At 40.5% G+C, this 72,089-nt stretch overlaps 2 pseudogenes; both read left to right on the top strand.

The window, feature by feature from the left end:
• Positions 1-21,696: 21,696 nt before the first annotated feature.
• LOC126028297 (DNA-directed RNA polymerase II subunit RPB7-like) lies at positions 21,697-22,204 on the top strand (annotated as a pseudogene).
• A 34,455-nt stretch (positions 22,205-56,659) lies between these two features.
• On the top strand, positions 56,660-61,409 carry LOC126027845 (catenin alpha-1-like; annotated as a pseudogene).
• Positions 61,410-72,089: the final 10,680 nt, after the last annotated feature.

The raw sequence follows: 72,089 nt of genomic DNA, 5'->3' as shown, positions 1-72,089 counted from the left end.
ACATTTAGGACTTAAAACTTTTACCAAGTCTTTCATCATCCTACATCAAATTAACAATCAACCAGTAAACCTGCCACACTATCAAGTGAGTTTTACATATCTCTAGGGGTAACACAAAGCTTTTAAAATGGTAGTTAAGCATAACATTTTGAGAAAATCAATTTTCAGGTATTCAGCTTTCATATACATTACATTCTACTGCAATATGTGTTTCTACAACACCTATTAATTTATCAGAGATAGGAACATTTTGTATAATGAAAGGTACATATGGTGGGTTATGAACAAGAAGGGCAGATTATCATAAAAATAATTATTACCAAAAATTAGAAAGTATAGGAGAAGCCCTTGAGGCTATGTTCCCCCCTTATATAATAATCCAAATGTCTACATATTGTCCTTTTGTAAAAGTGTACAAGTTGAATTTAAGAAAATTTAGGCTCCTGATCTCTTTTATTCACTTCCTTTAGGATTGAGATGATCATTTTTTCAGTGTCTATGAGCCATTCTTTTCAGTTTTTTTTATTATTGGGGTTCATTTTGACTACATCTGAAGAAAAGTCTGCCACTATGGTAGATGATCTGCCTTTCTTGGTAAGCTATTTTTAAAGGTTTCAAGCTTTGATGCCTGGTAGTATTTGTATTTACTATGCAACTATATCAGTTTTGAGAAGACTATTGACTTTATTTTTCTCACTGTCATTTTAAAATAATTTTTGTGATATCAGGAACATCTCTATTGTCCATTCTCTCATTTATATGTTTTCCTTAAATAATATTCCAGCTTGAAAGTACAGAGAATACCCTTTAGTTGTAATCATACAGCACAAAATGCTTATGTTAGTGTAGGACATGTTTCTTTAGCACATCATGTTTTTTTTCTTAGAATTGATGCGTAAAGAAGTAGAGTATACTTTTTATTTTGAACCTTATCCTGCCTTTGACAAATTAGTGAAGGAATTAATAGAATTTATGCCTAATTAAAAACCGAGGAACTACTGTGGCAGTTTAAAAATATGTTATATAATGATAGGTAAAAAATATAGCTGTTACCTTTCATATCTTTCATGCTAATAAACATTTTTAAAGAATTGATCTTGTGAATACAAATTATAATTTATTAGTTTACTGAGTGAGTTAGCACCAATGTCTCTTGAATCCAGTAGAATTCTCTCATGCTTTTTTTGTGTGTGATTCCATGCTTCTGGGTAATGCATAATAGAAAAAAATGTTTGAGCCTTTGTAGACTGGAGACACAAGCCCAAATCCACAATAAGAATCTGTTGTTTTTTTGTTTTTTCTTTTTTATGAAAATAAAATACCTTCTTTATGACCAATGCTTTAACTTGTTCAAGTAGGAGAAACATACAGTTTCCTGTCATTGGTGTCATGGAGAGTTGTATGTTCCTATGGTGTTCAACTTCCAAACCTCAGGCTATTGGAACACAGGAGCCCCAAAGTCAAAACTCTGGTATACTTAGTGGCTAGGGTGGATTCCAAAGCATAGTCCTGATTTGTGACACATTTCTGCTGCCATGCAAAACTTTTTTCCTGGGCTATTGCTTCTGTTTTGCTATTAGTCAGTGGAGAAAGCCAGGACTGTTTAGAGAGGCCAAATATTAAAAACTGAAGGACATAGAAAGAACAAGAGAGAAAGTAGGAGTGGGCAGAAAAGAAGGCTTCACTGGAAAACTTATATGACAACTGTGAAATGAGAAGGAAATAAAGGGTTATTGGGTAGAAATTGGGTTAAACTGAAGAGGAACTTTAAGATGTTTATGTTAAAATGGACACAGTGTGACATGATGAAAACTATCGCCCCAAAATATCAATTCCCTAGAAGTTGAATATTAGGAGTATTTTGGGGTCTACTCCCATCAGTGTTTAGGACCTCTTCTTTATATCACTTCTGGCAGTGCTTGGGTAAGGGGCACTTGCAATAGAAACCATACCCTCTGTACTATCTCTCCACCTCCTTAACTTATATCATAAACTATAGAGAAAATCAAGGATTTTTGAGGTATCTTGAAAAGAACAGCTCAATATGTGTTTATTGAGAAAGGCAGAAGGAGAAGCACATATAAGAGGACAAAGTAATGGGGTTGTAGATAGTGACGTTGGACAGAAGCAGTCTAAAGAAAGGACCAAGGTTGCCAACAGTTCTTAGAGGTTGAAGAGGCAAGAAGCGCTCTATTTCTAGAACAGCTAAGTGAAGCATGGCTCTTTAGAGTCCTTGGCATCTGAAACTGTTAGTCAGTTATTAGAGACATTGTAACACTCTAACATTTCTAGTTCTCAGGAACAGTGCTCCAGCCAATGTGGCAGAGCAGAGGAGATCCACCTAGTGCCAGAATAGACAGACTTGTTCTCAGATGCCGCCATCCACTGTTCTTGCCTCAAAAATGACCCAGCAGAGACTGGTTCCTGAGGGAAAGCGACAAATATCTCCAAAACCCTGCCAGGAGTAATTCCTTACTTTAGAGCAAGGAGTAATCCCTGATCACAATCAGGCTCAGTACAAACAAAAATCCCAGAATAAAAAGAAACCAATCAAAGCATTTATAATGTATACAGTTCACATGTAAAGCTATGTAATATTTTGAGTCAATAATTAATGAAGGCCTAAATAGTCCCATTGATCTACAACACCTGCTTCTCAGGGCACTTAGTATGGTCCTAAGTAATCCCTCACACTTAAGTACTCATAACACCAAGTTTTAATATTTTTTTATTGTTCCAAAAATGTTCACAAAAGATACCGATGTTTGTAAATGGCAATAGGTAGATTATAAAGCCATCAATTTTACTATGTCATGAAAAACTTAAAACAAGGTCATGGGAGCCGGGGGGTTTGGCCAGCATGGTGATTGGCAGCCCTCGGCCATCCAAGGGCCTCTTTAAATGGGCCTAGGAAGGGGTGCGGGACATGGGTCACCCAGCACCCCTCTACATCCCTCTCCGGTGCTCCAGGGCTTTCCCTGGCCACATGGCTGGGCAAGCCAGCGAGGTGGGTCCCTTGGAGAAATTTATTGGTTTTCCAAGGCTTTCCACATTTCCCTCCAAAGGGAGGGTCTGGGGGTTGGGGCTCTGACCTTCCGGCCTTCTAGCTCGGGAAGGATCTCCTTTCTTCCTGGAAGCCAGGAGGTTCAGCCAGCACTGCGTTTGGCAGCCCTCTGCCATGCCAAGGGCCTCTTTAACTGGGCCAAGGAAGGGGTGAGGGACATGGGTCACCCAGCAACCCTCTACCTCTTCCTCTAGTGCTCCAGGGCTTTTCCTGGCCACATGGCTGGGCAAGCCAGCGAAGATGGTCCCTTGGAGGAGTTTATTGGTTTTCCTAGGCTTTCCCCATTTCCCTCCTGGCTCCAAAGGGAGGATCTGGGGGTGGGGGCTCTAGCCTTCTAGCTTGGTACGGATCTCCTTCCTTCCTGGGAGCCGGGAGGTTTGGCCAGCATGGCATTTGGTAACCCTCCGCCATGCCAAGGGCCTCTTTAACCGGGCCTAGGAAGGGGTGCGGAACATGGGTCACCCCGGCACCACTCTACCTCCTTCCTCCAGTGCTCCAGGGCATTTCCTGGCCACATGGCTGGGCAAGCCAGTGAGGTGGATCCCTTGGAGTTTATTGGTTTTCCTAGGCTTTCCCTATTTCCCTCCCAGCTCCAAAGGGAGGGTCTGGGGGTGGGGGCTCTGACTTTCTTGCCTTCTAGCTCGGGAAGGATCTCCTTCCTTCCTTCCTGGGAGCTGGGAGGTTCCGCCAGCATGGCGTTTGGCAGCCCACCGCATGCCAAGGGCCTCTTTAACCGGGCCTAGGAAGGGGTGTGGGACATGGGTCACCCCAGCACCCTGCTATTTCCTTGTTCTGGTGCTCCAGGGATTTTCCTGGCTACATGGCTGGGCAAGCCAGCGAGGCTGGTCCGTTGGAGGAGTTTATTGGTTTTCTTAGGCTTTCCCCATTTCCCTCCCAGCTCCAAAGGGAGGGCGTGGGGGCTCTGACCTGGTCTTCTAGCTCGGGAAGGATCTCCTTCCTTCCTGGAGCCAGGAGGAATAGCATCACAATAGGTCCTGGCAATAGGACTTACCAGGGAAGTTCCCTTATTAAACCAGTGCATTGTGAAACAGCGCGGGGGGGGGGGGGGGGGCGCTGAACATTATGACAAAGATATGGATATCATTGTGTTTCATTGCTTGTCATTATCTGAACGTCGTCTGGAGCTCATTTTATTCCCTTACTCCCTCACTCCCATCTCTTGTTACCCCACATTTAACCATTTTTCTGTACTAATATTTTTTGTTTTGGCCAAGGTGGATTACATATCTTTCACAGTAATTTTTTGGGTAGTGTCTGAAGCTTCAGCAGGCAAGGTGTCACTGCAAGGTTTCATGCTGTAGGCTTTTTTGGACAAGATAAGTTGAAGATGCAGCCCTGTCTGCCCCTCACAGCTTTCTCCCTCCTTCCTCCCCGTCCCCAGGGTTATTTCTGGACACCTGCTCAGGGTCCCATCAAGTGGGTTCCGGTGAGGTGGTGAGGTGCAATTTAAAAGAGACCCCAGGCTTCCTTGCTCCTTCAAGGGGCTGGGAGGGGACTGATGAACTTTCAACTTCCAGCAATTAGGAAGCAAACGCCTCTAGGGGAGTCGGAAGGTTCAGCAGGCAACAAGGGGAGAACATGACTCCATGTTCTCTTTGCTTGTCCAAATCAGAGACCAAAGTTGTGTCTCAGAAATACCCCGCTTCCTCTTGACTATTTCTAAAACACAAAAGGGTCACGTGTATCTCCTTTGTATGTCTCAGATGTATTCCCTTAACATCTATAACTCTTTTCGAACATCCTCATATAGTGACAATTTTGCTCACTGGATTTGTTATTTGATTGTTTGATTTTCCCCCTTTGAGATCTGTCTTATAAGCAATACTGGTAGAAGAGTATCTCTGTATAGATTTCATATTTGAACCAAGTTACGGGGAATGTTGGATTTTATTCGTTGGCCCCCAGATGCACCAACAATATATTGTGGCTTTGCTTCTCTTTTGCATAGGCACATTAAAATGGGAAAATAATACATATGCAAACAAGTTCTTGTCTAATAGAGATGGGAACACATATTTGGTAATGTAATTAGGCCTTTTACCTTGAACATTGGCATAATAATTTGGCTTAGGCCTCAGAAGAATGGGCATTGCCCACACACACCTGAACAATGGATACCATCTATGGAAACAACCACAATTATCTATAACATTACCAGGATCCAAGCCTCTACCAGGGAAGACCTACCACTGTTTTGGCATTGACTTACTCCAAAGAGTTCTCCCAACATCCAGACGACTCAGCAACAATCTGCATGCAGGGCAGATGGCTCCACATTTAATTATATGTTGAAACTAGAGGATGCTCCACATCAGCCTGACATCAATGAAAGAAATGCACAAAATCCAGAGTCTTTAAATATAACAATCTGATACCAAAAATAGCTAAATTGTGAAAAAGTTTCACTGGGACCTTGAGAATGACTCGAGTTGGATGGACTGGTATACCTGGATCCCAGAGTCAGTCTTATGCCAATAAAGTTCTGGGGTGAGGATTTTGGAATGAGGTCAAGGATTTTTTCTATTTTCCCATTTTTCTGGACCTATGCAAACAATGGCGATTGCCACTACCACACCTTTACTATATTTTTTTTACTATTATCCTTTAAGGAAAAAAAATACAACTAACTGAACTTAAAAACAAATAACTGTAGTAGAATGCCTGTCTTGAATACAAGTAGGGGATGGGAAGGGGGGGAGGGAGAAATGTTACATTGGTGAAGGGGGGTGTTCTGATTATGACTGTAACCCAACTATGATCATGTTACTTAAATAAAAATATATTAAAAAACAAGGTCACATTAATTGCATAAACAAGAAGCAATTGCTTTTGTTTGATATATATTTTAGCTCTAATTTAGGTATTTATGCAGTCTATATAGAATCCAGTTTTTATATATTTTCTAGAGCTTGAATAAAATCTGGCCTTTACTTGTTAGTTTCCATTTATAAATCTAGTTGATTTGGCTGTTGAAGACTAAAAGATAATTTCACCCATGCAATAATGAATTAGTTTCAGAGATTTATCATGAATAGCAAATGACAAGGCAATTATGACAAGCTTGTCACACCTAACAATTGGCAAGAAATGTTAATAAGATCTGCTTTACATTTTATAATGTATAAAACTATGACCTGCCATTTTTAAAACACTGACAAAATTTTTTACATAAGTGTATTTATGCATATCATTTCTTAAAGTTTAATGGGAGAATTTTCATTAACTGTGTTATCACCTAAAATATCAACAAAGGGTTATATAATACACTAAATCTTATAGTCACAGAGACCAATTTTTTTACCATTTATATTTTTCTTAGGTAGAAATAAATTGAATGGCACCATAAAATGTTTATAATCATATTAATATCTAATGATGATCTTAATATAAATCTTCTATAGTATTAAATTGTTTTTGTTTTTTTAAGGTGGTTACATCCAGCAGCACTCAGGGGTTACTCCTGGCTCTACGCTCAGAAATCGCTCCTGGCAGGCTTTGGGGACCATATGAGATGTCAGGATTAAAACCACTGTCCTTATGCATGCAAGGCAAATGTGCTACCTCCCTGCTTTCTCTCTGGCCCCAATAGTATTAATATTTTTGTTTTGTGTAGTCTATTTTGTTGTTAATAGCTTGGTACATTTTAATACTAAATTGTGATATAAAATGTGTCTTTGGAATTATTTCCTCTACCCAAATTACAATCTGAATGTTAATAAAAACAATGATCAAAAGAAGGATATATATTTTATAGCATAAATATAAAGGTAAGCATCTTATATGTGAAATAGATATGACTTCATACTTCATCTTGTTCTTAAATACTTTTTTTGATGGCTATAACACTCTTGTTTTAGCACCACAGTCTAAATGACTTAATATGAAAAATATTATTAATTTGTAGATGACTTAAGCTTATTTGTGATTTTAATATCCTATCACATTTTATTCTTAAGGATCTTTTAAATACCTTTTGTGATTGTGTGCATTTTATATGCAATGGTCTATGTCGGTTGTCAGCAACCTTTTTTTCAACTGAGCCAAATCTCGCCAAAACCACAAAACCACAGGGCGCGCACTGACAGAGGCTAGGAGCAGAGTCCTGACTCCTGAAGCCGGTGCCAGGCACACAGAAGAGCCAAATTAAAAGTGTAAATAGCCATATTGCCCTGGCATTGACTTACTCTAAAGAGGTTCTCTTAACGACTCAGCAACAACCTGCTTGCAGGGCAGGTCTCTCTGCATCTAATGGTGAGGTGAAATTAGAAGATGCCCCACAGCATCCTGACTTCGATGCTTCGATGAAGGAGATGCACAGAAACCAGAATCTTTTTTTTTTTTTTTTTTTTTTTTTGGTTTGTGGGTCACACCAGGCAGCGCTCAGGGCTTCCTCCTGGCTCTATGCTCAGAAATTGCACCTGGCAGGCTCGGGGGACCCTAAGGGATGCCAGAATTTGAACCACCATCCTTCTGCATGCAAAGCAAACACCCTACCTCCAAGCTATCTCTCTGGCCCTAGAAACCAGAATCTTTAACTATAGGAACCTGATATCAACAACAGCTAATGTGTGAAAAAATGTCACCAGGACCACAGAGTGACTCAGAGGTTGGACAACCTAGTATGCCTGGAGCCCAGTCGGGTCTAATGCCAGAAAATTTCAGGAGTAAGGTCTCCTTGTATTTAAACCAAGGTTTTTTGTTATTTTTTTCTTTAGGTATTCTCCATATTTTGCTGGGTCTATGCAAACAACAATTGTCACTCTCACACTATTATTACAGTATTTTTCTAAACTTTTATCATTTAATAAAAAAAGAAGAGTTACTAAAATTTTTGCTAGTGCTTTACTAAGTTCATTTGTAATTCAATAAGTTTCAAAAATATACTTGCTGGCCAGAGAAATAGCATGGAGGTAAGGTGTTTTCCTTGCATGCAGAAGGACAGTGCTTTGAATCCTGGCATCCCATAAGGTCCTTCGAGCCTGCCAGAGGAGATTTCTGAGCATAGAGCCAGGAGTTGCCCTTGAGTGCTGCCTGGTGTGACCCAAAAACTAAATGTGTATATATATATATATATATATATATATATATATATATATATATATATATATATGTGTGTGTGTGTGTGTGTGTATGTGTGTGTATGTGTGTATACGTGTGTGTGTGTATACACACACACTTGCTACTGAACTTTTTCTTCTTTCCTTTTTCTTCCATCTCTTTAGTTTTCCTTTCAGTTTTCTATTTTTTTAAATTATGTTGGTTTTGCTATTCCTAAAACAAGTGTACTATGATCAGTTATATCAACTATGTGATGCATTTTCTTTAAATACATTAAGAAAAAGAATGAAGGATGGTGGATGAAGGATGGAGGAGAGTTGTCCGGGAGGTCCTTGGAATGCCCCCCAAAACTGAGGCTTTAAGCAAAACCCCGCCTGGCCAGCGACCTCCTTTGACCAGCAGAGGACGTCGGAGGCACGTGGTGAGCCGGCAAAAGTCAGCCTTGACCTCGCAGCATCCCTTCTCCATTAGGGTCCCTAAAACAAAATGCCTGAACCGCCCAACCTTCAGCCTTCAGCTCTCTCCATCTTTTCCAGGATGTCGTGCACTTTGAGGGACGAAAGCCACACTCCCCACAGCAGCCGAATTTGGATCCAAAGCCACCTCTGACCCCCGAGGTCTGCACTACTCATGTCTACACCACCGACGTCCCCTGGACACTGTCTGTGTGCTCACAGATAGGTCCAACGCCTTCTCCTCGCATCTCCAACCATGGGCTCATAGTCCTCAGTTCTGACCCAGGCAGGTGGTGGTCCTGGCTCCTCTCCTCATCCTCTAGGTGGGGAAGGGACTGGGCTAGAAAATGGGGCCAAATGCACAAATGCAAGCGCAGCCCTGAGAGACAAGTTTACCACCCAGCCTGTGTTACCCCGGAGAAGGCCTTCCAGGGACAGCCCGGCCAGACGCGGGGTGCAGCTCCCTCTCCCCGAGGGAATGAGCCCCAGCCAGCATGGGCTCTGCCAGCCACTAATGACACCTCTCCTAATGAGCTGGAGGCTGATGGCAGATACCCAGGATCCCCTTGCTGACAGAAGCGCTGAAGGAAGGTGGTGGGTTGGTAGCCTGGAGCACTGGAGCACTGGAGCTCGGGCCTCACTCTGGGTCCCTCCTGGCTGGGGTCCCTCATCTCTCACATGCCCCTCTCCAGGTGAGGCAGGGTGGGAGTGCAAACTCATCCCAACAGTGGAATCCTGATCCATGCAAACCCCAGACAGACTTGTGTTCTTCTTTGCTTGTTTGTTTTGTCTTTGGGTCACACCCGACAGCACCCCAGGGTTCCTCCTGGCTCTATGCTCAGAAATCGCTCCTGGCAGGCTCAGCGGACCATATGGGATGCCTGGATTCAAACCGCCATCCTTCTGCACTCAAGGCAAATGCCCTACCTCCATGCTATCTCTCTGGCTCTTAATTTATTTCTAAATTAAATTAAATTTTGGTGTGGGGGCTACACCCAGCAGCGCTCAAGGATTCCTCCTGTTTCTGTGCTCAGAAATTGCTCCTGGCAGGCTCAGGGGACCCTATGGAATGCCACAAATCAAATGCAAGTCCCTGTTGGTTGGCTGTGTGCAAGGCAAATGCCTTACCGCTGTGCTATCTCTCGAGCCCCACCATCCTTCATTTTTATTTTTTATTTATTTTTTGGGTTTTGGGCTACACCCTGTAGCCCTCAAGCCAGGTAATGCCAGGAATAAAACCCCGCTTTGTCTGGGGTCAGCCGTGTGCAAGACACTCTACCCGTGTGCTACCACTCTGGCCTGCTGAGACGCTGTTGGCACGCAAGAGGCCCCCTTGGCGGAGGGCGGTAAAGGGGAGTCATTGCCTCTGGGGGTGGGGGCTCTGCTGCGGTAATCCAGTCAACCAATTCCCCGTTAAGCCTTGCTGGGACAGGTGGATCCAATGAAACCCTCCATCTGCTTGGCCCAGGGCCCTTGGAGCCAACCGCTGAATCCACCTTGAATCCACGTTGCTCAGCAGACGTGATCCCTGCCGGCCCCCTCGCCTCGACCTCAGAGACAGTCCCCAGCCCGGCTCCTGCCCCTGTTGTCCTGGCTTCCTCGTGCCCCTCCCCCGTTTCCCTCCCCTCTGCCTGCTGGGAGGATTCCTGCTTCCAACAGTTAACTGAAAGATTAAGGACACGATGATCTGACCCAGTACGACGCAGCCAGGAAGCGAATCCCACAGACATTCCGCACTCGTGCCAAAGGGCAGGGGAATTTGAAAGTGGTTTGGAAGCCTGAAAAGTGCTGCTGCCGCTGCTGCTAGCAAAGGGTCGGTGCTATGTGAGTATCTGTTGGCTGACTGTGTGCCTGAATGTTCTAGAACATTTTTAGTACTATTTTATTCTTCTTCTTTTTGGGGGGGCTTACACCCGGAGGCACTCAGGTGTCACTTCTGGCTCTGTAAACAGAATTCACCCCTGGCAGGCTCAGGAGAGCTATGGGATGCCGGGAATCAAACCTAGGTTATCTGCATATAAGGCAAAAGCCCTACAGCTGTGCTGTTGTTCCGGCCCTTGTTCTAGAATGTAACATAGCATGACTCATAACCACACTGTACTAAAGGAGGCACTTTGCTTTATGAACCCCAATCTACAGAGAAGGAAATCGAGGATCAAAAGTAACTTGAAGGAGTTGGAGATATAGCACAGTGGTAGGGTATTTGCCTTGCATTTGGCCAACCTTAGACCAACACGGGTTCAATTCCCAGCATTCCATATAGGCCCCGAGCCTGCCAGGAGCGATTTCTGAGCAGTTCCATGAGTAACCCCTGAATGCTGCCAGGTGTGACCCAAAAACCAAAAAAAATAATAATAATAATAACTTGCAGAGGGGAGGAGGGCCGTAGCTTGGGGGCCGTAGCTGGTGTTGTTCAGGTGTAACTCCTGGCTCTGTGCTCAGAGGAGCATATGGGATGCCAGGAATCGAACCCAGGTCAGCCACATGTAAGGCAAGGGCCTGCCCACTGTCCTATCTCTCTGGTCCATAGCCCAGGGATTTTGACTGAGGCCCACAATTTAGGGTTGCAGGGGCTCACACACACATGCTCACAGGAGGAGGCAACTTCTGAGGACAGACAGACACACCCAGCAGCCCCCTCTGCTGGTTGTATTACACACACCTGCCTGTCTTACTACTGGCAGTAGCAGGGCTCAGTCACCAGGGTGGAAGAACCCCGTTTCATGCCTATGGTGACCCCAGGTTCAAACCCATTTGATCGCAAGGCAGGAACTCAAAACAGCTCTGGGCCTCGGTTTCATGCCCAGAGTGGGGGCCTTTCTGTAGCCTCAGGCCCTGACGTGGCACTTGTGTCCTCTGCCCCAGGGCAAGGCCCACCCCACTCTACCTCGTGCAGGAAGCCAACCAGAAGTCCTCCTCTCACGCTCTCCCCATGGGGTGGCCAGAGCACACCCTCCTGCCAGAACAGGGCCCTTGGCGTGGCCCCCTGCTCACTCCCAGGCTGCGCTGGGTCTCCAGCATCTCCCCACTGCTCAGGCTTGGAGGGCCTCAAAATAGCGGCTGCTTCCAAGACAGGATTAGATATCTGGGGTGGCTGCCTCAGTTTCCCTTGGGGGCCCAGGGGCCAGCTTCACCCCACAGCTGTCAGTCACCCACAGCGAGTGTCACCACAGCCATGGTTGGGCCAGTGAGGCTAACCCTACCCAACACTAGCTGAGGCATGATTCTGGTACCTTCTCACGGGTGCCAGAGATACTGTCATGGAAGTTGGGGAAACTGAGTTCCTGGAACTGAGTTCCAGGTGCTTGAGAACATGGAGAGTCAGAAAGGGCAGTTTTGGGGGCTGTGAGTGTCGGGATTGGGGAGCGGGTTGACGAGTAGAGCATGAGACTGGGAGATGACTCGCATCCCTGGCCTTGGAATTTGCACCTGGGTGACTTGGGTTGTAGTTTTGTTACCTGTAAAATGGAGACCACAGGCTGAGCAAGATATAAAACAGCGAGTGGGACACTTTGCCTCCCATGCTGCTGACTCGGGTTTGATTCTGTCATTGTATTATCATCCTCTGAGCCCTGCCAGGAGGGATCTCCAAGCACAGAGCCTGGAGTAAGCCCTGAGCACTGTCGGCATGGCCCTTCACAACACCCAAAAAAGATACATAGGGGGCCAGAGTGATTTCACAGTGGGTAAGGTTCTTGCTTTAGCCACATAGCTGACTCAGGTTCTATTCTCAGCATCCTATATGGTCCCCTGAGCCTACCAGGAGTAATTTCTGAGCAGAGCAAGGAGTAACTCCTGAGTGCTGCTGGATTTGGCTCAGAGACTAAAATAAAGAGAAAAAGAAAGGGCTGGAGCAATAGCACAGTGGTCGGCCATTTGCCTTGCACAAGACAAACCCAGGATGGACATAGGTTTGATCCCCATCATCTCATATGGTCCCTACCAAGCATGCCAGGAATGATTTCTGAGTGCAAAGTCAGGAATAAACCCTGAGCGCTGCTGGGTGTGACCCTCAAAAAATACAAAACCCAACAAACAAACGATAAATAAATACCTTTATATTTAGAAAAAAGAGAGAGAAAGAAAAAGAAAAAAGAGCTATCCTTAGGTGGGTTATAGTTTATTTTCTGTGTACCGCTGTGAGGTCTATTTCCACATTTCCGTTGAAACAGTGGAAGGGCGAAACCACTTACTCAAAACCTCTCCAGATTAGAACCTGTTTCCCACTCTGGACTATCATAGGAGCCAGAGCTCTTTGCACCTCCCTAAGATTTCTCTTGAAGGTCAGATCTCTCAGTTCCAGGTCTGAGACCCGATGGGGAAGCCTCCCCCTCCTTCCAGTCAGGTGGTTCCCCAATTCTCCAAGAAATGGAATGCCCATCAGCAACTCTGAGAGGGCTCAGTGATGACTAGGAATGAGAGGTGCCCTGCATGTCTCCCCACATGGCCCCAGTCATTAGCAGGCAGGTGGCCTAGCTGGAGTTCAATCAAGCAGGGAGCCCTGGGAAAACCTCATTCTCCTGGACTAAATCGGAGTGAAGGAGGAAAGGAGAGGCCACTGAACCTTTCAGAACTGCTTTAAACCATTTTCCTCAGGGGCTGGAACAATAGCACAGCGGTAGGGCATTTGATGGACCCAGATTCAATCCCTGGTATCCCATATGGTCCCCTGAGCCTACCAGGAGCTATTTCTGAGTTCAAAGCCAGGAGGAAGCCCTGAGCACTGCCAGGTGTGGCCCAAAAACAAAATGAAACAAAACAAACAATAAACCCAAAAACCAAATGTGATGCTGGGGAGCAAACCTGGGTCAAGCACTTTCCCCACTGTACTGTCTCTCTGGCCGAAATCTCACTTATTCCATCCTATTTCTTGAGGTGCCCTCTTTATTTATTTTATTATTTATTCCTTATTATTTTATATTGTAAAATATATTATTTATATATATTTATTTTTGATTTTCAGGCCACACCTGACAACACGATAAGGATTTCTCCTGGTCCTGTACTCAGAAATTACTCCTGCAGGCTCAGGTGACCCTATGGGATGCCAGGGACCAAACTAGGGTCAGCTGTGTGCAAAGTAAATGCCCCCTTTCCCCCCACAGTGATGCCAGTGGGCTGATTATGAATCTCAGCCTTCTCGCTGGGGAGACGCTTGAACTCTCTGTGCCAGTTTCTTTGCTTGCAAATGAGCCTGATGAGAATAGCACTTACCTCATAGGTGGGGGCAAGGGTGGAATTAGTTAGCACTTTGGGGGAGGCTGTTGAGACTCGACATGTTCAGGGCTTCCTCCTGGCTCTTTGCTCTGGACCCAGGACTCAGGACTCAGGGAGGACTGACCCAGCCCCAGCCATTTGCTAAGTATGTGCGTTATCTGTGGTGCAGGTGCCCTGGTATGTTATTCCTTCATGTGAGGCCCATTGTCAAGGGTTTGGAGCCATTTGATGACCTCTCTTAGCACTCAGCCCATTTTAAAACTCTCCTGCTCCATTTTTCTCCCTCCCAGTGTGGCCCATGCTGTACCTTTAGTAGCTCCACCCCAGTTGAAGAATTGAAGGGAAGGGGGGGCAGAGAGATAGCACAGTGGTGGGGCATTTGCTTTACACACGGTTAACCCAGGATGGATCCAGGTTCAATCCCCGGCATCCCAATAGGGTCCCCCAAGCCTGCCAGGAGTAATTTTTTTGTTTTTGGGCCACACCAAGCAGCATTTAGGGGTTCCTCCTGGCTCTATACTCAGAAATCGCCTCTGTCGGGCTTGGGGGACCCTATGGGATGCTGGGACTCGAACCACCATCCTTCTGCATGCAAGGCAAATGTCTTGCATCCATGCTATCTCTCTGGCCTTTCGAGAATGATTTCTGTGCGCAGAGCCAGGAGGAACCCGAGTGCCGCTGGTGTGCCCCCCCCCCAGCAAATATTAAAAAAAAAAAAAGAATACCTAAAATATAAGAATCAAAGGGAATGGATGAACCAGGCTTGCCCAGTACTCTGCTAACCCAGGTTCAATTCCCAGCATCCCACAAGCCTGCCAGGATCCCTGAGCACTGCCTGGTATGGCCCCAAAACAAACACGAAAGTAAGCACTAGTGGGGCCAGAGCAATAGCACAGTGGTGGGGCATTTGCCTTGCAGATAGCCTCTCCAGGATGGATCCAGGCATCCCATATGGTCCCCTGTGCCTGTCTAGAGCAATTTCTGAGCAGAGAGCTAGGAGGAACCCCTGAGTACCGCTGAGTGTGGCACCAAAGCCAAAAATATCCAACCAACCAACCAAACAAGAGCATAGTGAGCAAGAGACTGACAGTCGCAGACCCAGACCTCTCCTTCTGCATAGAGGGAAAGAACTGGCCAAGACCCCTCAGCCAGTCTGGGCAGCATCCTCTGCACTGTCACCCCCTCGTCTCACTTAGGGGGTGTCTCCAGTGTCCGTGCTGCGCTTCTTCCCTGCATAGCACCACAGGACAGAATGAGGGTGAGCAGCAGGCCCTCCCTTGGGCCTTCTCTCCTCAACGTGGTCAGAGAGAGGGTCCTGGAGTGGCTGCACTTTGAGCTTGGGACAGGGAGCAGATCCTGAGGTTCTGAACTCTGTGCATCACCCTTCCCTCCCCGAAAGAGGACCCTGCCCTGGGGTGCTGGGAAGACATTTCTTAAAGGCTCCCAAGCCTTGCGTCAGAGAGATGGGACCATGGGCCTGGTGTTTGCCTGGCATGCGACCAACCCCAGTTTGATCCCAGGCAATAGGCTGGACCAAAATACAAGTGGGTAGGGTAAAAAAAAAAAGTGGGTAGGGTACTTGCCTTCCATGCAGAATCTGGACAGTGGTTCAAATCCTGGCATCCCATATGGTCCCCCGAGTCTGCCAGGAGCAATTTCTGAGTGTAGTGAGGAGGGCCCCCTGAGCTATGCCGGGTGTGACCCAAAACCCCCCCAAAAAAAGGAAGAAAAAAGAAATTAAAACATAAATTAACATTCAAATAATGAACACTATAGTGGAAGTCTGCATGATGAAGATCTTTTTCTTTTTTTCTTTTTTAGTTTTTGGGCCACACTCGGCAACACTCAGAGTACATTCCTGGCTCTGCACTCAGAAATTTTTCCTGGCAGGCCTGGGGGAACATATGGGATGCCAGGAATCGAAGCCAGGTCTGTCCTGGGTTGGCTATGCACAAGACAAACGCCCTACCACTGTTCTATCTCTCTGACCCACTGCAGCTATTTTTCTGTTGATAAAACGTTAGAACATTATTATAGACATCTCTAAAGAGCATCCACTAATTTAATCAGCTGTATTTATTGCAGCAAGTCTCTTAGAAGTATAAAAAGCATATAAACTGCTGCAGATTTTATAGACAAGTTATCTATTTCTGAAATTTCTTGACCATCCAATTTAAACCAATATTTTTTGCTGTATTTTTTACAATAGGCTGTCCAATGACCCTTTTCCATTTGACTATACAGAATCAAAACAGAGAATAAATTGTATCCTTCATGATTGTTCTTAGAGTCTATAATGTATTATGATAAGTCAAAGTTTTGTAAAGCAAAGAGGTCTAAATTTTTTTTCATCTTATTGCCATTGTAGAAGAAGCGTTTCAAATGTATTAAGAGCACAGTTGGTTGTGTTCATATTTCTATCCTTTTTAAGGAATCCTTCTTTGTCACAGTGGCTACAACTCTTCTTCCTCTTTAAAAACCACTTTCAGCCAAAAAACAGGGTATTTTCTTTTGTTTTTCGGCTGAAAGTTCAAAATTAAGGTGCCAGCAAGGGGATTTCTTCTGACAATTCTGTTTAAGGCTGATCGTCTTCCCACTGTAACTTCACATTTTTCCTCTTTCTTTGCATCTTTGTTTTCATAATAATTAAAAAAAACAATTTAAGGCAATTCTGTAACATGCTTTTACCTGTAGATATCAAAGGCAAGTACAAATGAATAAAGATCTCCGGTGTCTGAGATTCTTGGTGGCAGATGAGGCATTGCATTATAGACTTAAGACTTATAGACCTTTCAAAAGGGTAGCAATAATAGACATGTAACTGCCTGTGTCCCAGCTAAGCTTGTTTTACAGTCAACAAGATGATCTTTATTTTACTCTATATGTCTATTGGGCATCTCAGCTTTGTTCAAGTCCTGATGAAGACTCTCAATGAAAAATAGTTGTTTGGGTTGGGGTTTGCGGAGACCCCATGTGGAAGGCCTTCTCCCTAACTTGGGTGCACTGGGAGCCTTGATAGGCCCCCTCTTCTGCCCCCTGCCTCCAGGCCTTCTGGGGTGGCAGCCCAAGCTGCCAGACAAGGTGGGTGTCGGGGTCCCTCCTGGGTGGGGTCCCAAGTTTCCCTGCCCTTTCCCCAGCTCTAAGGTGGGAAGGGCACAGGGTGTAGGGCAGGCAGATCCCGGCCTCCGGATCTCTATCCATCCTCTCTGAGCTGGAGGCTAGCTCTAGCCGCATGGATTTGGGGAGACCCCATGTGGAAGGCCTTCTCCCTAACTTGGGTGTGCTGGGAGACTTGATAGGCCCCCAGCCTTCCCCTCTTTTGCCCCCGGCCTCCAGGCCTTCTGGGGTGGCAGCCCAGGAGGCCAGAAATGGTGGGTCTTAACTTGGGGTGTGCTGAGATTTGCTCGGTTGCGCTGTTTATCACAGACAATTTCTGACTAGTCCACATATGGAAAACTGTGCAGGGACTAGAGCCCCCGCACACACTGCATGTATTAAGTGTATTCCTTATCTTTATGTTTGTTTTGCATATCCATAATATCCATTTTGTATTTTTCCCTTTCCCACACCCCTCCAAAGCTCATTTTTACTCCTTAACTCTCACCCCCCAAAATATCACTAACCTACATTACTCTTTTTAACTTTAGTACTTCACAATCCTAATCACAGACCAAAACCGTGCATTGTGTGTGACAATCCTAAACTGTTTCAAAAGACATAAAATGGACACGTATTTCTTTCAAATATTTTGTGTTTTTTTCTCTGACAGCTATAATTCTTACTAAATATTCTCTTATACATTGATGATTCTAACCACTTTTTATCTTCTATTTATGAGCTGTTCAACAAGGAATTTTGTTGAAAGAGTTCCTCAGTTTAATGCTTATGATTGAACCATGTCATGGGGATTGTTGTACTTGTTCTTATGGCCCCCATATGCACCAATAACACCACGTGGCATTACTCCTTTTTTGCATAGGCACATTAAAATGGGAAAATACTATACATACAAATAAGATCCTATCTAATAGAGATTGTAACACACAAATCTTGTAGTGCAAAGGGACCTTATACCCTGAACATTGACATAACGACCTGGCACAGGCCTCAGAAGAAAGGGCATTTTCCATTCACCCCTGAATCATGGAAGCCATTCATGAAACATCCAGGTTTGTCTATAGCATCACCTGGAAGTAAATCTCTACCATGGAAGACCCTACCACTGCTCAGACATCAACCTGCTCAAAAGAAACATCTCTTAACACTGAGAAGACTTAACAACAACAACGACCTGCTTACAGGACAGGGCTCTCTGCATTGCCCTTTAATTGTGAGGTGAAACAAGAGGATGCTCCACATCCTGACTTCAATGTAGGATATGCAGACTCCAGGATATTTAATAAAGAAACATGATACCAACATGTGTGAAAAATAAAAGTGTGTTGGCACTACAGACAATGTCTTGGATTGGACAAACTATTTTGCCTGGAGCCTAGAGTTGGTCTTATGCCAGGAAACTTCAGGGGTAGGGTCACCTTGTATTTAGTCCAAGGTTATTCCCTTCCATTCCCCTCATATTTTGGTGGGCCTATGCAAACAACAATTGCCACTCTTAAACTGTTTTTACTGTGCTCCTTTGACTCAAATCCTTAAAAAAAAACCACTTAAAATTTGAGGTTAACTTAAGCATGCATGTACATGGAAATGTAAAAAATACTATGCCTCTAATGTTTAAGGATTTATGTAAGTCTTATGGCTTTAGATTGCCTTGTGTGCTGTTAAGAAATATTATAATGTGTTACAATCTGGGGATTTGAGGGACAAAGTAATTGTACATGGATTCTGTTTTATTTATCTTAATGTTCTTTGGCTGAAAGTTCAAAGTTAAGATATCAGCAAGGGGACTTCTTCTGAGAATTATGTTATGGCTGATTGTCCTTCCACTGTAACTTTACCTTGGCCTCTTTCTTTGCATCTTTGTTCTCATAATTAAAAATAAAAAAATTTAAAAAATTTACAAAAATAGTTGTTTGGGGCTGGAGAGTTAGCACAGTGGTGTCTGCCTTGCAAGCAGCCAATCCAGGACCTAAGATGGTTAGTTTAAATCCTGGCATCCCATATGGTCGCCCATGCCTGCCAGGAGCTATTTCTGAGCAGATAACCAGGAGTAACCCCTGAGAACGGCCGGGTGTGGCCCAAAAGCAAAACAAAAAAAAAAAGAAAGAACATTTCTTCATGTGGATACTATTGGCTGTCTCCTGTAAATTGTTTATCTTTTCATCAGGCATCTTAAATCCTTTTTTTGTTTGTTTGTTTGTTTGTTTGTTTGTTATTTTTGGTTTTTGGGCTACACCTGGCTGTGCTCACAGGTTACTCCTGGCTATCTGATCCAAAATAGCTCCTGGAATTTACAGGGGTACCAAATGGGTTGCCAGGATTCGAACCAACCACCTCAGTTCCTGGATCAGCCGCTTGGAAGTCAAATGCCACTGTACTAACACTCCGGCCTTCTTAAATTGTTTTGGGTTGATTTACCTGTGCTGTACTGCCACCAGGCTTTTATTATCTTAACAAACTCTTCTGCCACTTATGTCTCAACAGATTTGACCTGATGTTCTTCTTATAATGGTTCTGGTAAAAGGAATCTATCAAACTGGGAATATTATCCAAGCATGTAACACTGAATTTCTGTGACAAGTGTTTCTTAAGTTATGAAGTCCGGTGAGACCAGGGCCAGTTCCCTGATTTAGATCATCAAGATTCTAGAACTGGTCATTTCCACTACCAACATTCTCTGCCTCATACATAATGTGGTGTCAGCCTATAATTTCTGTTACCTGTTGAAGGCACACTTTTGGGGGATAATTCGTGGGGTTTCTGAAAGAAGGTTTACACTCTTATCATGCATTTGTGTCTGAGTTTTTTCATGTATGTAAATATTGCTTCTGACATTGTATACTGAAACCCAAAGTTTCTTGGCAGGGTTGCTACTTGTAGCAACACAGCATATCCTATCTTTCAAATTAGGAGATTACCAGCAATCCATCATTATCCATTTTTACCCAAATAGGTGAATCAATTATTTCTTGCACCTGAACATCTTTTTTAATGTGTTTTTCTGCAGCTGTATAAGATTTTTCTTGGAGTAAATTAAAGAAGTTTAGTGAAAATAATAAGAACAAAATATCTGTGGGTGACATGCCTCTCTTTTTTTTTAACAACTTTATTACATAATTGTGTTTGGGTTTCAGTCATGTAAAGAACACCACCCATCACCAGTGCAACATTCCCATCACCAATGTCCCAAATCTTCCTCCTCCCCACCCAACCCTCGCCTGTAATCTAGACAGGTTTTCTATTTCCTCCTACATTCTCATTATTAGGATAGTTCAAAATGTACTTATTTCTCTAACTAAGCTCATCCCTGTTTGTGTTGAGCTTCATGAGGTGAGCTGTAACTTCCAGCTCTTTTCTCTTTCGTGTCTGAAAGTTATTATTGCAAGAATGTCTTTCATTTTTCTTTAAACCCATAGATGAGTGAGACCATTCTGCATCTTTCTTTCTCTCTCTGACTTATTTCACTCAGCATAATAGATTCCATGTACATCCATGTATAGGGAAATTTCATGACTTCATCTCTCCTGACAGCTGCATAATATTCCATTGTGTATATGAACCACAGTTTCTTTAGCAATTCATTTGTTGAAGGGTATCTTGGCTGTTTCCAGAGTCTCTCTATGGTAAATAGTGCTGCAATGAATATAGGTGTAAGGAAGGGATTTTTGTATTGTATTTTTGTGTTCCTAGTGTATATTCCTAGGAGTGGTATAGCTGGGTCATATGGGAGCTCGATTTCCAGTTTTTGGAGAAATCTCCATATTGCTTTCCATAAAGGTTGAACTAGACGGCATTCCCACCAGCAATGGATAAGAGTTCTATACTTTAATAATTGAAAAAACATTTTTGGGTTTTTGGGTCACTGCAGGCAGTGCTCAGAGGTTCCTCCTGGTTCTATGCTCAGGAGTAGTTCCTGGTAGGCTCAGAGGACCATATGGGATGCCGAGATTCAAACCACTGTCCTTCTGCATGCAAGGCCAATGCCTTACCTCCATGCCATCTCTCCAGTCCCATAATTTAATTTAATATTTTACAGTTCTGTGAGCTTTTTCAACTACAGCTTGTCTTTATGGATTATATGAGATGCCAGTGATATGTTTGATTTGTCACTACTTACGAATTTATTGAAAAATTTTCCTCGTATAGGCTGGGCCATTGTCTGTCATGTTTTGGGGAAAACCCATAACAGAAAAGCACTGATGCAAGAAGGTGCAAATTTCTTTACCCTGTTATGAAGTCTTTGGAACTCCCCATATAAAATGAAAATATGATTCTACCATCACATGAAGATAGGGTTTTTTTGGGGGGGGAGTCAACATGTGTTTGCCTCAATTAAATAGTCTATAATCTTCGGGGGTTGGCCCCAGTGACATGTGTTCTTTTTTTCAAAGGTGCAAAAATGGTATATGCATCAACTAATTGTATGGCTTGCTTCCATGGAATATGATAGTTGACATGCAAACGACAGGCATTTGTATGAAGGGCTACAGGTGACTTAATTATTGACATGACAAAACAATCAGCAGTTTCATTCCCGAAAGCCATATGGCTTGGAGTCTAGAGTAGGTTCTTATATGAATTATAAATGTTGGCTCAGAATATTTTGTAGAAGCTGTAACTTATTCCCCCAGTTCAAATGCCAAGGTTCTTCTTAAGTCTTGGGCAATTGTTTTTTTAGAAACTCACGTCCACGTGATTTCTATTTGGCCTATAAAGGACAGGTTGTGAGACAGACCCAGGGGCTTTGGTGGTACCTTCGCAAAGATGTTCTAGCACATCTCCTTGGAACACAAAATCCTGCTGCACCTGTGCTATTTCGGCCCCAACCTGCCCAACACCGTGAAGCAGAAGCTTTTCACAGAAGTGGAGGGCACCTGCACTGGCAAGTATGGCTTTGTGGTTGCCTTCGACGACATTGGTGCTGGTGTGATCCAGCTGGGCAGAGGCTTTGTCCTGTCTCCAGTCAAGTACAAGACCTTGTTTTCTGGTCCTTTAAAGGGGAGATTGTGGATGCCATAGTCACCCAGGTTAACAAGGTCAAAGTCTTCACTGAAATTGGACCCATGTCCAGCTTCATCTCATAACATTCCATCCCATCAGAGATGGAGTTTGATCCTAATTCCAATCCTCCATGTTACAAGACTCTGGATGAAAACATGGTGATTCAGCAGGATGATGACATTTGGCTGAAGATCGTGGGCACCACATAGACAAGAATTACATTTTTGCAATCAGCTCTCTGATGGATGATTTCTTGGGGCTTGTGATCTGACTGCCAGAGCCCCACTTGGTCCTTATCTTGAAGGTGTGGCTGTCACGCTTTTCCTTTTGTTCAGAGATTTTTTTTGGCACCTGTGGGAGACCAGGAATGTTTCTATTGGCCCCAGAAAAGCAGCTGGTCCTTCTTGTATCTTCACACACCCAGATGTTTTATCTTTTTTCTTTATTTTTTAAAATTATTTTTCCAAACTGTGTCTTCCACTATAAGAGCTTTTGGTTTCTCATTAAATGTTTATCTTGACAACATGTAAAAATTTATGGGACACAGCAAAAGCTGTAATTAGGGGGAAACTCATAGCAATACAGGCCTATGTCAAGAAACAGGAAAATAACAAAACCAACAGTTTAAAAGATCACCTCAAAGAGTTGGAACAACAGCAACAGAGAAATCCAACCACAACCAGAAGGCAAGTAATAATAAAAACCAGAGCAGAAATAAACAACATAGAAACTAAGAAAACAATACAAAAAAATCAATGAGACCAGGAGTTGGTTTTTCAAAAAAATAAACAAGATAGACAAACCATTGGCAAAACTCACCAAAAAAAGAGGGAAAACACCCAAATCACTAGGATCACAAATGAAAGGGGAGAGATTACAACAGAACCCCAAGAAATACAACACATCATGAGATCATATTATGAACAACTATACTCAACTAGGCTAGAGAACCCAGTAGAAATCGACAGATTCTTGGACAAACACCCTCTTCCAAGACTGGAAAAGGAAGATCTAGAAAGTCTAAACAGACCAATCACTTCAGAGGAAATTGAAGATGTAATTAAAAAACTCCCTAAGAACAAATGCCCAGGCCCAGATGGATTTACAGGTGAATTCTATCAAACATTTCAAGAAGACTTATTACCACTGGTCCATAGGCTTTTCCAAACCATAGAAAAAACAGGAATCCTCCCCAACTCCTTTTATGAGGCTAATATCACACTCATTCCCGAAGAAGGCAAAGACACCACCAAAAAAGAAAACTACAGACCAATCTCACTAATGAACATAGATGCAAAGATACTCAACAAAATCTTAGCAAACCGAATCCAACACTTCATCAAAAAGATCATACATCACGATCAAGTGGGATTCATACCAGGAATGCAAGGTTGGTTCAACATATGCAAATCAATAAACATGATACATCACATCAACAACATGAAAGACAAAAACCACATGATCATATCAATTGATGCCGAGAAGGCGTTTGACAAAATCCAACATCCTTTCATGTTAAAGACACTCAGCAAAATAGGGTTAGAAGGCACCTTCCTTAAGATAGTTACAGCTATTTATGAAAAGCCTACAGCCAACATTATACTTAATGGCGAGAAACTAGAAGCATTCCCACTAAGGTCAGGAACTAGGCAAGGCTGTCCACTATCTCCACTCTTATTCAATATAACCTTAGAAGTCCTAGCAATAGCAATCCGACAAAAGAAGGGAATCAAAGGAATTCAAGTAGGGAAAGAGGAACACAAGCTAGCTCTATTTGCCGACGATATGATATACATCAAAAACCCTAAAGAGTCCACAGTAAAACTCCTAGAAACAATCAACCAATACAGCAAAGTGGCTGGATACAAAGTCAATACATAAAAGACAGTAGCGTTTCTATATACAAACAATGAAGTTGAGGAGAGAGATATTAAAAATACAATCCCATTTAAGATAATACCAAAAAATATCAAGTATCTAGGAATCAACCTTACAAGAGAAGTGAAAGACCTATACCAGGGAAACTTCAAAACACTTCAGAAAGAAATTGAAGACGATCTAAAGAAATGGAAGAACATCCCATGCTCATGGATAGGTAGAATTAGCATAGTCAAAATGACTATCTTACCCAAACTTCTATATAGATTTAATGCAATCCTATCCAAATCCAGACACAATTCTTTAAAGAAATAGAACAATCAATCACAAAATTTATCTGGAACCACAAAAGACCCAGGATAGCCAAACACATACAGATAAACAAGAAGCTGGGAGGCATCTCCTTACCTAACTTGAAACTATACTATAAAGCCATAGTAATTAAAACAGCATGGTACTGGAACAGAGACAGGACCTCAGACCAGTGGGTCAGAACAGAATTCCCAGACATAAACCCCCAGATATACAGCCAACTAATATTTGATAAAAGAGGCAAGAACCTGAAATGGAACAAAGAAAGCCTATTCAACAAATGGTGTTGGTACAACTGGAAGACCACATGTACGAAAGTGAAAATCGACCCATATCTCACTCCTTATACAAAAGTCCACTCAAAATGGATCAAAGACCTTGAAATCAGACCTGAATCTATAAAGTTTATCGAGAATAAAATAGGCAGAACACTCGAAGACCTATATATCAAAAGGGTCTTTGAGAATGGAGCACCAATGGCAAGAATGTTAGCATCAAATATAAACAAATGGGACTACATCAAACTAAAAAGCTTCTGCATGGCAAAAGAAACCCTACTTAACGCAAGAAGACAGCTAACAGAATGGGAAAAAATCTTTTCACTTGACATATCAGATAAAGGGCTGATATCTAGAACATACAAAGCACTCAGAAAGCTGAGCCCCTCAAAACCAAATAAAGCCATAAAAAATGGGGCAATGAAATGAATAGACACTTCTCTGAGGAAGACAGAAGGATGGCCAACAAACACATGAAAACATGCTCACCTTCACTCATCATCAGGGAGATCCAAATCAAGACAACAATGAGATACCACCTCACACCAGTGAGGTTGGCTCACATCAAAAATAATGGAAACAACCTTTGTTGGCGAGGTTGCGGTATGAAAGGAACTCTCATCCACTGCTGGTGGGAATGCCCCCTAGTCCAATATCTACGGAGAAAAGTCTGGAGAGTGCTCAAAGAACTCAGAATTGAGCTGCCATTTGACCCAGCAATTGCTCTCCTAGGCATATACCCCCAAGATGGAAGGACATTCATTCCAAAATACGTATGCACTCCACTATTTATTGCAGCACTCAGTATAATAGCCAAATCTTGGAACCAACCTCGATGTCCAACAACAGATGAATGGATCATTAAGATGTGGTACATATATACAATGGAATATTACATGGCAGTCAGAAATGATACAATCACAGACTTTACAGCAACATGGATGGACCTAGATCATGTTATGTTAAACGAAGTAAGTCAGAAGACAAAAGAAAAACACAGAATGGTACCACTATTCTGAAACACCTAGAACACATATTTTATACACAACTAATACCTAACAATCAAATAACAGGGTTTAACAGGGTAGAAACTCCGAACACTGTAATAGTCAACACATACGTGGGAGCAGTGTCCAAAATACATGAAAAAGAAACAATGCAAACTCTTGACTACACATTATACCACAAAGAAAACAACAACAACAGAAACAGCAGCATAGAGAGAACAGGTACATAATCAGACTTCTACAACAAAGGCCCACAATAATCACTTAGAGTTCATATACAGGAACACAAGTATAGAACACCAAGGGAAATCACGGACTGCAATGGCAACATACCATAACACTACCTTTTAATGCCTTTATCTTACTATATCTTAAATAACCTCTCAGCTTTTCTGTCCACAGGTGCACTTGGATACAAAGGGCGGACAAACTAAGGTGGCAACCCGGGATACCACACGGGATACCATACCTTGCATGCACTATGAGATGGCCACGAGAAAACTTTTAACATACACTTTATCTCTAGGTAATACCTTCATTTAGGAATTGAAGCACTTGACCAGTCAGACCACCGAAGCAGTACCTGAGATGTACAGAATTAAACTACAGGCTCTATTCTTCAAACACTTTCAATCAAACCAGCATTCCTTTGCTATTCTCTCCTCTCTTCTCACTACTTTTTTTTTCTATTCTGCTCATTACTTTTTTACCTTTCTCTTCCCCTTTTCTCTCTAAGGTATTTTCTTTTTTCTCTCCCTTCATACCCTTCCCATATACCTTCCCCTTTCTCCCCTCCGGAAATCCAACTATCCCTTCACCCCTCAATCCCATCCAGATCTCCCACCATATTAAAACTCTTCACCCTCAGTCCTTATTCTATTAGGCATCAAGATCGACCTCCTACCCAGCGAACCAGTACCCAGCACCCAGGCGAGGGGACACCCAGATAAACCCACACCTCGTCTCCTGCAAGAAAAGACAGCCAACTCCCCTGTGGAATCATGCTGTGAGGCCCTCCCTACCAACTCCCCCTAACGCGGACTGTTCCTTGAAACCGGGCCTAGGTCCAAAAGTATCCCCAACGCAAGAACTCTTCCAAGACCTCCCTGCTGCAAATTTTTACCAATCTGAAGAAGGTCAGGGGGTGGGTTAGGAAGATGCCTGGGAACCCACACACCACAAGAAAAACCCAAAAGACAATGGGAAAAACTGTACATCCAATATAGGCATAAAACCTGTAATATACCACCTCTTTACCTGCTCTCCCCCAAATGTAAGGTAGTCCTCTGCACCACTTTGGTCCCTTAAAAACTTTGCTAACTCATTTTATCTTTTTTTTTTAAATTTATTTATTTATCTTTTTTAAATGATTGTCCTACATATATATTTGTGAGCACATACATTTTTAATTCCCTTTTTTTTTCTTTTCTTTTTTTTCTCCTCGTTTTTGGGTATGTGACCTCTTTCGGTTATCCCATTAGTCCACCCACAAATACACAGACATTATAATGTAGCACCACTTCCCCCTGCAAAGGCACACTAAGTAAAGGGGAAATCTTACTTATAAAAAAAAGAGCTCCTATCTACTAGAGATAGGAACTCATAGTTGTTTACAATATGGGGATATCTCCTGCCTTGAAAATATGTCATGTGGAATCAACTTAGACCTCAGGTGATTAGATATCATTCATCCAGCCTTGAACCTTTGATCCCCGACATAGAAACGGCACAGCTTTTCACAACAACTGCAGGAAACAAACTCCATCCGGGACAGCCTTGATACAACGGGACCAACAACAAGGCCCAGCTCTAACATGGTATCCTGACAACGAGGAAAATGCGAACATCTTGACCTTAGAGCAGATTAGCCTACCTTACCAACTAACGACAAGACAAAACCAGAAGTCTTGGCACCCTTTGGTAGGTCCAAAAACCAAGATCGGGATTTGCAGATGACTGGCTGCTAGAACCACGACCAGACTGTATACATCTTGGGACCAATAAAAGAGCCCTAGTTTAGGGTTTGAAATATGACCTGCACAATAATCATCATCCCCAGTCCCAAAGGTCTGGCAGAGACAATGGTAACGGAATGGGGCTTTTGGAAGCACAAAGAAAGACGCTATCCTAGGTGCCACCCTAGGTTCAGTGCAAAGACCAAGATCATCAACCACTGAAGATGGATTAAAATGACACTGAGGTAACAACCTCTAGAACCACAAAGACTGACTTCATCATAAGTCCCACCTCAGGATCTGTGCAGATACTGAGACCTCTGAACACAGAGCAGAAGTCTTCCACACACCAAAAAAAAAAAAAAAAAAAAAAAAAAAAACCACCAGGAAAGTAAAGGACCCTGATCCTGAACAAAGTCTAGAGTTGATCCCATGACAGTATGCTCCAAGGACGGAGAAACCCCATATCACTTAGGCCAAGTGAATTCCTTTTCGAATGACCCCAATATTTACTGTGCCAGGGCAGGAGGGAAAAAAACAATTACAAAAAAGCACAAAACTTTGGTTATTTTTTATATAAATATATATATTACCTTTATTTATTATTGTTATTATTATTTTTGATTTACCTATCTATTTTGGTCGATTTCTCTGTTTGGGTGCGATTATTGAAATTGTTGTCCCCAATTATACTTACTTTTTTTTCTCTCTTCCTTTCTTCTCTTTCGTTATGTGCTATGCCATGTTTCTCAATTCAAGACCATGGCATGATTTTTGTTTGTCTGTTTTTGTTTTTGTTTTTGTTGGTTTGTTTGTTTTGTCTGTTCTTTGAGGTGCTTATCGATATAGCTGGAGCCCTCACTGGATATTTGATACTTCTTTTGGTACTAGTGGAGTGTTTCACTTTCTTTTTCTCCATCTCCCAAATTGATGATAAGAGCCTTTAGAAGGACTCCGTCCATTTTCGGGGTACCCCAGTTTATCACTTTTCTCTTTTTCAAACAAAACCACGCAACTTGAACTAGCTAGTCCTGCCTCCAGTTAGAGGGGGAATTAAGGGAGGCATCAAGACCAAACAGGTGCAAGACTACTAAGTAGTGGGTTGGATACAGAGGGGACCACATATTCTAGCCGCCCTGGGGTGAGGGAAAAGGAAATGGGAGGTAGGACAGAAACGGAGGTGTAGGGTGGACAATTTGGTGATGGGAATCCCCCCTGATTTTATGTAAATATGTACCTAAAATATTATTGTCAACAATATGTAAGCCACTATGATCAAAATAAAAATTAAAAAAAAATGTTTATCTTCTTTTTAATAAATAATATCTTTATTTTAAAAACTCACATGTTAGATCCATATGATTTCTAATCAGCCTATAAACAGTTTACGACCATTCCGGTGGCGGGAGCCAATGGGAGCTGCAGACCAGTCTCCTGGGTAGGCTGAACTCACTCCCCAATCTTCCGACCTCCCCTGGGTGTTCCGGGAAATGATGCCTCGCATTTGCAGACCTTCCTGGGCCAGCATCTGCCGCCTGAGCCACCTTGTTGTTATTAGGGATGGCAATGTCCATAGAGTTCAAAGGAGAGTCTTTCACAGAGCCATAGTTGGCTACTGAACGTCAGATGCCTCTGTGAGGGGCTGGTGGTCGGCCCCGGGGTCAGGAGCCACACAAAGTCTCAGCTCCCAGAAAATGGCCAGAGGTCAGAGTGGCTTCAGTGGCAGCAGCTGGACAATTTCAGGACAGCCAGATGACTCTGGCCTCAGCTGAGTTTTCTTTGATTTTTCTTCCCCCCGGTACCCTCGTGAGACATAAACTGTGTGTTTCGTGGCCACCAGGGCCTGAGCTGCCAGCAGAAGCTTCTCCCAGCTGAGTTTGAGGACATCATCCTTCTTTCCTGGCAGGACATCGAGGGCTCCAGACATTGGGAAATTTCCCCTTCAGTTACACCAGGTGTGGAGAACACCACCACATGGAACCCTCGCTGGGTGGTACACAAAGATTTGAGGGCATTTATTTTTTTTTGCCAAAATATCCCTGTGGCCTCCCGGTGTTGAGGGGGCACTTGATGGCCTGCAATCAAGCAGCCAATGATGCCCAGCGATGTTGTGTGGGTCTCATTCTGTGCTCTTTGGTTTGGGTGTTCCCCAAGGAGGTATGGTGATTTTTCTTCAACCAAAGAGAGATGGAGGGGTTGAAGGAGAACAAGAGGAAGGTGAGGGTGGGAGAGGGTGGGGAGCAGGAGGGCAGGAAGGTCAGGGTGGGGTTAGATGACGGAGACCTGAACGGGGGAGAACCCAGTCAGGCGGTAGAGCTTGGTGAATGCAGCCCAGCCCTGTCCTGTGCCCCTTTTAGGGGCCAGCGACATGTTCGGTGTGGCCTGCCATCTCAGGGTGGCTCCCAGAGGCATGCCGACCTCGGAGGCTGTGTGGTAGATGCTGGGTTCTCCCTCTGGCTCTGCCTTGGTGCCAGGTGTTGTTGGCATCTGTGTGAAAGAGGTAGGGTGTGGTGTGCTGGTGGGGTACCTCCAGGGAAGCCATCCTTCCCTCCTGATCCCTCCACGATGCCAGGCTTACCCAGGCCTCATCACACACTAGTCTGACGGGCAGAGTCCAGGTGGGCTGTTTCTCTTGCAGATGCACTGTCTGTGCCGCCAGCTCTGTCTTCCTCTCCACTTCCTCCTCCTCCACTCCTGCCATTTCTCTCACTGTGGGGAGCACCAGGGCCTCAGACACCCATGAAAGTTGCAGGGACTGGGGCAGGGGCTTAACGTTACCTCTCTGGGGAGCCCCGTCTCCTGACTCTCCCAAGGTGACTGCTCACCCCTGGACCCCTCCACTCACGCTCCTCTGAGGTTCAGGGAACCTTGGCCAGCTGGGCCTGCAGCGCCTCCTCCTCCACGGCCACTTGGATGTGTGTCTAAAGGGGCAGGAAGCAGAGGGGAGGCAGAAAGGCTTAGTGGAGCAGGTCCCAGGCCACCTTTCCAGGAGCCTCAAGCCTCCCCCCCCCTTATCTCTTTCTCCTCTCTTATCTCTTTTTCTCCTCTCTTATCTCTCTTCCCTCCCTCCCCCTTCTATCCCCCCCTCCAGCATCTCCCACAGGTCCAACAGGACTTTCTCCAACGCTACCTCATTGTGGCTTTTCTCCAGCCGGAGCCTGGCCAGAAGCTGATTTTGTCTCCGGACTATATTTTCCAATTCTTTTTTCTCTCCAGCCAAGTGCTGGTAGGCCACCCGGTGTTGCCTGAAGGCCTCAACGTACTTCAGGACACCGCCACGGCAATGATGCCACTGCTGATGCAAGGATGCATCATGGGCCTGTGGGAGTGATGCTGGGGGTGAGGCCAGGCAGCAGAGAGGCCAGACCAGTCAAGACATGAGGGGCACAAAATAGGAGCGAGTTAGGAAGAGCATAAGAATGCCCGCCCCTCTGGGGCTGGAGAGATAGCCTGGCAGTAAGGCATTTGCCTTGCATGCACAAGGTCGGTGATTGAATCCTGGCATCCCATAGGGTCCCCTGAGCCTGCCAGGAGCAATTTCTGAGCCTAGAGCCAGGAGGAACTCCTGAGCGCTACCGGGTGTGACCAATAAAAAAAAAAGAATGCCCGCCCCTCCTCTTTTCTGACTCTTTCATGGCAGCCTCTCAATTTCAAGGAACCTTGCTTGGCTCTGCAGAGTAGCTAAGTCTATGCTGCATTCTATTCAGACCAGGAGGCCTCCTGCATTGTCACATTCCTTGAGCCTCTGAGCACACTTGACAGACAGGAAGACCAAGCTAGAGGAGCAAAGACACTGACCCCCTTTGGCATTCATAGCCAGGAGGACAATTGACTTGTTTCACAGTTCTGTCCTGGAGCTATTCCTGAGACTCCGACTGTGCGTCAGGGCACTGAGCACAGGGACAAAACCAGTGGAGTGGTGTCAACAGGGCAGCTCACGCCTAGGCATGCTGGGCGAGTCTCAGCCTCAGAGCCCAGAGCAGGAGGCGCTGCCCTAGCTCCAGGTTGAAGTGGCTCAAGTTCCCTTCCTCCGGACCTAAATGGGAATGGGGCAAGACTCACCGGTGCCTTCTGGAAGGTCTCAGCCTCTACCTGCAGTTCTTCTTCCAGAGCCCGCAACCAAGGTGGTGTCACTGAGAGAGAGAGCAGACAGCCGAGGCCACCGGAGTCTCACACATACCCCAGCTTTCCTCGTCTGGAATCCCAACTCTGATTCCAGCCCACCTCTCTTGGGAAAGCCATGACTTCTCACACCCCCTGATGCTCTAGGCCTCATACCAAGAAGAAGCTTCCCTTGGGTGGGTTAATCCCAGACCCTCCTGACAGTGCTGGGAGGGGACCCAGGTGACAGGAAAAAAATACACAGGTTTCCCTCTCTCAGTTCTCAGAGTTCTCTGCAATGTTGTGATGGGAAAATTCTGGGGGACTGGACATTGGCCCTCAGACCCCACCTGAAGCCCGGTAGAGGATGACACTGAGGTGCAGAGAGAAGGCAAAAATCGCCCATCTGCTGCTCCAACCTTTCTCCTTGGGTCAAAAGGCCCCATCCCCGGTGCCACCTCCCTTGGCATTCTACAGGTCCCATGCCTGGCCCTTCCCTTGTCACAGGCTTGAAAGTCCTAAGTCTAGACTGTGCCAGCCCCAAAACTCACTCGAGAACCAAGCACGTGCAGCCTGCCATGTCTGAATGGTCTTCATAACTTTCTCATGTTTTCGTGTTAACCTGGCACACTGCCAAAAACAGGGGAAGGGTAGTGGGATTGGGTGGCAGAATGAAAGCACAGGGCAGGGGGAAGGGGTCCGAGAAAAGCACAGCCCTAGGTTGAATCCTAAAAATCACCTCTGGTGTCCATCCTGAGCACTTTTGGCTGTGGTACAACAGAAACCATGAAACCAGGTAAGGGGCACATGTGGAAGGCATGACGGGGCTCTCTCTCTTCGTACCCCAAGTTTGCTCTGGCATGGCATGGCATGGCATGGCATGTTGGTAGAGCAGGGTCCATTGACATCAAGGTCACAGCCTACCTCCTGGATGGCCTGGAAGAGTTTTTGTTCTGAGATCTCTTGTTTCTGGGCCTGCCGTTTCCAGGTGTTTTTTTCGACGTTCACCCGAGCCAGACTTTTGAGCTGCAAGAACAGTCTCACCTCAGCTCTCCCATTCTGGACCTCCCGGGAGGGGGGCTTCTGTCACCACCCCGCAACACATCTTCTCCCATGTCTCACATGTTCAACTTGCTGTTCCTCACTCACCACCTCCATTGTCTGCGTGCCTCTAGAAGTTTTGTCTGTGCTGACAGGGAACTGGAGGGGAGGAGAAGAGCTGAGACACACACAAGCCCAGGGGGAATCCTACGAATTGTCCTAATCAGGTCAGGGCTGCGATAGGGTGCCTGGGCAGGAACCGCTCCATTTTTGGCCTGAGGGACTAGGTGGGATGGCCAGGCTGAAAGCCAGGTCAGCCCTATGCAAGCAAGCCCCCTCCCTGCCATACTAGCATGCCAGTTTCTGCCAAAGGGATTGCTCGATACTGGCTGTAAGCCCTGGGTGTGGGTCAGCATGGGGCAGGAACCAATCAAGAGGAGGAAGGGAAGGTTCAGTGGTATCTGTGCTCTGTGTTGATAGGTTTGGCCACCAACTCAATCAGGGATCCAGGTTCCGTTAAAAGTGCTTTCCCAAGTTGGGGCCCCAGCCTTGGCTGTGGAGAAGTTGGAGTCCGTGGGTCATGTGTAGGAATAGGAGCACTTGTCAGGAGCACTTACAGCCACCTGTGGCAGAGGCGCTGATTGTGTCTCTCCTTGTGGATGAAGATCTGGGCTGAGCTGGAATGAAAGTGGGGCAGTGTTGATCCCACCTGCTGATCCCATTGGCCCATTGGCCTGGGCTCCCTCGCTTGGTCCCTCCCACTGGAAAACACCTCTGGTCAACTCCTTGTGCTGCTCCTCCCTCCTCCCCGGTCTCCCTCCCACATTTATCTCCCTGAGTCTAGACAAGCAGGGTCGAGGCTTAAGAACTTTTCACATTTGTTCCATTCCCCATTGCACCCAGAGAGAGGGAATGGCTCACTAAACACACCTGTCTCTGAACTTCGGACTCTTCCCTGATTGCATGGGATTCTGGCTTAGCCATTCTGCAGCCCTCTTTCCACCCTTCCACAGAGGCCTGGTGTCTTTGGTCCCACAGAATTGAGCCCATTCACTTTGAGTGTCATTTTACAAATATTCACCATGGAGCCTCTTTCCCCAGCAAGATGGTCTCTCTGGGGTGTCCTTGCAGCCATGGTCTCGGCACCAAGTGTCTAAATAGACATGTACAAAGGTTAGTCAAGTTCCAGGAGGCCAGCATGTTGGCAGGTTTTTTCCAAAGCCTCCCAGGTCCCTAAATCTCAAGGAATATTTCTGGTCTTGGTCTCCCCACCCCAGCTGTCCTTCCCTGTTCTGGCCTCCATTTCCAACGAAAGTGGGAATTCACTGCCCAAGGTATCTCCCCACCCCGGGACAGTCCAGCTACAATGCCTGCTGTGTAAGGCTCTGAGCTCTGCACCCCTGCTGGCTACTGTCCCTTGAAAGGTACCCCCCCCCTTCATCTGAGAATCTGGGATGCTGCAAGGAAGCCCATCCCCCCAAGTATCTCTGGCCTTTATCTCAGGCCCTGACTATGGACACAACTATGGAGGTCTGAGTGTCCGGCTGGTTTGTGAAATGAGAGCAGAGAGTGACCCGGTCATTCTTCTGTGGCTCATGAACCTCCATCCTCTCCCAATCGCTCTGAAACTCTCCTCCAGACTGTCTCCTTCAGACTTCCAAACCCTTCCCAACGAAAATTGTCTTCTTAAGTTGAAGAAATGGAGCACTATGGTTTTATTTGTTTGGTACTTTGTTCCGGTGCCACAGCCAGTGATATCCAGGGCTTACTCTTGGCTCTGCACACAGGATTTCTCTTGGAGATGCTGGGGAACAGAACAGTGCCTGGGATTGAATCCAAGTCACCCCCAGGCAAGGCAAGTGCCTTCCCTGTTAGACCTACGCTCAGGCTCTAGGCTTAGCACCTTTGCAAAGTCCGATAGCCAGGGATCTGGGCCACACATGGCTCAGAGTGCCCTGGCCTATGCCATGAAATGAGAGTGAGATGAGAAACCAGGTGAAACTGGAAAGGCTCTAGAGACCAAGCTGGGTATAATCGCGACAAAATTGTCCTCTAGGGGTTAAAGAGAGTCACTCGGATTAGACAGTCTGGGCTGATCCCACTTTGCTCCTGAGCACTGCATAGGGTTCCTGGAGCTCCAAAAGAAGTGCCTCCTCAAAGTAAAACATTTACCTAGGGATGGAGTTAAAACATGGGGCACTACCAAGTCCAAGAATGGGCCAGAACCCCAGAAAAGGTGGAACCCCAATCTCTAGTCACCTTCAAACTGGACATGGTGCCACCAAGGGAAACAGAAAAAGGGCTGAAACTCTAGAAGATTGCGGGTTTCAGACCTTGGGTGTAAGGACCAGCTCAAGGCTCTAGGCTCTGGGCAACCAGAACCTAAGCAGCGAGAGACCTCACTCCTGGCACTCCCGAGGCCAACGTGGCTGTTCCATAGCTGGGGAGGCGACATGAGGGACAACCCTGTGGTTTTTGAAACCTGAAATCTGAAGGTCCACTTTCATGGGCCAGGAGGCGACCTGGGGGGGTCACCAGCACAGAGTCCCGGAAAGTCCCTGGAGAGGACTGAAAATGCCTGGTGACTCAGGCAGGGGCAGTCCGTGGGCTGAGGGGCTCATTAACTGACCTCAGGGCCTCGCACACTGGCCACTGGCCGAGCATGGCCAGGCCGGGCTGGCAAGCCATCAGACATCCTACGAATGGTGACTTTATTGATTCGGGGTTTCTGCAATCCTCGACCCTCAAGGGGTAAGATGGGGAAAGGGAATTTGGGCCACATCTCGTTCTTTCCAGAAATAACTGGGTCACTGCGAGAGGGTGCCATAGAGACGGGGACACTGGCTTTATAGGGGGGCTCATGGGCGTGGCCCAGTGTCTCCAAGCCCATTGGTCAAAGAGAAATCTAGAACCCCAGAGACTTGACAGCACAATAAAGGCATGCCAATAGGTGCCTGAAGGCTACCCCACCCCCACCTTGGACCCTCCTGCACCACAACCCCCAACGATGGGGTAAGAAACAGGTGCATTTTTCCATGCACAAAACCTTTCTGGCTTGTGCCTAGATGGATCACGACTTTCCTGTTCCAAGAGATCTTGTCCTAAGCCCCCAGCCTTTCTAATCTGAAGCACCTGAGCACCTGCATCTATAACCCCAAGTGTCCTCCCCTCCCAGAGCATCTCTCCAATCCCTTGGCCAACTAACTGCATCCCTCACTGCTCTCACTGGTCTGCTGCCCTCCATACATTTATGGTGTGCCTGCCCACAAACCCTGCCCTCTGGACTGACCTTTCCTGTTTTGTCTCCCTGATGTACGCAGGCCTTTCCAGAAGTGGCTATGGGGTCTTCCTGGTGGCTATAGTTGTGGTCAACCCTTGTCCTCAGCACTCCTGTGTGTAGCTGCTGAACCCAGACCCTCAACAGGTCCATCCCCACAGGTGACAGCCCCTTCCAAGACCCTTCAACACCCTTCCCTGTCACCTTATTTTGCAAGGTGTGGGGAGCAGCTGAATCCCATGGGATGTGGGGCTCCTCTGGGAAACTATCCTTGGGCTGTTTCCCCTTAGAACTGGTGACAAATGTGCTTGCCCCATTCTCATGGGTGTCCCCTTATGTGCTGCCCAAGCATAACAGCCTTATAATTTCTGGGGCCATTCCTGAAAGTACCAAGTAGAGTGGACTAAGAGGGAGAGAGGGGCTTCAATGTGGGTGCAGGTTAGTGTGACAGGGAGACCCATTCCTCTCCTGAGGCAGAAGGGCCCAGCAGTTACCATTGAGCTCTTGGACGAGGAAGGTGTATTCAGTTCTCATCACTGCCACTGCTTAGCTGTGGGACCTCAGACCCGTGCAAGTCCCCTTCTATCCCTTCTAAAGTGTTCTGATTTCTCGTGGGGTCCAATTTAGGGGTCAATATCTCTTTTTTTCGGGAGGAGAATCACACCCGGTAGTGGTAGTGCTCAGGAATTCCTCCTGGCTCTACGCTCAGAAATAACTCCTGGCAGGCTCGGGGGACCATATGGGATGCCGGGATGTGAACCACCATCCATCTGCATGCAAAACAAAGCCTTACCTCCATGCTATCTCTCGGGCCCCTAGGGGCCAATCTCTTAAAGAAATCACAGATGTCACTCCACCAGAGTCAAACATTCCTTCAAGCTTCCTGCCCTGAATCTCAAGGGTCAACTTTGTATTTTCCTCTTTAAGTTTAGCAGTAAAAGCTATAAATGCATTAAGCAGAAGCCTCAGGGTTAGTAATTCCAAAGGACTTCCTTCTCTGCTGAATTCTGATTTTTCAGGCACAACAGAGGAAGCAATAAAATTTGACCTATGTTTTTACCTTTCTTAAAAGTCCATACTGTGGGTACTGAAACAAGAACTATTATTTCCTCTACATGGTCAGTATCTCTAATCCCCAGGTGAAATACTATTTCTTTGATCATTAGTCTGCTTCTTCCTAAAATCATCCTAAAGTCACTGAAGGTATTGGCTTTGTTATGCCAGACCTAGTTTTATGAGGACATTGAGCCAAGAAGAAAATGATCAAGTCCTCCACACAGATTCTGGGGCTATCCCTGAGTGCCCACACAGGGGGCCAGCGAGGTAGGTGCCAGTAAGGAATTTAAAGGGGACCCCTGGCTTTTCCTAATGCCAACTCCCACCCTGCACAGGAGGGGTGGGTTTGGGGAGAAGGCTGGTGAACTTCCGGCTTCTAGCTCATTAAGTAACTCTTTCCTCTTCTGGGAGCCGGAAGCTTTTGCCAGCAAGGGAAATGCTGAAGGCCTTTCTACTAAGCCTGGGGGTGTTGCATGGCTCAGGCAGCCCCCAATAGCCTTCCCTCTCCTTCCTTCTGGACTCTGGGGCTATCCCTGGACACCTGCACAGGGAGAAGTTTAAAGGGGACCCCAGGCTTTCCCCAAACCCCACCCTGCACAAGAGGGACTGGCTTGGGGAAGTCACCAGCAACTTTTCTTCTCAACAGTGTCCATTTCCAAACTGCGTGGGAGTGAAAGTATAGATAGTGTAATAGGATATCCTAGGGCTTATTCTATATTTGCAATATACAGAGGTCTGTGTTGTATATTTTTCTTCTCCCCTTGGCTCACCACCTTACAAATTCATTTCTAGTCCTTTACTCCATCACCACCACTGCCTATTATCCCACATTTAACCCTTTTTACCCTCAGTTCTTGGATCCTCATGAAGCAGATCATTATCTCCACTCAAGCCAGCTGTCAACCAACTCCTAAAGTGGAAAAAATAGATGCTCATCCTGAGAAGAATCCAATACTCTGTTCCTATTTATCTATTCTCAAAGGCCTCCAGTCCTCCACCTTCCTTCACTGTGTACCTGAGCTTGCACCATACTCAGTTCTGAGAAGTCCCCACTCAAAGACATGTCCTGAGATGGGACTACTGGGAGTTGCTTTTCAGACTCCAGAAGGCTAAATCACAGACCAAAGTGGTGTCCCGGATTGAACACCCTTTTCCCCCTGACTATTTCTAAAGACATAAAAGGGGTGTGTATATCTTCTTTGAATATCTGAAATGTTTTCCATTAACAGCTATAACTCTTATTGAATATCCTCTTACATAGTGACAATTTTACCCACTGCATTTTTTTCTTTGTGATCTGTTCAATAAGGAATTCTGATAGGAGTCTCTCTGTTCAGCATTCCTGTTAGAACCAAGTTGGCCTCGTTCCCTTGGCCCCCAGATGCACCAGTAATACCTTGTGGCATTGTCCTCTTTTGCATAGGCACATTAAAATAGAAAAATATTACATATGCAAACAAGTTCTTATCTGATAGAATGGGAACACAAATTTTGTAATGCAGTTTGGCCTTCTATGCTGAACAATGGCATAATGACTTGGCTCAGACCTCAAAAGAATGGGCATTGCCCATACACCCCTGAACCATGGATACTATCTATGGAAAAAAAAAAACACAATTTTCTATAACAGTGATTGGCAACCATTTTTTTTCAACTGAGCCAAATCTCGCCAAAACCATGATTAAAATTTATTTTGAGAGCCACAGAGGGTGTGCACTGACAGAGGCTAGGAGCAGAGTCCTGCCTCCTGGATCAGCTGCCCGGCAAACAGTAGAGCCAAATTAAAAGTGTAAAGAGCCACATGTGGCTCACGAGCCGCAGGTTGCTGACCACTGGTATGTAATTCTTTCTACTGCAGTATTCAACACACAAATCTCACGTTGGGGTTTGTTATTTGAGGAAACCATCAGGTCCATTCTTTAGCACATAATTCTGAAAAATGTTCAAGTTAAGACTTGCCTATCTCAGAGCTTGAACATGTATATATATATATATATATATATATATATATATATATATATATATGCTGTGAAGGAATAAAACAATAACTATCTCATCAATTCCTCTATCATGTGTTGAATGTTGCTGGCACCAGGAAGAAATAAACTGTCTTGTAAAGCTGGGAAATATCATCACATTAGTCTGAACAGACAAGCCAGGGCATTGGCTAGATGTATGTCTTTTTATGTAGGCAACCAGCTTATAAAGTGGTTTATTATATAGAAAAGCCCAAGGGATATAATTATTTATCTGTCAAGAATCAAAAGTAATTTCTATAAAGGCAAAAACTTTTTCATATGATCAACAAATACTAAATAAGCATTTTCTGGGGAAAAACTATGAACAATTTTCAGCCAATCATGACAGACCAGTGATTCCATGTGGAACTGCTAAGGGTTATATGGATCCCAGTATTAAATTGAGGTTGATCACATCAAGGCATGCATCTTAACCCATTGTACTCTCTTCAAATCAGCTTTTATATTTACTTAGGAAAGTCTATAGATCAGCTTATGCACCAATATAAAACTTTAATGCTCCATCTATGTTTTTGTACAACAAAAGTAATAGGAAAACTGGCTTCATCTTTATTGATGTGAGGCTGTATTATTGAAGTCAATAGGAATTATATTCATATGGGAGAGTCATCTCTTTCCCCAATTTTCCTAGAAAATTCAAACTTAATTAATGTGGCAAGAGATTATGTTGTTATAGATTTCTTTTCCCTTCCTCTTATCAGTTATTCCTGTGCCACATCATGTCAGGAGATTTGTTCTTCACACTGGCATAAGTTACTATGAAAAGCCAAAGACTGTCTTATTTTATTTCTTTGATTTTTTTTGTATATCTTTGATAAAAGAACTATAGTAGTTTCATTCTAAGGGACATGAAATTGCTCTTTCCCCCCCTTGGTAAAGCTTAGAGTCTAAACTGCAGAAAATATTGAAATTTTATCATGTTTATAATAAACTCTTAGGCATGGAAAGTTTTCTAGTCATGCAGGTCAAGCATGTTAATCCCTGAACATTTTCCAATTCCTGAGTTGAAAATTAAATATTTATATTATTTAGGTGCCCAAAGAAGACATTATAAAAGACCACTCATTGCTTTGCTTCCTGCTTGGTTTCCTGTGTAACTGCGTGAGGAATCTGAGAAAGGCTCATCACAAGGTAGGCCAATGGGTGGAGCCAGAGGAGTGCGGCCATGAAACCCATGAACTCCACCACAACACATAATAAAAACCACACTACAAGCATGTCAATGGGGAAACAACACAGGAATATACTCTGCATAGATAATGATGGTGTCATCTTTGATGACCTGAAAAGTGCTAACCACCTATCAAATAAGGAGTATAGAGAAGAAATATGGAGAATATTCATATGATTAAAAAAAAGCATAGATTGAGCTGAACAGATCATAAAGATAGAAATAAGAAAATTCCAAACTGAAATAATAGGACTGAAAAACTTGGAAGATGAACTAAAATACTCAACAAAAAGCCTCTCCAACAGAGTAACAGCAGTTGAAGACAATCAGTGAGCTGGAAGATGAGATGTAGAATGACTCCATACAGCAGAATAGATTGAAAAGAAATCTTAAAGTAAATGATAAGACAATGGAAAAGTATGCAAAAAATTAGAACAGATGAAAATAGAAGTCTTGGATAAACTCATCAGAAACAACATAAGAATCTTTGGAGTTCCAGAGACTCAAGAAGAAAATGCATAGGCAGAAGCAACAGTAAAGGACATCATTACAGAAAAAACTCCCAGAGTTAAAAAGGGCATGCAACCAAATTCTGCATGCCCGAAGAGTACCAGCTAAAAGAGATCTTTCATCACAAGACAGATCCTAGTCACAATGACGATTCCCCCACATAGGGATATAATACTGAAAGCAGCAAAATCAAAAGGGAAATTGTATTCAAAGAAGCATTCTTAAGATTTACAGCAGGCCTGTCACAAAACTCCCTTAAGGCCAGAAGGCAGTGGTGGGATATAGTGACAAAACTCGAATGCTTCGCCTAGAGTACTGCACCTAGCTAGACTCACTTTCAGGTTTGAAGGAAGCATACATAACTTCATGAATAAACAGTAGTTCAGAAACTTTACAAACTCAAAACCAGCCTTAAAATATAAACTGAAAGGTCTACTTTAAGACAAGACAGACCAAAAGACACACCAAACTTCTTCACAGAAGAATAGATGACATTAAATAGATGACATTAAATCCCATGACAATTATCTCTCAATGAAGATGGGTTAAATGCACAAGTGGCATTTGGATCAAAAAGCTGAATCCAATATTTTGCTGCCTACAAGAAGCACATTTGAATAGTCAGAACAAACACAGACTCAAAATCAAAGGTCTTAAACAAAATATGAAACTTGCCATGAAGTTTGTTGAGTTCAATTGGAGAAATAACTACATTGACAACGACAAATGACAATAGTAGTTAGTGAGAGAAATAGAATGCCTGTCTTGAATGCAGGCAAGGAGTGGGGGAATGAGGAGATGAAGGGCATTTGTGGTGAGAATGTTGCACTGGTGAATGGGGTTTTCATTTTTTTACTTATATAACTGAAACCCAACTACAAAGAGTTTGTAATCCTGATTCTTAAATATGTATTAAAAAAGAAAAATCAATAAAAATAAATATTTATATTATTTAAAAATAATAAATCTAACCTTTGACTCCTAATGACTATATTACATATCATTGCTGTTTTGATTTGAGATAAACATAAACATCTTATTTTTTTTACATATGAAAGCTTATTTTAGTTGATACTTCATAAAATTTTTATTTTATTAAAGTTCAACTTCAGGAATCAATAAGACAGTTTGAAGAATACGTTGAATGCCTTGGATGTATCAGGCCCAGTTCTATTCCCAGCATCACAAGATGTACTCAGAGAATGGCTAAGTTGTCAGAGACTTCAGCAGCACCCCATCTTCAAACCCAGTGTGTCAAGAATCATATCCTGAGCATAACTTTTGAGGTTCTTTGGTTCCAAAATAACTTGTGTACATTGGTCAAGCCACTGTGGACTGGCAATTCAGTTGGGAAAAATTTCTGTAGCCAGACCAAATTAAAAAAATTTGCCATTTTTTTAGGGTCACAGAACATGAATTTTGGCTGTTATTGAGATCAAAGGAAGTTTGCTGAATGCCAAAAAAATAAACTTTTGTCTTGAATTTTTATTCTGTTAAACATATCTCTACTTCACAGATGATCACCTACTATATTTAAAATAGTTTTTTCTCATCCTTATTTTTGCAAGGACTATCATGAAAAAGGAGTACATGCATTGGTAAAAAAAAATGTGAATCCTTTATGATATAGTATTTGGTCTCTAAGTTTTATCCAAAACATAAAAACACTACTTAAACATATTAAGCCTTAGACTCTTGAAAATAATCTGACTCTTTGCAAGTAATTCATTGAGAGAAAATTGTTGTACATTAGATGACTGTAACTCAATAATGAACAATTTTACCTGTGCAGAAAAACCTGTAGTATGAACAACATTTTAACCAGAGTTCTTAAATAATAATTTTTAAAAAAGAAATGTCATTTCATTGCCAATTAGGTTAATCAATTAATTATCTATTTATCTACCCAATACAACAAGAATTGCCAGAATTTTCTATGGCTAATGGTTTACTTATTCAAAAAGCTACAGCCATTTTACTGATAGACTAAAGCTACAATGGTACAAAAGGTGAAACAGAGTTGGGATATTTGTAGAATAAGACATTGATTCCATGTTTTAAATTGTTCAGTTAAACACCAGTAGTTTATTTTTTCTAATGCAGAAGGCAGTTTTTCTGCTATGTTCAAGTATACATATATTCTAAATTAGAATATGAACTTAAAATAACTAAAATAGTTTACATTTCCTTTAAAAAGTAAAAAATAGCTTAAGTTATAAAAATATTTGGATATATTATTATTATTATTATTAGTCTTTGTTTAAAATTTGTCTCAAGGTGTCTGTGGCTGACCCAGAAATTTGTGCTGACTAGCATGTGCTAGTCATGAACTCTAGCATCCTACTCAGATGATCTCCCTGCTTTGCTTGGTATGTCCCAAAGAAAGAAAATATTTATTTTATTCTTTTAAAACTTATACACTTAATTTTTTTCTTCTAATTCTAGAGTAAATAGTGCCAACATACAATTTGTCTTTGCATAATAACATTCAAATTTCTTCAAGAATTTAATGTTTCACTAGAACCAGAATATGTAAACACATCAATCAACTTTTTTATTAAAAATAAAAATACTGGTTTTTCACTGATTACAAATGTTGCCTGAAAGCCATCTAACACCATGGTGATTCTCTGCCCTGAGGCAGACCTGTTTTTTGTTTTACTGTTAAATCCGTCTCCTAGGCAACACAAGCTTGGATGCCAAGATAAAATTGATTCTATAGATTTATGACTAAAGATGTGCTTTGGAAAGGCAGAAATGCAGTTCTAGTCAAACTCTCCGAAGTCTCAAGTTAAAAAAAAAAGAGAGAAAGTGACTTTAGATGACATTCTTTATTTTTGTAGCTGAGAAAAATGTAGTGATGCTCATTATGTTATTCCTAATAGAGGATAGTGTCATATCTCTGTGATAGGCTTGCTGAAGGGTTATTAGCATGTTTTTTAATGAGCTTTTTGTTTTGTGGCTTTTTTTGTATTATTTCCTATGAAAATGTTGTGTCACTCTGTTGTGAAATGATTAATTTTTAATTACTACACTCTCTTTACACGTGGTTATTCTCTGTCACGCTTCCTTTTCCTAGATTGTTAGCCAGAAACTTCACAGTGTTCTTTCTTGTGGAATCATGTACTAAAAAATTCATCTAAGTTTTTAGTTGGGCTCAACATATTTGATAGGTTTTTATAACTTTAATTTGTGAACATGAATTTACTGTTTTGCTTGCAATATTTGTATTCACTGTTTGATTCTATATTAGATTTCTTTTCTTTATGGTTTGAAAAATCACCTGGAATTTCTGTTAGTTGAGATAAGACCCCAAATTGTAATTCCAAAAATAGCCCCCATATCATTTCAGTTCTGCTTGATGGGTGAATCTGTGATGGATACATGTTAATCACTACGTAATGTTCCATTTTTGGTGGATCAAAACTTTCAAGTGGTTCACAAGAGGCATTAGGCCATTCCTTAAGACTATTAGACTACAGAACAGAAGGCCTTAATAGTAGAGCCTGACAATCCAACCTCTCTTTCTCCAGAGCCTCTTTCACAATTGTAATCTGTTGTCTGTAAAGTCTCTTACCTTATATCTTTACTGAAGCTTCTATTATACCCAGTGGTTGCATCAGTGTTATGGCCTTAGTACACAAAGTTCCTGGCTTTCCACCATTCAGCCTATCACTACTGGTCAGCATCTCCCTAGGCAGGGTTCTATATTCCAAGTTTCAGGGCTGCTGTTAGGGCCTGGGCATTCCCTTGGTTTTTTGATATAACACATCTGAATGAGATATTCTTGTATTGGTCTTCACTGTCCATCAAACTTTTAAAAAAATACTATATGTCTTGGTGTTTCTTCTGGATTTTTACTGGAACGGTGTTGCAAGTGGTAGGGTGTTTGCCTTGCACACTCTAACCTAGGACAGACAGTGGTTCAATCCCATATAGTCCTACAAGCCAGGAGCGATTTCTGAGTAACCCCTAAGCATCTCCGGGTGTGATCCAAACCCACACCCCCCAAAAAAGTGAATAGATTTTTGTTTGGGGCTTTTATCTGACTTTGCACTCAGGGATTCCTCCTTGTAGGTTTAGAGGACTATGGAGGATACAGAGGAATTGAATTTGGATCTAGCATGTACAAGAAGAGCATTCTACCCTCTACTGTCTTTCGCCAATCCTTCTTTAATGGATTTTTTGAAGTGAGAATTTTCTTAGGGGCATATAGTTCAAGTCATGTTAATATGGCCAAAATGTTTTTAATTATTATAGATAAATGATATTTCAACAAGGTAACACTTAATGCTATTATTTTGCTGTGTTCTGAATTGTTGACTATTGAACATATTCAAATCCTCTTGATTTATTGTTTTATTAATGTTTTATATAGAATGAAGATAAACCCTCTGAGTATTAATACTCCACAAAGAGTACTTATGTACTAATAGAGACAATTGAAAACAAACAAATGATAAAGCACCTATAAATAAACATAAGCAGAATACTCAAAATTTGTATATTTGCATACAAGATTGTAATAATCGGCTTTGCAACTCCTCATTTTTGAGTTTTGAACAGTATTTTAATTTAAAAAAATTAAATTTATTTATTTAATTGAATATTTCCTTATTAAAATATATTTTCACTAAAATATGTGAGCATTTTTCCTCAGAACTTGTGTCCATATCTACTGCTACCATGTTATACATTTAAAAATCATAACTCATAACAATGTTATTGATTTTAACATTAAAATACCTTGATTTAAAAAATGGTTTAACATGATTCTCACGAGCTTATAAAAAGTTTATATACAAGTATAAAAAGTATATATGTACTTATAAAATGTATGAAAACTTTTACATTTAAAGATTTATCATTTAATTAGCAAAATATGCAATTTCTAAAATATTATTTTATTTTTTATTCATTAAAAGGCAGTTTAGAAACTACACAGAATTTAGGAAAGACTCTACATTTTAGTAATAAATATTTGTTTTACTTATAGGTAAAAAGGCAACATTTTCTTGCAAATGCAGAATTAGCAAAGTCATTTATTACAAACTTAATGCATGCTAAATTACACTATATGTAAATTAGGAAAATAACTCACTATTCTATTTAAAAGTGGATATAAAATGTATGAAAAGGGAATGAGTGAGACTCTTTCTTAAGAACTTATCCAGAAATAAAAGTTGAATAATTTTAATTTCCAGTATAAATTTTCTCATGTAAAAATTAACACATAGCCATTAAGTAATTGACTTTATGTCATTTCTACTTGGGCTTGAACAGTTAATAATGCCTTCTGGTATGGTTCCTGATCATGGGACCTTAACTAAGGGGCTGTCTAAGTCTATTCTGCTGAGGACAAAACTTCCCATTGTTTCTTCTCTCTCTCTCTCTCTCTCTCTCTCTCTCTCTCTCTCTCTCTCTCTCTCTCTCTCTCTCTCTCTCTCTCTCTCTCTCTCTCTCTCTCTCTCTCTCTTTCTCTCTCTGTCTCTCTCTCCTCTCCTCTCTCTCTTCTTTCTCTCTTCTCCTCTCTCTTCTCTCTCTCTCTCTCTCTCTGTTTCTCTCTCTCTTTTGGTTTTTGCACCACACCTGGTAACACTCAGGGGCTCTGCATTCAGAAATCACTCCTGGCATGCTCGAGGGATCATATGGAATGCTGGATATCAAACCTAGATCAATCCTGGGTCAGCTGCATGCAAGCCTTACCGCTATGCTATGGCCCTGGCTTGTCTCATTTTATTGAGACTGAGGTAGTAGTTGTACAACTTCATGTTCCCCCAAGTTCCACTTTATTCCTGCTCACTTGATATTGATAGAAACAAGACGAAGTGTTGATTTTTTTAAAAATTTGCAACCATTCATACACAAAAGTTTAGGTCAGACTTTATTCCTGAGATGTATTTTTAAAGCTACTGCCATTTGTTGTTATAGAATATTTAAATATGAGTAGACTCTGTTTGTCTACAATCTCACCACAGGAGTCCCATCTTCTATGCTTCCCATTCATTCATAAACTACATAAATTTTGTAGATATGATAACTCATCTACATTTTCCAATTTTATTGGGCTTGACAATATACTCATACTTGGTAGCTTATTTATTTATTTATTTTGGTTTTTGGGGCACACCCATTTGATGCTCAGGGGTTACTACTCCTGGCTAAGTGCTCAGAAATTGACTCTGGCTTGGGAGGACCATATGGGACGCCAGGGGTTCAAACCGCGGTCCTTCCTTGGCTAGTGTTTGCAAGGCAAACACCTTATCTCTAGCGCCACCTCGCCGACCCCACTTGATAGCTTTTTAAATCTGACTTTCTAAATACCTTGATATTATGCCTATAGATAACATTGAGTTAGTACATAGACTTAAACATAACATGTATATTACACATATATTCATATTTAAAATGTTTAACATAATTACATAGGTCAGGAAAGTGTTGCCTATGTACATACATATGTACATAAGTAAAAATGTGCTTAAATACAATGCACACCTAAATTTCTCTTATAAATCAATATCACCTCCAGATATTTTTAAAAGCATATATTGAATATATTACTGTGATGTGAATAATTTTTGAAATCATTATGACAAAAACAAAACAAGATAAATTATATATATTATATATATGTGCTGTCTAACTGTGATTATATAGATTCAGATTCAGAACAATGACAAAACAAATAACAAGCTGTGGTGGTTGTAGGGGAAAGAAGTAAAAAGAATTAAAATGGTACAAGGGAACATAACTTGACCATCACACATGCAAACATCAAAATGTCTCCTTTAAAGAAATGCAGTTAATTCTTTTCCATTATCTGTGAAAATAAAATTAAAAATTTTAGAAAATTAAAAACTCTTAAGAAAAACTTAAATTTTCATCAGTGCTGGCATGTGAACACATAGCAAAAGAATTAGTTTGGAAAAGATTTGAAGTGACTTTATATTGGAAAATGTAATGTAGCCTCCGTTTTTATTTGACCTTCAATGTTATTTGAAAAGTTTTGAAAAATTAAGTGGATTCCTTATAATGACTTCCTTTAATGAAATTGTGTTTGCCTATGATTAAAATTCTCCCTATTTTTCTACTTCATTGATTTCTCTTTGCTCTCTGTTATCAATTCATTTTAGTTTGCAGTTAAAACTTTATCAAATGGTGATGAAACAGCAATTTAATAAAATAGTTTCAACTAAGAAAATCATTCAATTACATTATTATAAATGTAATCTGTGAAATTACTTCAGTCTGAAAATAATTTAATGGAAATGGATAGATTATCAGAGAAGTCATTATACATGCCATATATCTGATTTTATTGTTTATGGAACATTGTTCCATCTTATAAAAGCTCCAGTAAAAAACAGTGCCATTTAATGTGTACTTTAATATTTGTACTCAATTCAAAATAAGATTTTTGACCATAAAAAGTTGTTAAAACAATCAGAATTTGAATTGAGGGCTTCATAATCTTGTCAGGTATTATCTACATAACTATGCAAAGTTAAACTGGCAATTTAGTTAGTTTTTATGTTGAATTTATTTTAAAGACTGAAGCGTGATAGATCTTTTACAACTATTAAGGGATAACTGGTTAGCATTGTGTTAGAGGACCATAAAATTGTCATTTTTATTTACTATTTTTGGAACATATTAAAGACTTTTTTACCCTGCCATGTGACCTGATCATTTTATGGAATGACCCTCTCATAAATCACTAGATATTTGGCACTTTTGAGCTACAATTGAATATTAACTGATGTCATGCCTGTTTCCAATGAGCAAAACATTTTTTTGGTTTGCTTTAAATTACACTTATTATTATTGTTCATAATTAAATAAAGTACATAGAGTAATAAATTGACAACAAAAAATATAAAGTCTTAGGGCCAGAGAGATAGCACAGCAGAAGGGTGTTTGCCTTTTACACTTCTGATCCAGGACGAACCTTGGTTTGATTCCCCGGTGGTGTAGCCATGAGTAACCCCTGAGCATCACTGGGTGTGGCCTAAAAGCGAACAACAACAACAACAACAACAGACACACACATATATATAAAAATCAGTTGTTTGGGAAAGAGCTAAATACACAATATAGTATACTTGTCAACCAGTATAACAGGAAAAAGGAAAACTCCAAAAAAGCCCATCATTCTCTACATGTTTTTCACTTAAATTCATAAGCACACTTTAAAGTAAAGATTGCTCTCCACTAGGCATTTCATGTAAGCTAAAATATTTAAGATATGTTTATCAATTTCAGACTAATCAATCACTTATAGAAAGGAAGTCTACTACTCTGCCTTAAAATGACGCCCCCAGAACCTCCTGAAAATATTGAAAGCCTGCCAAAAATCTAAGTTTGCTCCTATGACTTCCAATCTCTAGGCCTGTAAAGTAATACATTTGCATGTTCAAGAGACTTTTTGTTATAGTTATGGCAACTTTAATACCCCAAATCACTAATTATAGAAAATATTGATGATATATTCATACCCCAAATCCCTAATAATAAAAAATATTGATCATATAGGGGCCAGAGATATAGCACAGTGGTAGGGCATTTGCCTTGCATGCGGCCAACCCAGAACGGACCTGGGTTTGATTCCCAGCATCCCATATGGTCCCTCGAACCTGCCAGGGGCAATTTCTGAGTGCAGAGTCAGGAGTAACTCCTGAGCATCACTGAGTGTAGTCACCTCAAAAAAATAAAGGAAAAGAAAAGAAAGGAAAATATTGATGATATAGTTTTTGTAGTTTCAGATTATGAGTATGCTTATAATTATAAAAAATAGTTCATATATATATACATATACATGCATTCACAGATGTCTATTAAACAATTCTTTACAATTTTAAGTGCTACACAGTACACTTAACAGAAATACACAAACTTATTTTTGATTTAAACACCATGGTTACCATGTTGTTAATAATAATTTTTCCCATAAAGTTGTACATGATTGAGTGTACAACAACCTTCACCAGTACACATTTCCCACCACCAATGTCAACAGTTCTCCTCTCATACTTCATGATGCCCTCTTCCCTCCCTCCCACTATCCCCTGCATGTGGGCAGGTATTATAATTCTCTCTCTCACGCTCACTCTCTCTCTTCCCTCTCTTTCTCTCTCTCCTGTGTTGGCACTGTGGTTTGTGAACTACTTTTAATGAAGGTGTGCCATGCATGTCACTTTACCACCCTTTCAGCATCCAGTTCTTATCCAGAGTGATCAATTCCAACTATCACTTTCATAATAGAACTCTCTACTTTACACTTCACTCTCTATTCTACGCCCTACACTCTTTGTGGCAATCTTCCTACCATGAACTGGTTCTCCTAATCCTCATCTCTATTGTCTTTGGATATCATCTCCATATTGTCTTTTATTTCCTTTATATCACACAAATGAGTGAGATTATTCTGTGCTTATCACTCTCATTTCACTCAGCATAATAATCTTCATGTCCAACAATATATATGAAAATTTCATGACTTCATTTTTCTAACAGCTGCATATTATTCCATTGTATACTCATCTATTGTCAGGTGCCTGGTTGCTTCCAGATTCTGGCTATTGTAAATGGTTCTGAGATGAACATAGGACTGCAGAGGGCATTTTTATATTTTGTGTGTGTGTTTCTGAAGTATATCCCTAAAAATGCTATTTCTGAATCAGAAAGAGCTCAATTTCCAGTTTTCTAAAGACTATACATATTGTTATCCATAAAGGCTGGACTAGCTGGCATTTTTCACCAGCTGTGAATGAGAGTCCCTTTTCTGCTGCATCTATACCAGCACTAGTTGTTCTTGTACTTTGTGATGATTACTATTCTCTTTAGTGTGAGGTGATACATAATTTGCATTTCCTTGATTATTTATGGTATGGAGCATTTTTCATATTACTTTTAACCATCTGTATTTCATCTTTGAGAAAAATATCTGTTCATCTCCCCAATTTTGGATAGTGTTAGATTTATTTTTCTTGTTAAGTTATCAGTAAGTTATCAGTAACTAGATATTAACCCCTTATCAGATGGCTATTAGGTAAATAGTTTGTCCCATTCCATGTGTAGCCTTCATATTCTAGTCACTGTTCCCTTTGCTATGTAGAAGCTTCTCAATTTAATGTAGTCCCATTATTTATCTCTGCTTTCAGTTGGTTGTACACTGATGTTTCCTCCTTAAGGATGCCTTTAGTCTCAATGTCATGGATTGTTTTGCTTAAGTTTTACTCTATGTACCTTATGGTTTAAGTTCTGATATCAAGGTCTTTAAAACATTTTGATTTGACCTTTTTGCATGTTTTTTTTAATTTTGTTTTATTGTTTTAGGGCCACACCTGTTTGACACTCAGGGGTTACTCCTGGCTATGAGCTCAGAAATCGCTCCTGGCTTGGGGGGACCATATTGGACGCCAGGGGATCGAACCTCGGTACGTCCTATGCTAGCGCATGCAAGGCAGACACCTTACCTCTAGTGCCACCTTCCTGGCCCCCTTTTTGCATGGTTTTAAAGAGAGTTCTGAATTCACTTTTTCTTCAAGTAGTTGGCCAGCTTTCCCAGCATCACTTACTGCTCTATTTTGTATTTCTTGTCTCTTTATCAAATATTAATTGGTGTTATATATATATATATATATATATATATATATATATTTTAGCTGGGGTTAGTCTCATAATAATCAAGTTTATTTGCTTGATCTGAGGACTTGTCTTTGTTCTTAAAATGCTCTTTTAATTACTATTGCTTTATAGTAAAATTTAATGTTGGGGAAAGTGATGTCTCCCATCTTCTTTTTCCCAAGAGTTTCTTTAGCTATTCGTGGTTGTTTACGTTCCAAATAAATTTCAAGAGTGTTTGATCCTTTTCTTTGAAAAATGTAATGTGCCTATCCTTAGAGAGATTGAATGAAATCTGTACAAAGAAAGTATTGCGGGGCCGGGAAGGTGGCGCTAGAGGTAAAGTGTCTACCTTGCAAGCCCTAGCGTAGGACGGACCTCGGTTTGATCCCCCGGTGTCCCATATGGTCCCCCCAAGCCAGGGGCGATTTCTGAGAGCCTAGCCAGGAGTAACCCCTGAGCGTCAAACGGGTGTGCCCAAAAACCAAAAAAAAAAAAAAAAAGTATTGCAATTTAATGATGTCAATGATGTTAATTCTCCCAATTCATGATCATGGTATATGTTTCTTTGTTTTTTTTTTTTTTGATTTTTTGAGCCACACCCATTTGATGCTCAGGGATTACTCCTGGCTAAGTGCTCAGAAATTGCCCCTGTAGTCTATAGGATTTTCTAAGTATAGTATCATGACATTTGACATCAGTGAGAGCTTAACCTCTTTCTTCCCCATTTTGATGCCCCTGATATATTTTCTTGCTTGATTGCTAATGCAAGTACTTCCAGTATTATGTTGAATAGAAATGGTAAGAGGAGGCAATCTTGCCTGTGGCAGATCTTAGAGGAAATAGTTTTAATTTTCCCCCAGTGAGTATAATATTTACCACAGGCTTGTGGTAAATGACCTTGACTATATTGAGAAAAAAAATCTTTCCATGCCCATCTTTTTGAGAGCTTTTATTATGAATAGGTATTGGAACTTTTCAAATGTTTTTAATCTATTAATATAGTCAACAGATATTTATTTTTCATTTTTTGATATAGTATATTATATTGATTGACTTGTGTATGTTAAACCATACTTGCACCTCTGGGATGAATCCTACTTGGTCATGGTTTATGAACTTCTTGATGAGTTGTTGGATCCTATTTCCTAAAATTTTGTTGAGGATCTATATATCTATGTTCATTAAGGATATTGATCTCAGTTATTTTTGTGGAATGTTTGTTTCCTTTTAGTGTCAAAGTAATGTTAGGTTCTATGTAACATAGGATCTCTCTGGGAGTGTTTCTGTTTCATATTTCCTGAAAGAAACTAAAAAGTTTTGACAGTAGATCCTCTTTAAAGGTTTGAAAGAATGCCTGGGTTTCAATTTTTGGAAATTCTTTATAATTACTATTTCAATTTCCCCATTAGCAATAGGTCTGTTCAAATATTCCAGATTATCTTGGTTCAAACTTCGAGGTTATAAATCCAATAATTTATCCATTTCTTTCAGATTCTTTAGTTTGTGCCATAAAGTTTCTTATAGTAATCTCTGATTACTCTGTGAATTTCTGCAGTATTTGTAGTAACCTTCTTTCTTTTCAGAAATGTACAATCTTGCCCACTGAGAGAAAATTACTCTAAATGAGTTATATCAAGGGTGCTGAACCATTTCTTTTCTTTATAGTTTTTTGAACCTTACCACAACCACCACTGTACACTATCCCCAGCAATGAATAGGACTTACTCCTTGATACTGGGAAATTTAACCTGGGTCAAGCATTTGCAAGGAAAGCACCCTATTTGTGTTCTATTTTTTAAGTTCTATTGACCCTGTTTTAGGGCATAAATCATCTTGTCTCTAAAAATATGTATTGACTGTTTTGGGTGGAAATTAACATCCTGACTCAACAACTTGTCAACTGAAAAGCAGCATCCACAGCTGATCTTGAGGAAATAGAAGATTCCTGAAGGAGAAATCTTTCAAGAATGTCACACAAAATATATGAGATTTTAAAAAAGAGATGTGTTGCTTATGCATTACATCATGGCAAAAGGCACTACCACAGAGTAGATATTATAATGTACCATTTTAACTTGAGGTTAAACAGCTCATAGAATGTGTTTTTCAAACTTGATGTAGGAAGACCATTCTCTCAGATATATTGATAAGACTTTGAAAACTTTGAAAAATAATTAAAATTGTAAAACATGAAAGTTATATGCTGTAGAAATGGTACAGCAGGTAGGGCACTTGCCTTGCACACAGCCAATTAGTCAGTGTTTCATCTCTTTTGCTCCATAGGGAGCCCTACTAGGGGTCACTCCAAAAACAAAAACCAAAGCCATGCAAATTATTCAATACTATGGTATGCATTAATAAAATATACTTAAATCTTTAATTAGAGTCAACATGAAATTGACTCTTCTGTCTAGAATTTTAAATACATCATTTTGAAGTGTACATAGTCTAAGGCAGTCTAAGAAAAATACTATTGAGATTTGTTGTTTGGGATCATTATTATTATGATTATTCCTATGCATTATAAATATCTTGTATCAAAATTGACTTTGAAATGTGAATAAAATTTCTATGCACTGCTGTAAGCAACCTGTGGTTTTCCTAGAAAATTAGATACTAACATGAAACACAAGAAAGTTTGGTACTTTTGCCAATTAACAGCTGTTTTATTCCGAGATATAAAGTTTATCAGTCAGTTCTGTTGCCATATCCACATGAGTTTACATATAAAAAACTATTTACTGGTTCCAAAGGATGAAATTAGTTCTTTGTGTTTTCAAACTTGGTTAAGTGAGTTATCCTATTGATATTTCTGCTTCTACTGCATGAATTTTGAATGGCTTGAATTAGCAATCCAGTAATAATAGAATGTAATGAATTTAATTATATATTTTAAATGCCTCCTTGGTTTCGTTTTCTCTTTCAGATTGGGCACTTGAGGATTAGACTTATCTGAAAATTAATATAATTCAGAAATGAGGAACCACAACCTCATTCACTTGAGTCTCTCACTGTGACTACAAGTAGAATACAACATAATAATGATTAATCAAAGAGTAATCCACATTCCCTAGCATTTTTTAATAAATCCTTTTGTAAAAGTAATAGCATAACAATTAGAAATGGATGAAATCTGAAATAAAAAATGTATTCAACATTACAGACTATACTATTCCAGGTGTTCTTTTCCTGGGTTTCTATGGCACATTTTAGGAGCTGTATCTTGACATACTAATATTCAGAGATAATAGAGACAAGGGCTAGAAGGACCAGTTCATGGTAGGAAGCTATTCACAAGGAACTGAAGAGTGCATTTAGGGCAGAGAAAAGACTGCTATGACAATGATAGTTGAAACTGTGGACAAGAACTGGGTACTGAAAGGAGATAAAGTAATACCATGAGACCCCCTTCACTAACTACATTGTCTAAAGGGGACGACAGAGAGAAAGGAAAAATGTCTGCCCCAGAGGAAAGGGGAATGGCAGATGGAAACTGAAGATAATTGTAGAGGGAAATGCACTGGTGAAAAGTGTTGGACGTTGTATGACTGAAACTCAATCATGAAAAAATTTGTAACTGAAAAATACCCCAGGTGTATTATGACCAATCTTGTATCCATGGTGCTAAAGTAATTAATATTATTTTTAATCTGGAGCAGAGACATTTAGAAGGGAAAGATATGAGGCAATGTAGTGAACCACCTTGAAGAACAATATAATTTCTATAAGTAACATAAGAAGTGGTAGAGGGTCTTTTTTGGCATTTTTGTGGTTGTGAAAGTACTGTAACTTTGTACACCTAAGCAATAAACATTAACATGATTGTAAACTATCACCTCAATAATGAAACTAATATAAGTGAAAGGGAAAGGAATTACATTGTAAAATGAACAGAAATATATATGTTAATGAGAAAGTTAGGATTGTCCTTTATTATTCACCTCCATTTTATCAATGGTCTGAACTTACTAAGTACTTGAGACACATTGGTTGTCATAGAGATATAAATCTAAACCCTGAAATGCCATTTTTTGAGGGGGGCACATTTCTCAGGGGTTATTACTGACTCTGAACTAAAAAATCACTCCTGGCTGGCTCAGGTGACCATATGGATGCCAGAGATCAAGCCCAGGTCAGCCGCATGCAAGCCAAATGCCCTATTCACTGTGCTATCACTGAACCCCTGAAGATGCTATATTTTAAATCCAATGTAAGCTAATAAAAATAATTTTTAAAAATCAACACATCAGTACATGTAGTTTGAGCCCAATTTAATGAAATAGCTAAGAAAAATCATTCTCATAAATAGAAACAAATTCAATTAAAATAAAAACTAAAATTCGAGAAAATAGAAAAACTATATCATGTACACTCAGTGTTTGTAGAGGCAATTCACATGGGGAATTAGAAATGTACATATAATATGACTTCCTATAAAAAGCATATAGTTTAAATATTATTTGTTATATTTACTGGTTATTACCACAGATTGAGAAGCATATAGTTTATATTACTTAAAATGTATACTAAACCATCACTGAATGTTTCAAAAAATTTTCAGAATGACACAAATATACTAAGATGGTGTATATATGCCAAATTTATATGTTTATGCTATATTAAATATGCATATATGTTTTCATATGAATATTCAGAACAACACAACAGATAGATTAGGATTATTATCTATGACAAGTTTATATATATGCTAGATGTTATATAATATATGTTATATATTATATAATACAATATATTATGTGTTTATATTATATGCTATGTATGTTATATATGCTATATATAAAATGCATATGCGTATATAATTAATTTATATACTATACATGCATGATTACATAAACATATGTAATCTATAAATACACATTAACCACATTCTATCTTATCTATCTACATCTTATCTTATCTATATCGATCTATATATATCTATATCTTATATATTTTATCTATGTATTATCCACATAAAATCATTATGTAACAGACTTTCATCTGCTCTCTCTTTTAAGCATATCTGTAAGTACAAAAACTTCCACTTATCAGAATTATGGACAAAATAAATGGGAAGTTATCCAAATCCTCAATCCACAGCATATTTCCCTATAAACTATTTGAAGTTTAAACCATTTCAACCCTTGGCAGCTCTGCCTCTCTCTTTTTATCTGTACCCCTCCCTGAAAAAGAACAAATACAAAAATGCTTTTTCATCCTGAAATTTCAGGACTGTATCTATTTCCTATTGGTATAAAATTGCTTTTGAAAAAGAAACAAGTTTTTATTCTCACATCTACAATATTTTCACTTTGTATCCTTTTCCAACTATATCCTTACAATTACCTGGCTCCTCAAATAAGAGTAGACTTTCCATTTTCCCTCCTCAGAGCCAGATAGGAGAGAGACAAAGCAGCAGTTGTTGGCTTTGGATCTCAGAAATTATCTGGTGTTTGGTCCACTCGCCCAGAAATGACATCTGTCCATGCAGGCAACATAAACATCAAATGGTACACTAAAAGCCAGAGATTAGGACTCTGGGCAATTGAAAGACTATTGGAATTTCTTGTTACACAGGCCCTTTAATATGAAGAGAGGTTATTCTAAGAAGGCACATGTTTTGGCTGCAGCTGTTGAACAAACAACTGAGAATTTCTTGGAGAAGGGAGATAAAATTGTGAAGGAGAGCTAGTTTCCCAAGGAAGAGCTTGCTACTGCTATAAAAGATGTCCAAAACAAGGTGATTTAATAAAGAGTGTTTCTAGAGAGTTTGCAGATGATGCCTGTTCTGAAAAATGCGGCAACATCATTCTGGCAATTAGACTTTGAGCTCTGCTATTACATGGTTCCTTATTTTGGCTGACATGGCAGATCCTTAACAAATTTCGTGTTCAATTGAAAGTTGTGGAAGGAGGTATTTTGAAATTGAGGAATGCTGTCACTGAGCAAGATTAAGGAATCAAACCTGAAGTAGATAAGCTGAATATCATAGCAGTCAAAAGACAATATGAACTAAAAGATGTGGACCATTGTGGCTGCAACTCAAGGAATCTTGTAGGAAAATGTCATGATTAGCTATACTGCCTACAGCACCCTGATGATGCAGCCTACAAACTCAACAGAAACCTGATCTATAAGCAGCTGCATCAAGTGGTCACAGGAATTTCCAAAACAGCCCATGCCACTGCTTCAGATGATGCCTCCTAGCACCATGGTGGAGGAGAAGAGACCTGGCACATGCACTCAACAACTTTGGTAAACAAATCATTATGAATCCTTTAAACTTCAATGAGAAGCATTTTTGACCTGCCATAGAGGAGTGACTGGAAAGCATCGTTAGTGGGGCTGCCCTGATGTCTGACTCCTCCTGCACTCATGATGACAGGAGTGAGAGGACAGTGCTGAGTGTAATATTATCCAACAGGCTCTCTAGGACCTGCTCTCAGAGTAAATAGATAATGATGGTCATAAAGAAAGAAGTGATGCACTGAATTCTGCAGTAGACAAAATGACTAAGAAGACAAGAGATTTGCATAGATATCTTTGCAAAACTGTCGTGGACCATGTATAAGATTCATTGCTGGAAACCAACGGTCAACTTTTAGTGTTGATTGAGTCTGCAAAGAATGAAAATGAGAAAAAGGTTAAAGTGTATGCTCAACTTTTCTGTGAACATACCAACAAATGGATTGAGGTTGGAAAGTTGGCCTGTTAATATCTCAAATAACGAGGAAGGCTGTTTAATAACTGCCGTTGGAAGGTCTGGATGCTGATGGATGGAGATATGAGGCCTTTCTCCTCCAGCCCAGACCACGTGTCTGCAACCCCTTCCAGCTGGCGGGTCTGGAGAAAACTCACTGGCAGTCAGGTTCCAAGAGACATCAGCTTTATTCAAGGCCCTTGCTACCACATGTGTGGCCTATCGTAACCATTCAAGCCAGATTCATTATTGGCCCTGCATTCTACCCCTTTCAGCTGTCTCTTCTCCTTCTCCTTCCAAGTCTCCTCTCAATCCATCCTCCTATTCCCTCCTGCCCCTGAGGCAAAACCTTTTCTTACCCATCAAGACCCCACCCAGAAATGGGCAGGTCTTATTAGCAGGTAAGGTTACACAGGAAGAATGGGGGATGGGCTAACAGAAAGCATTAAGTTTATGTGAATGTCTGTGAACCAACTTGAAATCTTGTGTCCTCAGGTGATCAAAGCTTTAGCAGCAAAACCACAGAGTAAATTGGACCCAAGAGAACTTGGATATTTTTAAAGAACAATGGTAAAAACAAGTTTGTGTTCTAACAGATGTTGTGGGTGATCTTACTTCCATGGATGACTTCTTGGCTGTCTCAGAGAATTACATTTTGTTTTTGTTTTTGTTTTGGCTTTGGGGCCACACCTGGTGATGTTCAGGGGGTTTTCCTGGCTATGGACTCAGAAATCGCTCCTGGCTTGGGGAACCATATGAGACACAGGGGATCAAATCACAATCTATCCTAGATCAAACACATGCAAGGTGTTCTATTGTGCCACCACTCAAGCCCCCAGAGAATCACATTTTGAAAGATAAGAACAAATGTGTCATTCATCTACAAGAGAAAGATGTAGGTGGGCTGGATTGCACAGCTGGTACAATTTGGTGCCAGGCAGCTTGAGTCATTCATGTGGTCACCTCAAAGAAAGCCTCTTCAACAAGAGGTGTTGGCACAACTGGCTAGCCACTTGCAAAAAATTAAACTTAGACCCCCAGCTAACATCATGTACGAAGGTAAAATCCAAATGGATTAAAGACCTCGATATCAGACCCCAAACCATAAGATATATAGAACAACACATAGGCAAAACTCTTCAGGACATTGAGACTACAGGCATCTTCAAGGAGGAAACTGCACTCTCCAAGCAAGTGAAAGCAGAGATTAACAGATGGGAATATATTAAGTTGAGAAGCTTCTGCACCTCAAAGGAAATAGTGCCCAGGATACAAGAGCCACCCACTGAGTGGGAAAAACTATTTTCCCAATACCCATCAGATAAGGGGCTAATCTCTAAAATATACAAGGCACTGACAGAAATTTACAAGAAAAAAACATCTAATCCCATCAAAAAATGGGGAGAAGAAATGAACAGACACTTTGACAAAGAAGAAATACAAATGGCCAAAAGACACATGAAGAAATGCTCCACATCACTAATCATCAGGGAGATGCAAATCAAAACAACTATGAGATACCACCTCACACCACAGAGAATGGCACACATCACAAAGAATGAGAACAAACAGTGCTGGCGGGGATGTGGAGAGAAAGGAAACCTTATCCACTGCTGGTGGGAATGCCGTCTAGTTCAACCTTTATGGAAAGCAATATGGAGATTCCTCCAAAAACTGGAAATCGAGCTCCCATACGATCCAGCTATACCACTCCTAGGAATATACCCTAAGAACACAAAAATACAATACAAAAATCCCTTCCTTACAAATATATTCATTGCAGCACTATTTACCATAGCAAGACTCTGGAAACAACCAAGATGCCCTTCAACAGACGAATGGCTAAAGAAACTGTGGTACATATACACAATGGAATATTATGCAGCTGTCAGGAGAGATGAAGTCATGAAAGTTTCCTATACATGGATGTACACAGAATCTATTATGCTGAGTGAAATAAGTCAGAGAGAGAGAGAAAAACGCAGAATAGTCTCACTCATCTATGGGTTTTAAGAAAAATGAAAGACATTCTTGCAATAATAAATTTCAGACACAAAAAAGAAAAGAGCTGGAAGTTCCAGCTCACCTCAGGAAGCTCACCACAAAGAGTGATGAGTTTAGTTTGAGAAATAACTACATTTTGAACTGTCCTAATATTGAGAATGTATGAGGGAAATGCAGAGCCTGTTTAGAGTACAGGCAGGGATCGGGTGGGGAGGAGGGAGATTTGGGACATGGGTGATGGGAATGTTGCACTGGTCATGGTTGGTGTTCCTTTTATGACTGAAACCCAAACACAATCGTGTATGTAATCAAGGTGTTTAAATAAAAAAAAAGATGTAAAACTATGAGTCAGGGTTCTACACAAAAGAAGTGCTGGAAGTTACTACCAAGCAGCTCTCCAACACTATGTAACATGTTACTGAGAAAGAAAAAGCAGCTATGGAGGCCTTTAGTCTGATCCTGCTCAGCCCATGGATGAGAACAAGTTTATTGATGTTTCCTATCTGGTATATGAAAGCATATGAGATACCACAAAAGCTGTGCTTATGATAAGGAATTCTGAGGAGTTGGAATTTAAGACAGAAGATGTTGATGTCAGGGGCCCAAGAGATGTGGCTAGAGGTAAGGTGTTTGCTTCCAAGTGCTACCCTAGGGCAGACCTCCCAAGCCAGGGGCAATTTCTGAGCATATAGCCAGGAGTAACTCCTGATGGTCAAATGGGTGGCCCAAAAATCCACCCCCCCAAAAAAAAAGAAAAGAAAATGTCGATGTCAGAAGCATAACAAGAGTTCAGACAGATGACCAGCTGAGAGCTGGCCAAAGTGCCTGCTCAATCATTGCTTAGTTTACCTGGGATCAAAAAGCAAAGCACAGAGAAGAGGTAACCAGCTTCCAGAAAGTAAATCAACCTGGATACTGGTGTCTGGATGAATGACAGTGGTATTGACATTATTGTACTGGTCAAACAGATGTGCATGATCATGATAGAGATGACAGATTTTACTCGAGGTAAAGGCCTGCTAAAAAATACATAATATGTGAGGAGGGATGACAAAAATGAAACAGGATCCCAGATGGATAAGCTTGGATCAACCATTGCAGAACATTATCCACACTCAGCTGCAAACAGGTCCTGCTGGCCTACCTACAGCATATCACCCTCTACTACCACAACTCAACATCTGCAGCAAAATCCAGGCTGAACTGCTGAACTGGGCTGGGAACTCATTGTCTACAGGGTGGACAGCTTCATGTTTCTGATCCAGGCTGCCAAGAACCTGATGAATGTCATGGTATGACCAAGAAGACATCTTACATTGCCTCTACCAAATACCAGAATTCTCAGTATATGACTATTCTCAACTTTCCTGAATGGCATGGAAGATGAAGGTACCTGAGAAAAAATCCCTAGGAGAAGGAAGAGATCTAGAATGAGATACAGGCCAAGGAATGTTTCAGAAGAAGCATGTGAGCCGAATGCAAGCATTCAGTGAGTTTAAAACTATGGACAGTATTTGAAGCCTCCCTGCCATTTGCCTCACCCCTTGATATTCCTAAATATATCTCACTATTCTTCATTAAAATGTATTTGCTAAAGAGATCCCAGAGAGAAATCAGCATATTTTAATAATCTGGCCAGGTGGTGAATTTTCAAAGGACAGTATTTGTGTTGAAGTTGGCAAAATATAATTTTAGAATTCAAGAGCAAACCTCTAACTATATTTTTTATAAATATAATTTTTATTTTAATCATAGTGGCTTACATATCATTGACAATAATATTTTAGGTATATATTAACATAAAATCAGGGGAATTCTCATCACCGAATTGTCCTCCCTCCATCTCCATTCCCGTCCTACCTCCCATATCCTCCTCCCTCACCCCCGGGGCTGCCAGAATAAGTGGTCACCGCTGTGCCTAGCTTAGTACTTAGTGGTCCTACCCCTGTTTGATTTTGGTACCTGCCTTATTTCTTGCTCTAATTGGGGGGGCGGGACTAGATAGTTCAAGTTGTGTGGTTTTGTTTAAGAAGAGAAAAGTAATAAACTGGGGAAAAAATCAAATATGCCAAAAATGGGCAGAGTCCTTCTGGAGGCTCTCATCCTAGGTTGGAGAGACAAAGGGGAAAAAGAAGATGAAACACCACACAGTACAAAAAGAGGTGTTAAATAAAATATCCATTGAGCACTCCTACAATAAAGATAAGCACCACATAAAAGCCATGGTCTTGAGATAAAAATCATGGCAGAGCACATAAAGGAAGAAAAGAAAAGAAGAAAAAATAAATATAAATGGAGACAACTTCAATATCCACACCAAAACAAAGAAATCGACAAAGACTAGATAAATAAAAAAAATTGTTTTTTGCTTTTTGCCTTTTTCTTTTTTTAATTCTCCCCTGCACAGGCGCAGTAAATATTGGGGTTATTTGAAAAGGAATTCCCTTGGTCTAAGAAAAACAGGGTTTCTCCACCCTTGAAGTAAATTGTCATAGGATTAACTATAGACTCCTTTCAGGTTCATTTACTCTCCCGTTGGTGCTTTTGTGGTGTATGGAAGACTTCTGCTCCGTCCTGCGTGATAAAATCAGACCTCTGTATCTAGAGATCTTGGTATCTGCACAGATCAGGAAGTGAAACTTATGATGCATTTAAATAAACCAAAGAAAAAACTACCTGGTAATACCCTAACCAAGGGCTGCTGACTTTTCTTTGTGGAAGCATCATAGTCAAGTGCTGGCCATACTTGGAGAAGGAAAGTTCCCAGAAAGATCTTCAGAGAGACAGACCACATAAATAAAACTGATTGCTCACTTTATTACCTTAAACAAGAATTTTAATATATGGTTTCAATTATTACTAATGCACTCTGCTGCAGGACATTAATAAAGTTGATTTTACAGGGCTATAACGTTGGGATGCCATAATCAGAACATGCTTTTACTCTTTCTTTAGTTTCAGATGCAAATTTGTTATTGAACTCACTCTAATAATTAGACTGTTTTCTGCCTTGGGCTTGCCACAGAAGCCTGACAAAATAGTGATTGCTTAGGCAATAATTTAGCCTTTACCTTATTTTTGATTACTATAATAGAGATTACTATAGCTCCAGGGTATAATTTTACTGGTTTATTTAAATTTTCTGAATTTGAAATTTTTTACACTAACTTTTCCCAATAAAGCCCACTATGAAACCAGGTTTTTTTTGTTTGCTTGTGTGTTTGGTTTATTGGGCCACACCTGGTGACCTCAGGGGTTGGGTTACTCCTGGCTAGGCACTCAGAAATCGCTCCTGGCACAAGAGACCATATGGGTCACCAGGGAGCGAACCCTGATTGGCCCTAAGTGAGCCACGGGCAAGAAAGCCCTACTGCTGTACCATCTCTCCTATTCCTCCCATTTTAAAAAAAATTAAAATAAGAGAGTAGATGATGGTGGAGAGGATATTTGCCTTGCATGCGGCTGACCCAGGATGGACCTGGGTTTGATCCTCCTCGGAGTCTGCCATGAGCGATTTCTGAGAGCATAGCCAGGAATAACTCCTGAGCATCACCAGGTGTGGCCCCAAAACCAAAATATAAAAAAGAGTAGACTCTGGCAGATCAGAAAAGTGGTGGGCAGCAATGATACGATATCAGAGCAGGTGGGCTGTTAAAAAAAAAATGGGTCCAGACAAACAATAAAGTAAATAAATTTTTGCAAGAAGGAAGTAAAGGAACTATTAACTGATTAATTAACTATTGATTATTTTACTTTAAACTATTAACTGAGAAATGTTAACAATATTAACTATTAAGCTGAGATCCTGGTTCCTTTCTGCGCATTGGACACTTTCAGATTCATCAATGCTGAGATATTTAAGTACTATATTTCTTGTTTCAAATGAGCTAAAATCTAATCTATGAGCACCTCAATTATAATGTTTCCTATCAGAGTTTTCCCATGATTTCAGAGATATAATTAACTGATAAATTATGTATTCTACTGGAAAGCACAAATACTACAGAAAAATAATAAAATCAAGAACCAAATCAAGACTGTAAGTTGAAAACTTGCTTAAGTTATTCAATAAAGAGCAAATGTGTGCTGCAGTGAGAGAGAGAGAGAGAGAGAGAGAGAGAGAGAGATAGAGAGAGAAAGGAAGAGAGGATATAGAGGTCTCAAAATTTTGTGGTGAAGATGCCAGCAAAAAGCCTGAATAAATTTTGGCTTTTCAGGTTAATAAAAACCAAGGGCTAGTATGTAGATTTAAGCGAGAATGACAACACACTGTTATTTTTAAGATTCACCTTGACTATTATTTTAGGAGGGGAGTATTTGAGTTTTTTCAGTATCAAAAAGCAGAAAGACCTGCTAAGAAGCATCAACACTCTGATGATGATGGAGGCATAATAAAAGTTGCAAGCCAAGTGCATTTACATGAATATCCTAACCATAGTACCTCCACTACAAAACATTTTACAAATTCTAATTAACCACTAGAAAAGATCAACCAGCACAGATTTGGGGTTCCTAATTAGAGTAAAGATGGTAGACAGCAGTGAGAAGCACAGAAATTTGGAGTCTACAGGGTAAGTGCAGGAAGAGGTGAATCAAGAATTATTGAACTTGCCCGTGCAGCAGGAAAAATTGTAGCTCCCACGATGAGTGTGGGGCCTGCAGAATATGTGTCAGAGAGAAACACGTGGTTTTCATTTTGAATATGATAAATTTGAATGTCTATTTCACATTCTAGAAGAGATGTCAAGCAGTCAGTTTGATAAATGAGGACAGTGTCCTGGAAAGACATTTTGGCAGAGGACATAAATTTAAGAGCTGTACAGCACACATATAAGAGATAGGAGGCTGGATGAGAGCAACTAAGGGAAAGGAGAAATATTCCCTTGGGTGCCTCCCTTTCTCCCCCCAAACTATGACTTTGGAAAAAAAATGAGGGGAGAATCTCAGAGAGATTGTCCCCTCTAGGCATGACCCTCTGAGGTGTGAAAGATACAGTTGTTTCAGTCACTAATCCCTTACCACCATGAAAACAGGCATTGCAGTATTTCTGCAAAACTGGCACACGCAGAAGCTGAAAAATGTCATAACAACTAGATTTCCCTATCACGTGAGAAGGATCTGGGGACTGCAGGCATAATCTCTTATCTTTTTCTTTTTCTAATATCAGAAGCATATAAAATATAGTTAAATATTTCAATGTGTGCTCTCCTCTAGAAGCAGGTTTGCCTTAATAATAAAGATTGTGTCAAAAGAATATTTTTATTCCTAAATTATTTTGCTAACAGATATTATATTTTGCTAACTATATCATAGAATGTACTTATGACTAGTGAAAATATTACTATACCTCATGAGCAAATACTTGTTTTGCAAAAGAACACAAATCCTTAGGGCTGAATTACTAAAAGAAAATACTAAATTTTAGTTTCTATAGATGAATCGTGAATGAACATTTTTATTAAGAATATGCACATTAGGTATATATTATTAAGGAATGTAATTTTTGTTTTGTTTTTTGGGGTTTCTTTTTTTGGGGGGATTACATCCAGTAGAGCTCAGTGGTTCCTCCTGGCTCTATGCTCAGAAATCGATCCTGGCAGGCTCCAGGGACCATATGGGATGCTGGGATTCGAACCACAGTCCTTCTGCATTCAAGGCAAATGCCCTACGTCCATGCTATCTCTCCAGCCCCAAGGAATGTATTTTATCATGTTATTTTGTTTGTTTGATTTGTGCCACACTTGGCTGTGCTCAGGAATTTCTCCCAGTCCAAAATTACTCTTGGCAGTGCTCAGAGGACCAATGGGATGCTGGTAATCAATCCCCGTTTGGCCATGTAAGGCAAATGCACTACACACTGTGCATCACTCTAGCCCCTGGAAGACATTTTAAAATAGAAGTATAATTACCAGAAATTATGTCCAGTGGCAAGAGAGAAACCATGTTACAAGTAGGTAAACTTTAAGGTTATATCTTACAAAAGTTCTAAGACATTTTGTTGTTGATAATGCTTAGAAAAATCAGCATTTTGAAAATTAAAAGCAAGATCTAAAGTCTTAATTTATCTATTTAGCTCTCTTTATATCTCTTCAGATCAACGTACATCTGAAGCATGTAATACATTTGATTAAATGATGTGTTTATGGAATAACTGAATAATTCTACAATTATATTGCTACAGATTTATCAATATTATGTATCAAATTTGACATTATTATAATGTCAATATCTACAATGTATTTCTTGAGTAATTTACATAAAATACACAAAATGCTTAAGTGGGGATGAAAGAGAACCCTTAGGGCAAATATAATACTTTGAGTAGAGCCCAGTGATGGTACAAAGAAGAAAGTTTCGACTATGTAAGGTGCTATTTGAGACTCAACAATATAGGAGCTAAAATCTGATTTTCATGAATTGAATGTCACTAGTGACCTTCATAACAGCAGTTTCTGTAAAGTGATGAAATAAACTGGAGTTAAAAAATATAAGAAAAGAGGAATTGTAGTCACTGTTCAAACAACACAGAAAAATGTTAGTCGAATAAGACTAGGGTAGTCAATTATGAGTGTTTATCAAGAAATGTGTGTGGGTGTGGGTGGGGTGGGTGTGGGTGTGTGAGGCTCTGAAAAAGATATCAAAGAAAGGATAAAGCAGATACAGTAGGAAAAGTCCTAAAGCAATGTCTTTGGAGAGGTCAAAATTAGTTGACTCTCAGGCACAAGTGCAAATATTTTTTCAATACCTTCTGGAGATTCAGGGCAATACAGCACAGAAATAACTGTTTTTGCTAATTGCATAGTTGAATTTAGTAGAGTCTGCAATTTATTACAACCCTGATTTTTCTCACTGGTTGGAAATTAAAGCTCCCAGAATCAGGACCATGGTAAATGGCCTTTAAGGGGAAAATGTAAGAAATATAAAATCAGCACATTGAGGTGTGATATAATGAATATAGGCTATCCACTTTGAATTGTCTATTGTGCAATTTCAGGCATCTATCTGAAGTATACACATATGGAATTATGATTTATTAATGTAGTTTCTTTCATTTCCCCATTGTGTTTTGTTAAAATGGTTCACAGACATAGGCTAAGGATATTAACAAGGGCAGCACTTAGCAAAATGCCCCCTAAGGTGGTGTTTCAGGAAGTGCAGTTGCTTTCATGTTAATCTCACAAAAACATCCCCCACAGCTAGGAACTAATGGTGCATGGTTAAGTGTTTAAAGAGGAGACATGAGGAAGGAGATTTATCAAAACTGATACCAAAACTAGTTGCTCTGACTGTATCCAATCAGATCACAACCCTAAGAAATAGAAAAAACAGAATTTAAAGAAAAACAGGAAAATCAACATATGACTTAGATAATCACATGTTTCCTAGAGGATATGTTTGTTTGGATATAATTAACTGTTATTAGGAAGATATTGTTCAATGGAGATAGAAATTAAGGCATTTTAAATTCAGAGGAAGAAACATAATCCACTGTAAGATAAATTAATAGTCAAGGAACCAAGGGCCCATCTAAAATTATAGGAAAGCAATCTAGGACCAAACTTAAAACACAAAGATCTATGAAATGATAAACTAGAAGTCAGGAATATGGAAAAAAGAGGCAAGGTATAAGTAATAGATCTGAATTAAAAGTGACCATTTCTACAGTAGAGGGGCCAGAGCGATAGCACAGGAGGCTGACATCTGTTCTATCACTGCATCCCATATTGTCCCCAAATCTGCCAAGTGTCAGATGTGCTTACACAAGGGGAAATAAGCATTCTATTTCAAGCGTCTAGAGGTCTTTACCTCTAAAATTTCTGACATCTGATAACATTTTCCAAGGAAATATAGATTTGGTTTTATCAAAGTTAAAATCTAAGTTACTCTGTAAGGCAAATAGTAACTATTATTTCCCTGAAACAATCCTTTTTGGTGATGCTCATGAAATATGTTTTTATATTATGTACTGATTCAAATATTTTTCAAGTAATTCCTGATTATAAAGTTCAGTAATGTTGGGAGGAAACCATTATTCTTATAGCTAAAAGTAATAAAAATTGTCTTTTTATATTAGTCAAATTTCAAAGTGCTTTAATTTTTCAATGAATTCTGTCTGGGATTTTATATAATAATCATAAAGAGTTGATCATGAAAATCTTTATATTGCTGAAATGAAGTAAATAGTCACACCCCATTACTTACCTTATAGGTATAATATTTGGCACAATATGTAGGAAGCATAGATGCCTTATTCCACCTGTTCCCCATATCTTATTTTACTAAAAGCACTGTTGGAAGTGATGGTTATCAGACATTAACCTCTACTTATACTCCTGTGACGAACTTTTCTAAAACATTATTCAAGTTCTCAATGACTGATAAGATATAAACGCTAGGAAGAAGACAGAACAAAGAATTTTGAAGGGCTCAACCAAACAGAATTGGGAGTCTAGATTTAGTTTTAATTTTTCTTTATTATTTTTTCACTCTTTTGTTTAATTTATTTCAGAGTGGGAGTAGGTTTATATCTGGTTATGTTCCGGGCTTACTCCTGGCTTTGTGTTCAGAAATCACTAATGGAAGGCTTAAGGGACCATATAGGGTTCTGGAAATCAAACCCAGGTCAGCATCTTATAAGGCAAGCACCCTATCTGCAGATTATCCCTCGAACTCTCTCTCCCTTATTTGGATATTAAGCACCATGATTTACAAAAACATGATTTACATGGTTAGGTTTCCTGCATGCAAGATTCCATCACACGATTCCATACAAGAGTGTCTGCTTCCCTTCTCCATTTTCTCAGGTTTTGGGGGAAAATAAGACTAACCATGGGTTGAGTAAGGTCAAGGACTTGAAATTGGAAAGATTTTTATCTGAAAACCATAGGCAACCGGAGCCAGAAAGGCAATAGAAACTTGGGAGATTAATGAAGATAAAATGTGACCAAATAAAAGCTCACTCATTAGCTTAATCTAGGTTCCAAACAGGTGCAAGTCTTTTTTTAAACTCAAAGTTTAATAGATTGCTCGTGCTTTCTGACACCAAAATATGATTAATATGTAGACTTCAATTTAATGTCCACCCAGCAGGCCAATTACAGAAGAATCCAATATCTCTCTGAATAGTTATTCAATTTCAATTCAATGCTTTATTAAAACCACTGTCTCTTTTCAAATAGATGATATGCGAAAGAAAGTAGATGGTGGACAAGGAAGAGAGACTTCACAAACAAGTTTCCTCCTCATTTCTCAATGCCTTCCAAATACGCAGCAGTTATATTTTAGATGGGAAACTCAGAATGACGTCATCAGATAGTTACAAGTTATATAAAGTCAAAAAAGTGATTAATTAAGTTGATAAAGAAACGACATAGCACTAGATTTGTGCCAAGTGTAAAGGAATCTATGAACAATAAAAATAGTATCACACAGTTTCTCCATGAAGGTTTTCAAACTCAATGTTTGTGTCATTTGAAAGAAAAAGATGCATCTGATTTAAACATCAAATAGAACAAAAAACTTTTCTTTGTGATTTTTCCTTTGCCAAGATCTGGTTTATGACTTAAAAATAAAGGATTCAGAGAATACTCTACAATCATTAGTCATTTCAACAGTTGTTTTGATTAACTTAGAATATCTTACCTTATAATATTAGAATATTTGAAAATGTTCAAAATGTTTATTTACCTTTGTATATTTATATTTATATATTATATATATTATATTATATATTTATATATTATTACTGTAAAATTATTTACAAAAAAGGTAACTTGAATCAACCAAAATGTCAATTAAATAAAGATATTCACACTAGAATACTACTGAGATATCTAAGATGATTAAGTTATTAGTTTGCAAAATGGATGAATATTTAGGCTATTATCATCGTAAGTTATATGGTGAAAGACAAATATATCCACGAGAATATCTCATTATTGATAAATATTGCCAATATTTGCTTTATTTCGGATTTTGAGAATCTATTAAGATTTTTGTTGTTGTTGTTGGTTTGTTTTTGGTTTTTGGTTTTTGGGTCACACCCGACAGCGCTCAGGGATTACTCCTGGCTCTATGCTCAGAAATTGCTCCTGGCAGGCTCGGGGGAACATATGGGATGGTGAATTCTAACCACCGACCTTCTGCACGCAAGGCAAATGTCTTATCTCCATGCTATCTCTCCGGCCCCATGATGTTTTTAATTATGTTTTTCTGACTCAAAAACTGGAATAAATGGTAATTCAGCTCAGTATATGAAGTTCACCACAAAGTGTGGTGAGTGCAGTTAGAGAAATAATTATACTGAGAACTATCATAACAAAGTCAATGAGTGAAGGATGTAGAAAGCCTGTCTTGAATACAGGGAGTGGATGGGGAGGGAGGAAATGGGAGCATTAGTGATGAGAAGGTTGCACTGGTTCTTTTTATGACTGAAACCTACCTACAATCATGTCTGTAATCACAATGTTTAAAAAAGGCATTATTTTAAAAAAAAGAATATTTATTCCTTATCCCTTCAAAATATCTTAAAATACTGTCACTTGAAAAAAAAGACTAATACCATGAATAAAGTACTTAGAACATTTCATGGCAGTAGAGATACAAGATGACCTCTCATTTTCAGTATTTAGAGCAACATGGTAAGTAGCCAAATGTAACAGAGCTGAGAACTAGTCTATAGAACTGAGCTTACCATGGAGGGAAATAGGCTGGGAGGATTGAAGGATAGATTGGCTCAGGGGTACACATAGTTGGAGGTATGGTGCTGAAACATTGTATACATAAAACTATCATTAATAACCTTATAAATCACAATGCCTAACATTAAAAAATAGAACTATTGCTTTACTTTCAAGAACATACCCTTTAGTTTCTAAATATAATCTCTCCTTCATGTTATTCACTCACTATCTTTTACATTTCTGAGAGTCTTACTTCCCAGAAAAAATATAGCCTCTCCTTACAATGATGCCAATTTTCAGTAAACAAGCAAAATTGTATAGGGTTTAAGGAAGATATTTTTTTCTGTTCTAGTGAACAAATCAGAGAAGAATTGCTGAAGGTGTCAAGTGAATGTAGTACCATTCTATTCCCAAGGGATGAAAACTATTTTCTGTGAGAAATGAACAAACCAGAGTTCCTTAAAATTTCTAATGAAAAAACTACCTGTATTTTATAGTTTCTTCTACTTGGTCCAAATGATCAGAAGTACACATTCTTCTCTCTTGATAATTATGCCATTCCTTATGTTCATCATTTCCTGTTTTGCAAACAAAACAAGGCACAAATATAATAATTCAGTACAGTATAATAAATTACAGAAGAAATGTAAAATGTATGTATTTACATTTACATACCAACACATCCACTTCATAATCAGATCTGTGAGGTATTTAATGAAGACAACATTTTTTAAATTTCTTCCACATGGCTGGATAGTTTATATAAAAGTTATATGCTAAGAAATTATACAATTTGGGGCTGTAACAACAGTACAGAGGGTAATATAATTGCCTTGCATACAGTCGACTTGGGTTCAATCCCATATGGTCTCCCCAAGCTCACCAAGAGTGATTCCTGAGCACAGGCAGTAAACCCTGAACACTGCCAGATGTGCTCCCCAAATATTTTATAAATATTATACCTCATTCCTAACCTAAGGGTTCTAAAATTAAACACATTGGTATTTATTTTATTCTATAGTTGCTCATGCAAAAAAAGAAAAAAAGGAGTGGTGGGAGAAAGAGAGAGAGAGAAAGAAAGAGAGAAAAAAAAGAAAGAGACAGTATCTTCCATAGAGACAGGCTGGAGAGAAAGACGAATTGGGAACATTGGTGACATGAAATGAACATTGTTGAAGGTATGGGTGTTGAACATTGTATGAAACTCAACTTTTAACAACTTGTTAATTCTGTATTTCATGGTGATTCAATAAAATTTTTTGTGCAAATGGCAAATTTTCATGCTTATAAGCTCAGTAGAAATATATACTGTGTGCAAAAATATTCATTCATCTGTTTACGGTTGCTTACAATTTTTCCATAATTTAACTGTTATGAGTAATGTTGCGATAGTTTTCATATGTCACTATTAAGTGGACATCAGGTTTATCTGAAATCTTGAGATATTTCTTGACTTCATGTGTTGTGTAGCTTTACATTCAATGCTAATCATGGTATGTGGTCCTTTTAATTTATA

This window comes from Suncus etruscus, chromosome 14, assembly GCF_024139225.1.
Source record: "Suncus etruscus isolate mSunEtr1 chromosome 14, mSunEtr1.pri.cur, whole genome shotgun sequence".
NCBI classification, from domain to species: domain Eukaryota; kingdom Metazoa; phylum Chordata; class Mammalia; order Eulipotyphla; family Soricidae; genus Suncus; species Suncus etruscus.
This window is presented reverse-complemented; position numbering and strand designations above follow the sequence as displayed.